Genomic DNA, 72089 nt, shown 5'->3' on the forward strand with positions numbered 1-72089 from the left:
AGTCCTATATAATATAATATACGGTATCCCATAGTGCACTAGGATGTAGCCCTACATAATATAATATACGGTATCCCATAGTGCACTAGGATGTAGCCCTACATAATATACGGTATCCCATAGTGCACTAGGATGTAGCCCTACATAATATAACATACGGTATCCCATAGTGCACTAGGATGTAGCCCTACATAATATAATATACGGTATCCCATAGTGCACTAGGATGTAGTCCTATATAATATAACATACGGTATCCCATAGTGCACTAGGATGTAGCCCTACATAATATATGGTATCCCATAGTGCACTAGGATGTAGTCCTATATAATATAATATACGGTATCCCATAGTGCACTAGGATGTAGTCCTATATAATATAACATACGGTATCCCATAGTGCACTAGGATGTAGTCCTATATAATATAACATACGGTATCCCATAGTGCACTAGGATGTAGTCCTATATAATATAATATACGGTATCCCATAGTGCACTAGGATGTAGTCCTATATAATATAACATACGGTATCCCATAGTGCACTAGGATGTAGCCCTACATAATATATGGTATCCCATAGTGCACTAGGATGTAGCCCTACATAATATAACATACGGTATCCCATAGTGCACTAGGATGTAGTCCTATATAATAATATACGGTATCCCATAGTGCACTAGGATTTAGCCCTATATAATATAACATACGGTATCCCATAGTGCACTAGGATGTAGTCCTATATAATATAATATACGGTATCCCATAGTGCACTAGGATGTAGTCCTATATAATATAACATACGGTATCCCATAGTGCACTAGGATGTAGCCCTACATAATATACGGTATCCCATAGTGCACTAGGATGTAGTCCTATATAATATAACATACGGTATACCATAGTGCACTAGGATGTAGCCCTACATAATATACGGTATCCCATAGTGCACTAGGATGTAGCCCTACATAATATACGGTATCCCATAGTGCACTAGGATGTAGTCCTATATAATATAATATACGGTATCCCATAGTGCACTAGGATGTAGTCCTATATAATATAATATACGGTATCCCATAGTGCACTAGGATGTAGTCCTATATAATATAATATACGGTATCCCATAGTGCACTAGGATGTAGCCCTACATAATATACGGTATCCCATAGTGCACTAGGATGTAGTCCTATATAATATAACATACGGTATCCCATAGTGCACTAGGATGTAGCCCTACATAATATACGGTATCCCATAGTGCACTAGGATGTAGCCCTACATAATATACGGTATCCCATAGTGCACTAGGATGTAGTCCTATATAATATAATATACGGTATCCCATAGTGCACTAGGATGTAGTCCTATATAATATAACATACGGTATCCCATAGTGCACTAGGATGTAGCCCTACATAATATACGGTATCCCATAGTGCACTAGGATGTAGTCCTATATAATATAACATACGGTATCCCATAGTGCACTAGGATGTAGCCCTACATAATATACGGTATCCCATAGTGCACTAGGATGTAGTCCTATATAATATAACATACGGTATCCCATAGTGCACTAGGATGTAGTCCTATATAATATAATATACGGTATCCCATAGTGCACTAGGATGTAGTCCTATATAACATACGGTATCCCATAGTGCACTAGGATGTAGTCCTATATAATATAACACGGTATCCCATAGTGCACTAGGATGTAGTCCTATATAATATACGGTATCCCATAGTGCACTAGGATGTAGTCCTACATAATATAATATACGGTATCCCATAGTGCACTAGGATGTAGTCCTATATAATATAATATACGGTATCCCATAGTGCACTAGGATGTAGTCCTATATAATATAACATACGGTATCCCATAGTGCACTAGGATGTAGTCCTATATAATATAACATACGGTATCCCATAGTGCACTAGGATGTAGCCCTACATAATATACGGTATCCCATAGTGCACTAGGATGTAGACCTATAGGCCCTTGTCAAGATGATGCACCATCAGGTCGTCTGGAATCCACTGGATGAAAAGCAGAGATGTAGAAACTAGATTTTATTTCTATGATTATACCCATGATTTTACCAATCAGATTGAAAGGGTTAGATTTTCTAAATCCCTTCTGTAGATCAAAATGAAAAGTTGGTCCTCCGGAGCTTCCTGTCCTCCACTGGGGACATTATCTCCTCGTCCAGTTGCTCCTTAGCTGGTCCACACAGAGGATCTCTGCGCTCACAAAGCCTCTCAGAGTAGGAGTGCTGATCTTCGATCATCATCAGTGGTGTAAAGTACTTAAGTAAAAACACTTTAAAGTTATTTGGGGTATCTGTACTCTACTATTTATACTTTACTATTTATAACTTTTACTTCACTATATTTCGAAAGAAAATAATTTACTTTACTCCATACATTTTTCCTGACTCCCAAAAGATACATTTTGAATGCTTAACAGGACAGGAAAATGGTCCAATTCACTCTTATCAAGAGAACATCCCTCGTCCTCCCTACTGCCTCTGATCTGATGGACTCACTAAACAGAGAACATCCCTGGTCCTCCCTACTGCCTCTGATCTGGAGGACTCACTAAACAGAGAACATCCCTGGTCATCCCTACTCCCTCTGATCTGGAGGACTCACTAAACAGAGAACATCCCTGGTCATCCCTACTGCCTCTGATCTGGAAGACTCACTAAACAGAGAACATCCCTGGTCATCCCTACTCCCTCTGATCTGGAGGACTCACTAAACAGAGAACATCCCTGGTCATCTACTGCCTCTGATCTGGAGGACTCACTAAACACACATGCTTCGTTTGCAAATTATGTCTGAGTGTGCCTCTGGCTTTCTATAAATTAAATAAACAATATTATGGAGTCATCTGGTTGTTTAAAATAAGCTATTTCTTATTTTACTTTTACAATTAGACTGAACATAAACGCAACATGTAAAGTTTGGTCCCATGTTTCATGAGCTGAAATAAAATATTTTAAATATTAACCCTAGATACCGTTGCCCTATAGCACACAAAAAAACCTATACATACCTCAGCCTAAAGATCAGCGCCACAGGTAACTTCCACAAAGCTGTGAGCGATCTGAGAGACAAGGCAAGAAGGTCCTTATGCCATTAAAAGGAACATAAAATTCAACCTACCAATTAGGATCTGGCTAAAAATACTTGGATCAGTTATAGAACCATTGCCCTTTATGATTGTGAGGTCTGGGGTTTGCTCACCAAACACAAATTCATAAAAAATGTAACACACCAAATAAAGTCGTTCAATTCTACAATCACCTAAAAGGAAGCGATTAAAAACCTTCCATAACAAATCCATCACCAACAGAGAGATGAACCTGGAGATGAGCCCCCTAAGCAAGCTGGTCCTCTGTTCACAAACACAAACAGACCCCACAGGGCCCCAGGACAGCAGCACAATTAGACCCAACCAAATCATGAGAAAACAAAAATATAATTACTTGACACATTGGAAAAAATCAACAAAAAAACAGAGCGAATTAGAAGGTGATATTTGCCTCTATAGAACAGAATAGGGGACTGAGTCACTGGCTTACTGGTGCTCTTCCATGCCATCCATAGGAGGGGTGAGTCACTTGAGTGGGTTGAGTCACTGATGTGATCTTCCTGTCTGGGTTGGCGCCCCACCTTGGGTTGTGCCGTGGCGGAGATCGTTGTGGGCTATACTCGGCCTCGTCTCAGGATGGTAAGTTGGTGGTTGAAGATATCCCTCTAGTGGTGTGGGGGCTGTGCTTTGGTAAAGTGGGTGGGGTTATATCCTGCCTGTTTGGCCCTGTCCGTGTATCGTCGGACGGAGCCACAGTGTCTCCTGACCCCTCCTGTCTCAGCCTCCAGTATTTATGCTGCAGTAGTTTATGTGTCGGGGGGGCTAGGGTCAGTTTGTTATATCTGGAGTATTTATCCTGTCTTATCCGGTGTCCTGTGTGAATTTAAGTATGCTCCCTCTAACTCTCTCTCTTTTCACCCTTTCCTCAGAGGACCTAAGCCCCGGACCATGCCGCAGGACTACCTGGCCTGATGATTCCTTGCTGTCCCCAGTCCACCTGGCCCTAGGACCATGCCTCAGGTGCCTTAACCATTGGTCCATTGAGCCAGTGAGCCACTTAGTTAAAATTTCAAAGAAACACCTGCAAGAAACAAACAAACACTGAATAAAATAAATGCCTCCTATTATCAAGGATAAATTGCTTGCATGGCAAAGGAGAGCCACAAGATCAGAGGCTACTGACTTAAAACAAGTCTGGAGAAAAATGTAACAATGAACACATGATTTCATGAACACAGCCGTGGTGAAACAGAGGTTATTGGTTTGAATAGGCCTAATCTTCACGTACTGTATAACAATATAACCTCAAATATTTGAGTGACGATAGAGTGAGTGTCATTGATGTGTATAATCCTGTGTCTACTGGTCTGTCACCAACTCAACCCATAACGCACATTAGGGCAGTACCACTATAATCCACTAGGTGTCTCGCTTCTCCACACTCGACCATGCTGTGCAGTACCACTATAATCCACTAGGTGTCTTGCTTCTCCACACTCGACCATGCTCTGCAGTACCACTATAATCCACCAGGTGTCAGGCTTCTCCACAATCAACCATGCTGTCCGGTGTAAATAACAGAAGACACTCATCTAGTCTGCAGTGTTCTTATATCTGATTATCTTACACAAAGTCAGAGCAAATGATTCAGTGTTAATGATTTAGTTAATCAAAAGGAGCTGGATTGAATTGTTCATGACAGACAGCGTTAGGAAACACTGGATAATTAATTTAACCAGGCAAGTCAGTTAAAAGAACAATTTATTATTTACACTGATGGCCTACCGGGGAACAGTGGGATAACTGCATTGTTCAGGGGCAGAACGAGAGATTTTTACCTTGCCAGCTCGGGGATTCGATCTAACAGCCTTTTGGTTACTGGCCCAATACTACCTGCCGCCCCAGGTAGCCTAGTGGATTGATTAAACAAGTGGAAGACTGACCGACAGGACGCAGAACAGAAGGAAGCCCAAATGAATTAAACTCAACCCGGTCCCCGCTGGGAACAGTCAACAGAACCTTTGCTACAGAGTGAGTATCTAGAAACTTACCAAGCAGAATCATGGTTACATTGACAACATGGAGATATTGGTCAGAAAATATATCTCAATGCAGGGATGGGGTTTGCTACTGTACTCTACATTTTTGCAGTATTTCAATCTTCTTGATATATCATTGTGGATAAAGGTCAATAGTACAGTTGCATATCACATCCCTGCATCGAAGTACGTTTTCCAAACAATTTGTTGGGCAAGTAACCGAAGAATCTGTCATTCTGCCCGTGCAAGGCAGTTAACCCATTGTTCCCCGGGCATAGAAGACGTGGGTGTCATTAAGGCAACCCTCCACTCCTCTCCGATTCAGAGAGGTTGGGTTAAATGCAGAAGACACATTTCAGTAATCTGCATTCAGTTGTACAACGGACTTGCTATCCCCCTTTCCCAATATCTTGCTCTGGCTCCATGGTGTCTTAATGAAACGATGATTGTGTTCAGACTCCAGTACAGCTCAGTGTAAAGAAGCGTAATGGTAGGGTTGGAATCTGCTGGCTACTACAAACTAAATCTACAGATTTATATGGATGTGGGAAATGTATATAATGAACAATAAAACACATGTAAAGTTCATGAGCTGAAATAAAAGATTCCAGACATGTTCCTTAAGTACAAAAAGCTTATTTCTAAAAATGTTGAGCACAAATTTGTTTACATTGCTGTTAGTGAGCATTTCTCCTTTGCCAAAATAATCCACCTAGATTAGGGCCCAATGGAATTATTTAGGTCCTTAAATTAATTGTAACTTGGTAGAAGTTTAGAAATGGTTTATTTTTGTCTGTGTATAATATATACTTAATTGTTGTTTTACTCTATAGATAACATGTACAAGTCAATCCAAGAACAGCAAAGGACCTTGTGAAGATGCTGGAGGAAACTGGTATAAGTATCTATATCCACAGTAAAACGAGTCCTATATCAACATGACCTGAAAGGCCGCTCAGCAAGGAAGAAGCCACTGCTCCAAAACCACCATAAAAAAGCCAGAGGTTTGCAACTGCACATGGGGACAAAGATCGTACTTTTTGGTCTGATGAAAAAAAAATAGAACTGTTTGGCCATGACTATCGTTATGTTTGGAGGAGAAAGGGGGAGGATTGCAAGCCGAAAAACACCATCCCAACCGTGAAGCACGGGGGTGGCAGCATCATGTTGCGGGGGTGCTTTGCTGCAGGAGGGACTGGTGCACTTCAAAATAGATGGCATCACAGCAGTCAGAAACTAATGTGTATTGAAGCAACATCTCAAGACATCAGTCAAGAAGTCAAAACATGGTCGCAAATCGGGCTTTCAAATGGACAATGACCTCAAGCATACTGCGAAAGCTGTGGCAAAATGGCTTAAGGGCCACAAAGTCAAGGTAGTTGAGTGGCCATCATAAAGCCCTGACCTCAATCCTATAGAATACGTGTGGGCAGAACTGAAAAAGCGTGTGCGAGCAAGGAGGCCTACAAACCTGACTCAGTTACACCAGCTCTGTCAGGAGGAATGAGCCAAAATTCACCCAACTTATTGTGGGAAGCTTGTGGAAGGCGCACCAAAACGTTTGACCCAAGTTAAACAATTTAAAGGCAATGCTACCAATTACTAATTGAGTGTATGTAAACTTCTGACCCACTGGGAACGTGATGAAAGAAATTGAAGCTGAAATAATTCTCTACTATTATTCTGACATTTCACATTCTTAAAACAAACTGGTGATCCTAACTGACCTAAATCAGGGAATCTTTACTAGGATTAAATGTCAGGAATTGTGAAACAGAGTTGAAATGTATTGGGCTAAGGTGTATGCAAACTTCCTACTTAAACTGTAGCTAGGGGTACAGGTGCTTTAATAAGCGCATGTAAAATAATGTTAATAAATGAGGCATTTTAACTGAAAGCATTGCATGGTTGCTTTCAATTAACAGAAGGTAGCACTCGTTCATTTTAAGGGTCCCTGACGGGCCAAATCCAGGAGTTATCAAGACTGCAGAAATAAATGGTTTTTCTACATATTTTATTTGAAACCATCTCCGAACCCCAAAGTCTGTTAGAAGAGACGAGCTGCTCTATGCCTTGGCCGGGGCCGCCTTGGCCGCCTTGGACGGGGCCGCCTTGGCCGGGGCCGCCTTGGCCAGCTTCTTCTTAGGCTTCAGCATCTTGGCCTTGATCTGGGAAGAAAGAGCAGGAAGGTAATGTTTAGTGTTAAACTGTTTATCATCTACTTCACTTGCTTTGGCAATTTTTAAACATGTTTCCTATGCCAATAAAGCTCTTAAATTGAATTGAGAGCGCAGGGGCCGCGGGAGAGAGACTTGTCATTAGGACAATATAGGATATTGATGAAGGGGTGGGTCAATTTAAATGTATGAATGGAGGTGATTGTATTTATTTAACTAGGCAAACCAGAAGCAGAGATTTGCTGATCCGGAAGGTTGTTCTACTAGTACTCCTATGTCACATCGTTTAGGTGCAATGGGGAGTATTTCACAGGCTGCAGTTCAGAACTTCAGCTAGATATCACGATTCAGAAACAGGCAAAAGTGGAAGCTCCGTGTAGAATTAAATAGCTCATTCTGTTACTCACCACTCCCACACTACAAACATTGATAATTTGGAGTGGTTTCACCACAGATTAAGCCTAGACTAAGACTCCAGGAGTATGCCCAATGGTTAACCAGTTTTCCCTATTATACAGGCCTTCAAATGCAACTGAGAGCCCTAGTCGGCCATTTTGGTGTTCTACTCACAGCCGGGTCATGCAGCAGGATGGCTTGACGTCTGGCCGTCTTGGCGTAGGGGTTCAGCTTCATCATTATTCTCAGGTTCTTCAGGGGGTTCTTCTTCAGGACTCTGCGCCTGATCTTCTTGCTGTGAGGAGGCCAGACAGGTTCAGGAGGGGATCAAATCTAGCAGCATTGAGTGAACCTTCATGTTGTTAATGGTAACATTACCAAATGGAACACTTTGTTACACAGTGCACTACTTTAGACCTGAGCCCAATTGGCCCCGATCAACAGTAGTGCATTATGGGGAACGGGTCATTCGGGAATAGCTCAGGACTTCCATTCAAATCAGGATTCAGAAACACGGACCTGAAGTGGTGGTCCTGTAGCTCAGTTGGTAGAGCATGGCGCTTGTAACGCCAGGGAAGTGGGTTCAATCCCCGGGACCACCCATACGTAGAATGTATGCACACATGACTGTAAGTCGCTTTGGATAAAAGCGTCTGCTAAATGGCATATATTATTATTTATTATTATTATATTAAGTGGAACCTCATCAAGGCTTCATGTCACAATGGAGGATAATGCAACAACATACTAGAGTACCCATAATGCTCTGCACAATAGAAAGTGAGCAGGGCTTACTTTGGTGCACGAAGTGCTTTCTGGATCTCCTCACTCTTCAGAATCCTGCTCAGATCTGTGTTGGTCATCTTGTGCATGGGCAGACTGGAGGTGGGACAGACAGAGACATGACAGACGTCAGAATACAACTGGCAGTACCTTTAAGGTTGGGGGGGGGGGGGGGGTTTAGCAACAGACCATTAGAGCATTTCATTAAAACTCAGAACTTCTGGTAGATATCAGGATTCAGAAACACGGACCGAAGTGGAAGCTCATCACTGTAGAAATTAAATAGCTCTCAAATCTGTTACTAACCAACACACTAAAGGCCAACACATCGCTGTTGACCCGGACAAGCACACCTGATTCAGCTAAAGTAACCAAGCCCGCAGAGTTGAATCAGGCACGTTTGTTCAGTGCTACACGCTAAAAAAAGTGCTTTGTTGGGGGGTTCTGGAGGACTGAGCTGGGGTAACACTACAACATGATGCCCAACTGCTTAACATCACTAACTAGTTGAAACGACAAACTTCAATTTTCAACAAACTGGTAAGTTAAGGCCCAATAGTAAGTACACCCCATACACCAGGAGATCTTAGGACATTACCAAGTCAGAACTGCCGATAGCCCACACCGCTCGGAAGCTACCGAACCCCACTGAGGAAAGGGGATGTTCTACGAACCACACGAGACTCGTCTGACGGAACCAGTGACAGATTATTTATAACTATGAAGGCAATTTACCCCAAAAAGGATTTGCGTTAAAAATATAACAGTCATTCCACTATCCCAACAAACAATATTCTATTACTTGGGAGAGTATTCTTTAGAGACAAAGTATTTTAACAAAGACAACTACATTCAACAGTTTTAATGAGTGAATCTCATTAAAGACAACCATAGCCTACACACATTTACAGTAGCTGGTTGTTATTGTACGTCAAAGCTACGTTACAGTCAGAGGCTCCTCCATGTGTAACAAGTGAAGTGGGAGATGTCTAATCAATACAACAAAATGACTGAATTGGGTTGGCTCAATGAGGAGTCGGCTACAATGATCCAACCAACAGGTCAGCCGTTTCATACTTAGTGGTTATAGACAAAGACTGAGAGCGCAGTAAAATAGCTTCAATTAGCCGTGATACTGTAGCTAGCTTTAGAACGACTTGATTCAGTCAAGACAGGCAGGACCACATGGTACGGTAGACAAACTGACGTTACAAGCTGCGGCAGCAACTAGTGCTACTTCCCCTGTCCCGGGCCCCTGCTCCGCCCCTCTCCTGAGGGCAGGACGCCACACAGCCCGCTCCACCCCACCCACCTAGCCTGACCAACACGGTTCACAGCCACATTCATGTTATCTAATTATTTATTTTGATGATTATATTGACATTTAGTAAAACATTTCTTTAGTGTGTTCCTGTAAAATTCAGTCCCAGTGGACATTGTCGCGTCACCTAACGCTAGTAGTAGCTCAACCTTGATAGGCTAGACTGGTTTAAGTAACCTGGTCAAATTTCTATCAAATCAACAGAACTCCACAAGAGCAGAGTCCAATTAGGATTAGGCCCACGTAACCCTCGTTTTACTGACTTGTAGTCCACCTTGAGAGAGGCAGATTTGCGCCAGGTCCCGTAGAGCTGGTCCAGCTTACGGAAGGCGGATTCGGTCCAGATACAGAAGCGCCCGACATGACCACCAGGGGCGAGCCTCAGCAGGTTCAGCTTGTTCACATTCTGTAGGGTGATGCCTGGTAGAGGGATGGGATGACAGTTGCATTTTAGTATTGAGAAGAGGCACTTAAGAGACATTAAAAAAAAAAAAAATTTAAACACTCGGAACTCCATTTTCTACACAGTGGCATCTACAGGGAGACAGTTTCCTTTGAAAAGAAGAGGGTCGACATTGGTCATTTCGAGTGGCTCTTTAGTACAGAAGAACATTCGCCATTATCCTTTTACAGAAAACCCCTATCCATTATTCATGTTTTGTTGTAATGAAAAATGTTTTTTCAAATCATGGCAAAAAAAAGGACAACTGATAATGAAGTTTCAGAACACTGAAATCATTGTGTTCAGAAACACGGACCAGAGCCCCCCCCCCCCCCCCCCAGGGTCCCCTCCTTGCCCCCTCCCCAGGGTCCCCTCTAGCCAGTACATACCAGGGATGTTTCTGAAGGCCTTGGTAACACCTTGGTCCTGGTTGTAGATGATGCACGGTCCTTTGCGCTGGATACGCCTGCGATTCCTCATCTTACCTTTGCCAGCTCGCATGCGTTGTGATGCGTACACCTGCACACACACACCCAGGGGACACATTAATCTCATCCAAGGACACTCAATTCCACGATCACACCACGGCTCAGGACTTCCATTCAAATCAGGATTCAGAAACACGGACCTGAAGTGGAACCTCATCATTGCCTCATGGTCACTCAGAAGAGGAAGAAGGAACACTGACCAGTGAGACAGTATTAACTAGCTATATGGACCTTTTTGATGTCGTTCCAGGCTTTGAGTTTCTTCAGCAGCAGCACGGCCTCTTTAGTCTTCTTGTAACCCTCCACTTTATCATCAACTACCAGGGGAACCTCTGGGATCTCCTCAATGCGGTGTCCTGGAGGAGGGGAGGCCCTGTAGTTAGAGACTTACAGCCACCTAGCTCCACAAGTAGCATCTTGTGAAGGGAGCGAGACACTGAAGTTGGGGGATCAAAAGTGGCAGCATCGTCACCCTACACCTCCAGTGCCATTGAAAATAAGAAATTGTTCTTAACTGACTTGCCTAGTTAAATTAAAAGGTAAAAATATATCATCTCTGAGGAAGCGGAAAGGGGGCCCCTTGCCAAAATCCTGAACTCTTTAAGAGCCTGTGATTTCTTAAATACACAACAGGCATCTAGCAACAAGAGTCTTACCTAAAAAATGAGACCTTGTATAAAGGTTAAATAGATATTTACACTGGTAAGAAGACTAAGCTATGCAGTGAGTACAACAGAGCACGGTTGGCGGCATACCTTTGGACATGACAAGTGCGGGCAGGGCGGAGGCGGCCAGGGCAGAGCATATGGCGTAACGCTTCTGGGTAGTGTTGATCCTGCGATGCCAGCGGCGCCACGTCTTGGTGGGTGCAAACATGCGACCTCCACGACACATCTACAGTCAGAGGGGTCAAGGAACGTCTAAACAAAGCATTAAGATAGCTACATTAAGTCGCGGGTTTATCAACACTAAGTGGTCTTTAGTCTAGGACTAGTCTGTGTCTCAGATACCGGCCCTAAATGAATTTAGGTGCGTTGCTCAGACTCTATGTTCGTCAGCCACTTGTGCCAGCATACGACATCAGGCATAATGTCACTGTTCAGAGTGTAGGACGCAAATTACACCATCACTGCAAGGCGCTTGAATGTCTAGCATTACCACCAGGGCTTTGTTCATTAGGCAACAAACAGATGAACACTAAAACAGAGGTGCCACCTGTACTTGTACAATCAGAAACTGATTAACTCAAATTAACAGAAACAAAGTCACAATGAGCCATAATGAACAGAACCCCAGTAGCACATTTGTACCCGATGGACGTGGCAAGATTAATAGGAAATGTTTAATTTAGTCTGTCAGAGAAGGATACATTTCCGAAGGCTCCCTGGCCGGAGCGGTGGGTACCACCTCCCCTCACACGAGGAATACGAGCCACGGCTCGGCCTGTACCCCAGGACTCCGCACTTGTCTGATGACCTGGAACCCAGAGTGCATTAGAACCTGTCCTCTATACACACCAAAATAGGCTGCTATTGGTTTTATGGTACAGACAAAGCCCTTCAGTACTTCTAGTATAATCACTGTTTTCAGAAACACGGACCGAAGTGGAAACTAATCATTAAAGCTTGCAACCTGTCTCCAAAAAGCCATGTTTATTTGATTGAATACATGCTTAAATAGTCACTCACCGGCCAGTTTGCTGACAGCATAGGGCTGACGGTTGTTCTTGCGCATGTTGGTGTGTACAAAGTTGACAATGTCCGGGCGGATGGGAGCCTTGAACACGGCAGGCATAACGACATTTTTGCCTGAACTCTCTCCTTTCTCGGAGTAGATAGAGATTAACGGCCGGGCACAAGCCTGAGGAAGACAAAGGGCAGGGAAATCTGATAAATCTTGCAGGTTACAATGTACCCAATCGCATGTTGATAGTTAAACATTTCAGATGGGACTGTTGGTTAACTTTGGCTAATATAGCTAGTTTGCAATCTTGCTCAGATTCAGCTGTCGTCATTCACTTGCGCCAGCATTTGACAGTAGGCATCTGTCGACTGATCGCAAAGTAGGACGCAAATTACACCATCATAGCAAGTAAATGTAGTTAAGTACTGCAATATATTAAAAGTAAAATAACGACAATGGCATGTTTGTAGGTAGCACACCTGGCAAAGGTCTAACTGAGGTTTACTAAGTACATATTCAGAACAGTTTAATGAAGAAAGGTATACTGGTATACGAATCTCACCTATAATTGAGCAAACCCGGCCTGTGGTTGCAAGGAAAGTACCTGTGACTTGGCTAGAACCGTGCCCATCCAAAATGTCGCCTCGTGTCAGCTTCGACATGGAATGAGTTAAATGGCATTTCCTTGTAAAGATTGTAGCGAGACAAGTGTTCGGTTTGCGACTATACCCTGCTCACTAACGCTGACGCCAAATGGTATATACAATTGAAACAGATTAGCTGGGATTCTCACCATTTTTATATTTATGTTTCGGCTCCCCGAGAACCACGCTCCTCACTCAATGGAAGATACAGTAGAAAAGGAAGTTGGCAATGCAACTCACGCGATATATGCTTCCGACGTCGTCACACTTCCGGCAACTTAAACGTTAAATAAATGCAATACTATAGAGGCAAATGTTTCTATTCTAAGTCAATATAGATTTCTCCAGTTAAATACTGATATTGAAATACTATACAACGGCGAAAACAACTTATAAATGGGACAATCTAGGTCTCTACTGTGCAATACGGCGGAGAAAACAAGGGTGGTGACCGGAATACTTTCACGATAATTATTTATTTTTCATAATTAAATGTAGTTACCACATGTTCCAAAATACTTATTTTGTCTTAAGAGGAAAATAGTTATTGATACAAATAAAAAATAAATTGTGTTCGTTGTGCTGACTGATATCATGACGTTAAATAGTCACTGGCTGTTTTCGCGCCAACATCAACTGAAATCGTCAACTGCCATCACCGTTTTCCAACTTTTATTTAGGATTTTCAGACTTAAAAACATATTTTTATGTATTTAACTATGCTAACTATCTACCTAATGAAATGTGCTAGAGGATAATCAACAATGCTTTACAGTTAAAAAAAAAAGAGTATTCTTCGGTGAGGTAATGTCTTCAAATGTTTGTCTAGTAATCCATCTGTCTCTTCAATCTTTGCCTGTTATTGTTTTGTAACTAACACGCTTAGTTAGTTAACGTTTACTAACGACAGACATATGTATCTAGTTAGCAAGCTAACCAAATAAGCAATGTTTTAATGCGTTTGAATTCAGAAATCTTCAAGATGAATGCATATAATCCAGTATTTATGAGGAAGATATCCAGACACTGAGAGGGAATCCATCAACGTTACCTGACATCTACAGTGGCAACAGACCAGTCTTCATCTGTGAGAAAACTACCTGTTTTTGCTTGCTTTACTGAAGAGTTGCAATCAATCAATCCACCCTATTTATACAGATATTTCCATAATTAGTTTACATGTATATATCCAGCCAAGCATCACCATGTCCTGAGACGTCTTAGTGTCCAGTTCAAGACAACTGGCAACTCAGAAATCTCCAACTTCAGTGCGTTCAAGACAACTGGCAACTCAAAACAAACGAGCTCCATTTGGGAAAAATCGTTTTGAATGGTCATGCAACTCGGAATTCCAAGTCAGGAACTCGGCCTCTTTCTAGAGCTATGAAACCCCATTTTCCAACCCAGGTTGGGCTGGCCTTGGTGGGCTGCAGATTATGCGTGTTGAAGCTATGTGGTCTGCAAATCTCATGGTATGTCCGCGTTACCTGTAGATGTTTGTTGGTCTCATGTATTGAGTGAGTCAGTAGCTCTGGTCCATGGCGTCAGTATGCTATGCACATACACGTTGGCACACTATCTCTGGTCCAATGCGTTATGTTAACCACTGTTGCTTGTGCAGCTAGCTAGTCATCGTTCCACATCCTGTCTGATCTCATATGTCTTGCAGCATCTGTGGCTTGAGAAGGTATCTGCTAGAGCTAGAGCCTATTGCCCCTGTCTTCTCTCCAGCCCCCCTCCATGTAGGCTGTGTTATTATGTCTCTAGGAGAGGACAGTAGTTATGTTAGTAGGCTGTGTTATTATGTCTCTAGGAGAGGACAGTAGTTATGTTAGTAGGCTGTGTTATTATGTCTCTAGGAGAGGACAGTAGATAGTTATGTTAGTAGGCTGTGTTATTATGTCTCTAGGACAGTAGTTATGTTAGTAGGCTGTGTTATTATGTCTCTAGGAGAGGACAGTAGATATGTTAGTAGGCTGTGTTATTATGTCTCTAGGAGAGGACAGTAGTTATGTTAGTAACATTTAACATTTAAGTCATTTAGCAGACGCTCTTATCCAGAGCGACTTACAAATTGGTGCATTCACCTTATGACATCCAGTGGAACAGTCACTTTACATAGGCTGTGTTATTATGTCTCTAGGAGAGGACAGTAGATATGTTAGTAGGCTGTGTTATTATGTCTCTAGGAGAGGACAGTAGATATGTTAGTAGGCTGTGTTATTGTGTCTCTAGGAGAGGACAGTAGATATGTTAGTAGGCTGTGTTATTATGTCTCTAGGAGAGGACAGTAGATATGTTAGTAGGCTGTGTTATTATGTCTCTAGGAGAGGACAGTAGATAGTTATGTTAGTAGGCTGTGGTATTATGTCTCTAGGAGAGGACAGTAGATAGTTATGTTAGTAGGCTGTGTTATTATGTCTCTAGGAGAGGACAGTAGATATGTAGTAGGCCCTTCGGTCCTTCTGTAGCTCAGTTGGTAGAGCATGGCGCTTGTAACGCCAGGGTAGTGGGTTCGATCCCCGGGACCACCCATACGTAGAATGTATGCACACATGACTGTAAGTCGCTTTGGATAAAAGCGTCTGCTAAATGGCATATATTATTATATATATATTATTATTATTAAGTCGCTTTGGATAAAAGCGTCTGCTAAATGGCATATATATACATATATATAGTAGGCTGTGGTATTATGTCTCTAGGAGAGGACAGTAGATATGGTAGTAGGCTGTGTTATTATGTCTCTAGGAGAGGACAGTAGTTATGTTAGTAGGCTGTGTTATCATGTCTCTAGGAGAGGACAGTAGATATGTTAGTAGGCTGTGTTTTATGTCTCTAGGAGAGGACAGTAGATATGTTAGTAGGCTGTGTTATTATGTCTCTAGGAGAGGACAGTAGATAGTTATGTTAGTAGGCTGTGGTATTATGTCTCTAGGAGAGGACAGTAGATATGTTAGTAGGCTGTGGTATTATGTCTCTAGGAGAGGACAGTAGTTATTTTAGTAGGCTGTGGTATTATGTCTCTAGGAGAGGACAGTAGATAGTTATGTTAGTAGGCTGTGCTATTATGTCTCTAGGAGAGGACAGTAGATATGTTAGTAGGCTGTGTTATTATGTCTCTAGGAGAGGACAGTAGATATGTTAGTAGGCTGTGGTATTATGTCTCTAGGAGAGGACAGTAGTTATTTTAGTAGGCTGTGGTATTATGTCTCTAGGAGAGGACAGTAGATAGTTATGTTAGTAGGCTGTGCTATTATGTCTCTAGGAGAGGACAGTAGATATGTTAGTAGGCTGTGTTATTATGTCTCTAGGAGAGGACAGTAGATATGTTAGTAGGCTGTGTTATTATGTCTCTAGGAGAGGACAGTAGATATGTTAGTAGGCTGTGGTATTATGTCTCTAGGAGAGGACAGTAGATAGTTATGTTAGTAGGCTGTGGTATTATGTCTCTAGGAGAGGACAGTAGATAGTTATGTTAGTAGGCTGTGTTATCATGTCTCTAGGAGAGGACAGTAGATAGATATGTTAGTAGGCTGTGTTATTATGTCTCTAGGAGAGGACAGTAGTTATGTTAGTAGGCAGTGGTATTATGTCTCTAGGAGAGGACAGTAGTTATGTTAGTAGGCTGTGTTATTATGTCTCTAGGAGAGGACAGTAGATATGTTAGTAGGCTGTGTTATTATGTCTCTAGGAGAGGACAGTAGATATGTTAGTAGGCTGTGTTATTATGTCTCTAGGAGAGGACAGTAGATATGTTAGTAGGCTGTGTTATGTCTCTAGGAGAGGACAGTAGATAGTTATGTTAGTAGGCTGTGGTATTATGTCTCTAGGAGAGGACAGTAGATATGGTAGTAGGCTGTGGTATGTCTCTAGGAGAGGACAGTAGTTATGTTAGTAGGCTGTGTTATTATGTCTCTAGGAGAGGACAGTAGTTATGTTAGTAGGCTGTGTTATTATGTCTCTAGGAGAGGACAGTAGATAGTTATGTTAGTAGGCTGTGTTATTATGTCTCTAGGAGAGGACAGTAGATAGTTATGTTAGTAGGCTGTGTTATCATGAATTTAAAAAGAGGAAAAGTTCAAACACAGATAACCAGATAGACTGGAGTAGACATTTAGTTTAGATAGACTGGAGTAGACATTTAGTTTTGTGGGAGAAAAGTAAAATGAGAAGGATCATCTACCATCTTGGCATTAAGTTCTTTATTTAGAGAATCCTCATTATGTGTAGTGCTGCAGCCTCCCCTCACTGTCGTTATCACGGTCACATTACAGAGTCCTGCAGCCTCCCCTCACTGTCGTTATCACGGTCACATTACAGAGTCCTGCAGCCTCCCCTCACTGTCGTTATCACGGTCACATTACAGACTCCTGCAGCCTCCCCTCACTGTCGTTATCACGGTCACATTACAGAGTCCTGCAGCCTCCCCTCACTGTCGTTATCACGGTCACATTACAGAGTCCTGCAGCCTCCCCTCACTGTCGTTATCACGGTCACATTACAGACTCCTGCAGCCTCCCCTCACTGTCGTTATCACGGTCACATTAGACTCCTGCAGCCTCCCCTCACTGTCCTGAATGGAACCCTATTCCCTATATAGTGCACTACTTTAGACCAGAGCCCTATTGCACACTATTCCCTATATAGTGCACTACTTTAGACCAGAGCCCTATTGCACCCTGTTCCCTATATTGTGCACTACTTTAGACCAGAGCCCTATTGCACCCTGTTCCCTATATTGTGCACTACTTTAGACCAGAGCCCTATTGCACACTATTCCCTATATAGTGCACTACTTTTGACCAGAGCACTATGTGCCCTCGCTGGCCATTTGGGATGCTCTGTTAAATAGACATATGCAGGTCCTTTGGCCCTCTGGCTCCCACGGTTAGGGCCATTTCAATTCAGGAAGTAAAGTCATGCCTTTCTAATAAAGACCATTTGGAATTGAAATCTCAGTTCACTTTCTGAATTGAAGTGGGATTTCCCCCCACACCTGCGGTTTCCACAGCCACATATTCCTGTATAATACAATGTCACGATAACCCTAATTATCATGACTCTAATTTAAGGTTGGGTTTCAAATCACATTTTAAGTAGAGGAATAGTAGAACTAGGCAGGGTTTATGACTATCCAACTAACTGTAGAACAGTAAGCTACAAAGGGGTTACTGTGGCTACAACGGGGTTACTGTGGCTACAACGGGGTTACTGTGGCTACAACGGGGGTACTGTGGCTACAACTGGGTTACTGTGGCTACAACTGGGTTACTGTGGCTACAACGGGGTTACTGTGGCTACAACTGGGTTACTGGGGCAACAACTGGGTTACTGAGGCTACAACGGGGTTACTGTGGCTACAACTGGGTTACTGTGGCTACAACGGGGTTACTGTGGCTACAACAGGGTTACTGTGGCTACAACGGGGTTACTGTGGCTACAACTGGGTTACTGGGGCAACAACTGGGTTACTGGGGCAACAACTGGGTTACTGGGGCAACAACTGGGTTACTGCGGCAACAACTGGGTTACTGGGGCAACAACTGGGTTACTGGTGCTACAACTGGGTTACTGGGGTTACAACTGGGTTACTGGGGCTACAACTGGGTTACTGCGGCTACAACTGGGTTACTGGGGCAACAACTGGGTTACTGGGGCAACAACTGGGTTACTAGGGCAACACCTGGGTTACTGGTGCTACAACTGGGTTACTGGTGCTACAACTGGGTTACTGGGGCTACAACTGGGTTACTGGGGCTACAACTGGGTTACTGGGGCAACAGCTGGGCTACTGGGGCAACAACTGGGTTACTGGGGCAACACCTGGGTTACTGGTGCTACAACTGGGTTACTGGGGCAACAACTGGATTACTGGGGCAACAACTGGGTTACTGGGGCAACAACTGGGTTACTGGGGCTAGAACTGGGTTACTGCGGCAACAACTGGGTTACTGGGGCTAGAACTGGGTTACTGGGGCAACAACTGGGTTACTGGTGCTACAACTGGGTTACAACTGGGTTACTGCGGCAACAACTGGGTTACTGTGGCTACAACTGGGTTACTGTGGCTACAACTGGGTTACTGTGGCTACAACTGGGTTACTGTGGCTACAACTGGGTTACTGAGGCTACAACTGGGTTACTGAGGCTACAACTGGGTTACTGAGGCAACAACTGGGTTACTGGGGCAACAACTGAGTTACTGCTGCTAATGTTACGCACAAATATCATACTCTCAAGACTCTCATAACATCTCACAATTACAATAACGGGAGGTTAGCATATTTGTTGGGGGGATATTTGTGCGTCTAACTTTCTCACTCATCATTATTCACGATTCATTCAGGATTATCCTGAACCATGGTAACATCCACATTGATCTAGAAGTGTTTAGAAACATAGTGTTCTTATTGATGTTCAAAGTGACTCCAAAATGGCACAATACATTGTTCATCAGTCATTTCTATTTGGCACAACGATCTGAAACACAACCAAAACAAACAGCAAATGCATCCAACAACTTTGTAGAGTCACAAGCTTGATGTAGTCATTGTGTGCTATGAATATGGGACCAAGTACTAAACTTTTGACTATTTTAATACAGAAGTGAATTTGTCCCAATACTTTTGGGCCCCTAAAATGGGGGGACTATGTCCAAAAAGTACTGTAACTTCTAAACGGTTCACCTGAAATTAAAGCTGACAGTCTCTACTTTAACCCCATTGTATCATTTCAAATCCAAAGTGCCGGAGTACAGAGTCAAAGCAACAACAAAAATGTCACTGTCCCAATATTTTTTGAAGCTCACTGTATATACAATGCATTCCGAAGGTATTCAGACCCCTTTCATTTCCCCAAATTTCATTACGTTACAGCCTTATTCTAAAATGTATTAAATCGTTTTCCCCCCCTCAATCTACACACAATAGCCCATGATGACACAGCAAACACAGGCCTTTAGATTTATTAATTTAAAAATAAAAACGAAATATCACATTTTACGTAAGTATTCAGACCCTTTACTCAGTACTTTGTTGAAGCACCTTTGGCAGCGACTACAGCCTTAAGTCTTGGATATGACGCTACAAGCTTGGCTCACCTGTATTTGGGGAGTTCCTCCCATTCCTCTCTGCAGATCCTCTCAAGCTCTGTCAGGTTGAATGGGGAGTGTTGCTGCACAGCCTTTTTCAGGTCACTCCAGAGATGTTCGATCAGGCTGGGCCACGCTAGGACATTCAGAACCTTGGCCCCAGTCTGAGGTCCTGAGCACTCTGGAGCAGGTTTTCATCAAGGATCTCTCTGTACTTTGCTCCGTCCATCTTTCCCTCGATCCTGACTTCCAGTTCCTGCCACTGAAAAACATCCGCACAGCATGATGCTGCCACCACCATGCTTCACCGTAGGGATGGTGGCAGGTTTCCTCCAGACGTGACACTTGGCATTCAGGCCAAATAGTTCAACCTTGGTTTCACCAGATCAGAGAATCTTATTTCTCATGGTCTGAGTCCTTTAGGTGTTTTTTTTGGCAAACTCCAAACAGGTTCTCATGTGCCTTTTCCTGAGGAGTGGCTAACGTCTGACCACTAACATAAAGGCCTGATTGGTGGAGTGCTGCAGAGATGGTTGTGCTTCTGGAAGGTTCTCTAGGAAGAGTCTGGTGGTTCCAAACTTCTTCCATTTAAGAATGATGGAGGCCACTGTGTTCTTGGGGACCTTCAATACTGCAGACATTTGTTGGTACCCTTCCCCCAATCCTGTCTCAGAGATCTTCGGGCAATTCTTTGTCAACTTTGGGACCGTTAATATAATCCAAATCATGTCCAATCAATTTAATTTACCACAGGTGGACTCCAATCAGGTTGTAGAAACATCTCAAGAATGATCAATGGAAACAGGATGCACCTGAGCTCAATTTCGAGTTTCATAACAAAGGGTCTGAATACTTGTGTAAATAAGGTATTTCTGTTATTTTGAATACATTTGGAAACATTTAGAAAAATCTGTTTTCGCTTTGTAGAATAAATAAATAAATATTTTTTAGAATAAGGTTGTAACGTAAAAATAAATGTGGAAAAGGAGAAGGGGTCTGAATACTTTCCGAATGCACTGTATACACAGTGAACAAAACATTAGGAACACCTTCCTAATATTGAGGTGCGACCCCTTTTGCTCTCAGAACAGCCTCAATTCGTCGGGGCCCTGGACTCTACAAGGTGTGGAAAGCATTTCACATGGATGCTGGCCCATGTTGACTCCAATGCTTCCCACAGTTGTGTCAAGATGGCTGGAGGTCCTTTGTGTGGTGGACCATTCTTGATCCACACAGGAAACTGTTGAGTGTGAAAAACCCAGCAGCGCTGCAGTCCTTGACACAAACCGGTGCACCTGGCACCTACTACCATACCATACCCCGTTCAAAGGCACCTACTACCATTCCCCGTTCAAAGGCACTGAAATGTCTTGTCTTGCCCATTCACACTCTGAATGGCACAAATACACAATCCATGTCTCAATTACCTCAAGGCTGAAGAATCCTTCTTTAACCCGTCTCCTCCCCTTCATCTACACTGAATGAAGTGGATTTAACAGGTGACATCAATAATGTCATGGAAAGAGCAGGTGTTCCTCATGTTTTGTTCACTCAGTGTATGGATAACATCTAGTCAAATTAAATGATCCTTGGCCTGCTGGCCATCCAGTCCGTGGTCCTCTCCTCCCCTTCATCTACACGTCTCCTCCCCTTCATCTACACGTCGCCTCCCCCTCATCTACACTGAATGAAGTGGATTTAACAGGTGACATCAATAAAGGATCATAGCTTTCACCTGGTCAGTCTGTCATGGAAAGAGCAGGTGTTCCTGATGTTTTGTACATTCAGTGTGTATGTCTAGAGGCCTATGGGTTCCTTATTCCCTATATAGTGACCAGGGCCCATAGTGCTCTATATAGGGTTCCATTTGACCAGGGCCCATAGTGCTCTATATAGGGAATAGGGTCCCATTTGGGACAGGCCCACTCAGTACTAATATAAACTCAATAATAATCCTCCTCTTCCTCAATGTGGTAGTCTTCAGGACCACTCAGCAGTAGCCTGGTCTGGTTGATCACTACTTTATTATCCAGGTTTAGAACCTGCAGGGAACACAGTCAGGTTATTAGATGAAGGGGGTTGAGACGTGTGTGTGTGTGTGTGTGTGTGTGTGTGTGTGTGTGTGTGTGTGTGTGTGTGTGTGTGTGTGTGTGTGTGTGTGTGTGTGTGTGTGTGTGTGTGTGTGTGTGTGTGTGTGTGTGTGTGTGTGTGTGTGTGTGTGTGTGTGTGTGTGTGTGTGTGTGTGTGTGTGTGTGTGTGTGTGTGTGTGCAGTACCTCAGGAGGACTGGCAGGTTGTGAAGGACCCTCCTCTGTCTGAGCGTTGATGATACACTTCAGGGCTCCTTCTTCAAACTAAGACAACATTAATACACTGTTCAGACCACATGAATTCACTGAACACTATATACTAACCCTAATACACTGAACACTATATACTAACCTAATACACTGAACACTATATACTAACCCTAATACACTGAACACTATATACTAACCCTAATACACTGAACACTATATACTAACCCACTAATACACTGAACACTATATACTAACCCTAATACACTGAACACTATATACTAACCCTAATACACTGAACACTATATACTAACCCTAATACACTGAACACTATATACTAACCCTAATACACTGAACACTATATACTAACCCTAATACACTGAACACTATATACTAACCCTAATACACTGAACACTATATACTAACCCTAATACACTGAACACTATATACTAACCCTAATACACTGAACACTATATACTAACCCTAATACACTGAACACTATATACTAACCCTAATACACTGAACACTATATACTAACCCTAATACACTGAACACTATATACTAACCCTAATACACTGAACACTATATACTAACCCTAATACACTGAACACTATATACTAACCCTAATACACTGAACACTATATACTAACCCTAATACACTGAACACTATATACTAACCCTAATACACTGAACACTATATACTAACCCTAATACACTGAACACTATATACTAACCCTAATACACTGAACACTACAACCCTGAACACTATATACTAACCCTAATACACTGAACACTATATACTAACCCTAATACACTGAACACTATATACTAACCCTAATACACTGACACACTATACTAACCCTAATACACTGAACACTATATACTAACCCTAATACACTGAACACTATATACTAACCCTAATACACTGAACACTATATACTAACCCTAATACACTGAACACTATATACTAACCCTAATACACTGAACACTACAGTTGAAGTTGGAAGTTTACATACACCTTAACCAATTTTTTTCCACAATTCCTGACATTTAATCCTAGTAAAAATGCCCTGTCTTTGGTCAGTTAAGATCACCACTTTATTATAATAATGTGAAATGTCAGAATAATAGCAGAGAGAATGATTTATTTCAGCTTTAATTTCTTTCATCATATTCCCAGTGGGTCAGAAGTTTACATACACTCAATTAGTATTTGGTAGCATTGCCTTTAAATTGTTTAACTTGGGTCAAACGTTTCGGTGCGCCTTCCACAAGCTTCCCACAATAAGTTGGGTGAATTTTGGCCCATTCCTCCTGACAGCTGGTGTAACTCAGTCAGGTTTGTAGGCCTCCTTGCTCGCACATGCTTTTTCAGTTTTGCCCACACATTTTCTATATGATCGACGTCAGGGCTTTGTGATGGCCACTCCAATACCTTGACTTTGTGGCTCTTAAGCCATTTTGCCACAATTTTGGAAGTATGCTTGGGGTCATTGTCCATTTGGAAGACCCATTTTAACTTCCTGACTGATGTCTTGAGATGTTGCTTCAATATATCCACATAATTTTCCGTCCTCATGATGCCATCTATTTTGTGAAGTGCACCAGCCCCTCCTGCAGCAATGCACCCCCACAACATGATGCTGCCACCCCCATGCTTCATGGTTGGGATGGTGTTCTTTGGCTTGCAAGACCCCCCTTTTCCTCCAAACATAATGATGGCCATTATGGCCAAACAGTTCTATTTTTGTTTCATCAGACCAAAAAGTACGATCTTTGTCCCCATGTGCAGTTGCAAACCGTAGTCTGGATTTTTATGGTAGTTTTGGAGCAGTGGCTTTTTCCTTGCTGAGCGGCCTTTCGGGTCATGTCGATATAGAACTCGTTTTACTGTGGATATCGATACTTTTGTACCGGTTTCCTCCAGCATCTTCACAAGGTCCTTTGCTGTTGTTCTGGAATTGATTTGCACTTTTCGCACCAAAGTACGTTAATCTCTAGGAGACAGAACGCGTCTCCTTCCTGAGCGGGATGACGGCTGCATGGTCCCATGGTGTTTATACTTGCGTACTATTGTTTGTACAGATGAACGTGGTACCTTCATGCATTTCGAAATTGCTCCCAAGGATGAATCAGACTTGTAGAGGTCTAGAATTTATTTTCTGAGGTCTTGGCTGATTTCTTTTGATTTTCCCATGATGTCAAGCAAAGAGGCACTGAGTTTGAAGGTAGTCCTTGAAATACAGTGGCCCTGCGTTGGACCAGACAGTGGCCCTACGCTGGACCAGACAGTGGCCCTGCGTTGGACCAGACAGTGGCCCTACGCTGGACCAGACAGTGGCCCTGCGTTGGACCAGACAGTGGCCCTGCGATGGACCAGACAGTGGCCCTGCGATGGACCAGACAGTGGCCCTGCGTTGGACCAGACAGTGGCCCTGCGATGGACCAGACAGTGGCCCTGCGTTGGACCAGACAGTGGCCCTGCGATGGACCAGACTGTGGCCCTGCGTTGGACCAGACTGTGGCCCTGCGTTGGACCAGACAGTGGCCCTGCGTTGGACCAGACAGTGGCCCTGCGTTGGACCAGACAGTGGCCCTGCGTTAGACCAGACAGTGGCCCTGCGTTGGACCAGACAGTGGCCTTCCCTCCCCTCCTCGGAGTAATTGCTGATCTAACTTGATTGATTGGATGTATAAAAGCTTCCACTGCAGAGGCTAATCTATTCAGGAGTGTAGACTGTAGACGTACCTTGAGTCTGTTGAGTTGGTCCTGCAACATAACTTTAATCTTCAGAGATGCTCCTCCTCCTTCTTCAGCTCCTGTAGACGACTCAACATGGTGCCTGGTGGAGTTAAACCATTATTATAAACTGGGTGGTTCCAGCCCTTATTGCTGATTGGCTGACAGCCGTGGTATACCGTATACCACAGGTATGACAAAACATATTTTTACTGCTCTAATTAAGTTGGTAACCAGCAATAAGGCACCTCCGGGGTTTGTGGTATATGGCCAATATACCACAGCTAAGGGCTGTATCCAGGGACTCCGCACTGTGTCGTGCATAAAAAAGTCCTTGATATATTAGCCATATACCACTCCCCCTTGGGCCTTATTGTTTATCTATATACTGAGAGGGAGAGACTTTCATATCACATCAAAATCATTTCAGAAATGCTAAATACACCGGTTGAATATTTAATTTTATATATATGAGAGAGAGATTTTTTTTAACCTTTATTTAAACTAGGCAAGTCAGTTAAGGCCTACCAAAAGGCCTCCTGCGGGGACGGGCGCTGGGATTAAAAATATAGGACAAAAACACACATGACAAGAGACACACCACAACACTACATAAAGAGAGACCTAAAACAACAGCACAACATGGAAGCAGCACAAAATGGTACAAACATTGGGCACAGACAAAAGCACAAAGGGCAAGAAGGTAAAGACAACAATACATCATGTGAAGCAGCCACAACTGTTAGTAAGTGTCCATGATTGAGTATTTGAATGAAGAGATGGAGATAAATTGCAGCCGACCGTATTTTTCAGTGACTACAGGTTTGGTGTCTTCCGTTTCCACACAGGTGTTGAGAGAAGCAGATAACTCATTAGAGCATGAAGACAGTCAGTCCTCTGGTGTCTGTTTTCCGTAAACAAGCGTTGTAACATGGAGATATGACCGTGTGGGAAACCTAAACCTATGAAAAAAAGCGTGAATCAATTTGACCTTTTATTTTTAGAAAATTATTTCTTGCCGATATGAAAAATAAAGTCCTTATGCTTCCAAAGCCGAATATATTGATAAAAGTCACCTTTTAATTTATTTAACCAGGTAGGCCAGTTGAGAACACCTTAATTTAACCAGGTAGGCCAGTTGAGAACACCTTTATTTAACCAGGTAGGCCAGTTGAGAACAAGTTCTCATTTACAACTGCAACCTGGCCAAGATAAAGCAAAGCAGTGTGACACAAACAACAAAACAGAGTTACACATGGAATAATCAGACGTACAATCAATAACACAAAATAAAAATCTATGTACATTGTGTGCAAATGTAGAAGAGTAGGGAGGTAAGGCAATAAATAGGCCATAGAGGCAAAAAATAATTACAATTTAGCATTAACACTGGAGTGATAGATGAGCAGATGATGATGTGCAGGTAGAGATACTGTGGTGCAGTACTGTCTTTTATTGATGGCGGTTATGATATTGTTTAGAACCTTGAGCATGGCTGAGGTGCACCCATGATCAGCTCTGAAACCAGATTGTATAGTGGAGAAGGTACGGTGGGATTCAAAATGGTCGGTGATCTGTTTGTTAACTTGGCTTTCGAATATTTTAGAAAGGCAAGGCAGGATGGATACAGGTCTTTAACAGTTTGGGTCTAGCAGGTCACTCCCTTTGAAGAGGGGATGACCGCGGCAGTCTTCCAATCTTTGGGGATCTCAGACGATACGAAAGAGAGGTTGAATAGGCTAGTAGTAGGGGTCGCAGCAATTTCAGCAGATAATTATAGAAAGTGAGGGTCCAGATTGTCTCGTCCTGTTGATTTGTAGGATCCAGATTTTGCAGAGGAGAAGCGGGGCAAGTTGTTGCAGGGTGTGCTGAGATGTTGATAGGGGTAGCCAGGTGGAAAGCATGGCCAGCTGTGGAAAATAAGCATTTGAAATGATCGATTATCGTAGATTTATCAGTGGTGACAGTGTTTCCTATCCTCAGTGCAGTGGGCAGCTGGGAGGAGGTGTTATTATTCTCCATGGACTATACAGTGTCCCAGAACTTTTTGGAATTAGTGCTACAGGATGAAAATATCTGTTTGAAAAAGCTACCCTTAGCTTTCCTAACTGACTGAGTATATTGGTTCCTTACTGTGTCTGAGAGAGATAAAGTTAAGCCTACAGGAAACACAGCCCTTATTTGAAGTGTCTCTAAAATCCCCTATGGGAAAATGAATGGTGGAAAAACGATTGGAACCATTTCCCTATTTGACCACTAGGTTTTATGGGACGCCTCCACTTTGGGGCTCTAATGTAATGGAACAGAGACTTATGATCAAGGGACTAGTTGAGTACAGTTTAAAAAAAATAAACAGTAGATAACATATGTTGTTAGGATGTATTGATGAGGGATGTGCTGAATGAGTCTAATTAAGATAACATTCCCGCCAAAACATAATTCAAAATCCCTCTGTAGAGAGGGAGGGTGGTAGCTAGTTCATGTTCTCATGCAACTTTGTTTCCATTTTTCAACATTTTGGAACATCAATCAGGAAAACTAACCTCATCTGAAGCTAGCTAATATGCTACCAACAACAATATCGGGTTTGTAAAATCATGCACAATGGTATTGTAAATAGTTCACAACAAGTGCTTTACCGTTACAAAAACGCCCGTTTGTGTATCTCCTATTTGTAGCAGAAACAAATCCAAGGCTACGTGCACATTCCAAATTGGTGCAGGCTTTGGTTGCATGGTGATGGCTAGCCAGCCAGCTAACATAAGCAAGCTACCTCATGGTACGTTATAACGTTGTACTGTACCATAGTGTTGGTTTTAAACTGCTACTCGTAATGTTCGGGAAGAAACTAGGCTTTGTGCATTAAGCTGGTTAGCAATATTATCTAATGTTGTTGTAGCCTCCGTCATTCATTCACGTGGGTTGCTTCCAGACATTTCCGGTTCTAGTTGCCGTCCACAACAGCTTGACGTGATCCTTTGGTGACACCTTGTGGTCTCCGACTTCATTACATTCAGACCCTTCTTGTGATTGAAAATACAGTGCCAGTCAAAGGTTTGCACACACATACTCATTCCAGCCTTTTCCTTTCCTTTTACCCAGTGAAGACAACACAACTATGACATAACACATATGGAATCATGTAGTAACCAAAAAAAGTGTTAAACATATCAACGTTTATTTTATTTTTTAGACTCTTCAAAGTGGCCACCGTTTGCCTTGATGACAGATTTGCACACTTGGCATTCTCTCAACCAGCTTCACCTGTCACCTGGAATGCTTTTCCAGCAGTCTTGAAGGAGTTGCCATATATGTTGAGCTGCTTTTCCTTCCACTCTTCGGCCAAACCATCTCAATTGGGTTGAGGTCAGGTGATTGTGGATCCTTATTGGTCAAATAGCCCTTACACAGCCTGGAGGTGTGTTGGGTCATTGTCTTGTTGAAAAACACATGATAGTCCCACTAAGCACAAACCAGATGGGATGGCGTATTGCTGCAGAATCCTGTGGTAACCATGCTGGTTAAGTTTGCCTTAAATTCAAAATAAATCACTGACAGTGTCAACAGCAAAGCACCCCCACACCATCACACCTCCTCCTCCATGCTTCACGGTGGGAACCACACATGCAGAGATCATACATTCAACTGCTCTGCATCTCACAAAAACACGGCGGTTGGGACCAAAAATCTCAAGTTTGGACTCATCAGACCAAAGGACAGATTCCCACCTGTCTAATGTATATTGCTCGTGTTTCTTGGCACAAGCAAGTCTCTTCTTATTGGTGTCGTTTAGTAGTGGTTTCTTTGCAGCAATTTGACCATGAAGGCCTGATTCACTCAGTCTCCTCTGAACAGTTGATGTTGATATGTGTCTGTTACCTGAACTCTGTGAAGCATTTATTTGGGCTGCAATTTCTGAGGCTGGTAACTAATGAACTTATCTGCAACAAAGGTGACTCTGTGTCTTCCTTTCTTGTGGCGGTCCTTATGAGAGACAGTTTCATCGTAGCTCTTTATGGTCTTTCTGACTGCACTGAAGAAACTTTCAATGTTCTTGAAATGTTCTGAATTGCAAGATCGAGCTGACAAGGTAAAAATCTGTCGTTCTGCCCCTGAACAGGCAGTTAACCCACTGTTCCTAGGCCGTCATTGAAAATAAGAATTTGTTCTTAACTGACTTGTCTAGTTAAATAAAGGTGTATATATATATATATTTATATACATAATAAGCAAAGATTAAAAAATATATATATATATTTTTTTTTAAATCTTTGCTTATTTGAGCTGTTCTTGCCATAATATGGACTTGGGCTTTTACAAATAAGGCTATCTTCTGTATACCACCACTACCTTGTCACTACACAACTGATTGGCTCAAACGCATTAAGAAGGAAAGAAATTCCCCAAATTAACTTTTAAAAAGGCATACCTATTTATTTAAATGAATTCCAGGTGACTACCGCATGAAGCTAGTTGAGAGAATGCCAAGAGTGTGCAAAGCTGTCATCAAGGCAAAGGGTGGCTACTTTGAAGAATCTCAAATCTAAAATATATTTTGATTTGTTTCACAATATTTTGGTTACTACATGATTCTATATGTGTTATTTCATAGTTTTGATGTCTTCAATATTGTTCTACGATGTGGAAAATAGCAAAAATAAAGAAAAACCCTTGAATGAGTAGCTGTGTCCAAACCTTTGACTGGTACTGTATATAATATTGTCATGTTTTGTCATATATTGTCTTGTCCTTGTGCTTTCCCTTCTGTTCGTTTCCCCCTGCTGGTCTTATTAGGTTCTTTCCCTCTTTCTATCCCTCTCTCTCCCCCTCCCTCTCTCTCTCTCTCTCTCTCTCTCTATCGTTCCGTTCCTGCTCCCAGCTGTTCCTCATTCTCCTAACTACCTCATTTACTCTTTCACACCTGTCCCCTATTTTGCCCTCTGATTAGAGTCCCTATTTCTCCCTCTGTTTTCCGCTTCTGTCCTTGTCGGATCATTGTTTGATGTGTGCTGTGCTGTGTTCTTGTTCCGTCGTGTTTTTGCCTTCTTCAGATGCTGCGTGTGAGCAGGTGTCTATGTCAGCTACGGCCTGTGCCTTCCCGAAGCGACCTGCAGTCTGTGGTCGCGTCTCCAGTCGTTCCTCTCTACTGACGAGAGGATTTCAGTTTTCCTGTTTGTATTTTCCTGAGATAATTTCCAGGATTATCGTTTTTGTTAAAGACTGGAATAAAGACTCTGTTTCTGTTAAGTCGCTTTTGGGTCCTCATTCACCAGCATAACAGAATGATCCGACCTGGAATGGACCCAGCGACTACGGATTCTCTCTACTCTACTGTCGAGTTCCAGGGAGCGATGCTCGGCAGACACGAGCAGGAATTGTCTGCTGCTCGTCATGCCGTTGAGACCCTGGCCGCTCAGGTCTCCGACCTCTCAGGACAGTTTCAGAGTCTTCGTCTCGTGCCACCAGCTACTTCCTGGTCTTCCGAGTCTCCGGAACCTAGGGTTAATAACCCACCATGTTACTCTGGGCAGCCCACTGAGTGCCGCTCCTTTCTCACCCAGTGTGATATTGTGTTCTCTCTCCAGCCCAACACATACTCAAGAGAGAGAGCTCGGATCGCCTACGTCATATCACTCTTTACTGGTCGGGCTCGGGAGTGGGGCACAGCTATCTGGGAGGCAAGGGCTGAGTGTACTAACGATTATCTGAACTTTAAAGAGGAGATGATACGGGTTTTTGATCGTTCTGTTTTTGGGAAAGAAGCTTCCTGGTCCCTGTCTTCCCTATGTCAAGGTAATCGATCCATAACGGATTACTCTATAGAGTTTCGCACTCTTGCTGCCTCCAGTAACTGGAACGAGCAGGCGTGGCTCGCTCGTTTTCTGGAGGGACTCCACGCTAAGGTTAAGGATGAGATTCTCTCCCGGGAGGTTCCATCCAGCGTGGATTCTTTGATTGAACTCGCTATTCGCATTGAACGACGGGTAGATCTTCGTCACCGAGCTCATAGAAGAGAGCTCGCGTTAACTGTGTCCCCCTCTCCCCGACACTACCATCTTTCCCCACTGACTCAGGTGTTGAGCCCATGCAGCTGGGGGTATTCGCATCTCGACTAAGGAGAGGGAACGGAGAATCACCAACCGCCTCTGTCTCTATTGCGGTTCCGCTGGTCATTTTGTCATTTCATGTCCAGTTAAAGGCCAGAGCTCATCAGTAAGCGGAGGGCGACTGATAAGCGCTACTACACTGTCCTCTCCGTCAAGTACCTGTACTACCTTGCCGGTCCATCTACGCTGGACCGGATCGGCAGCTTCCTGCAGTGCATTAATAGACTCTGGGGCGGAGGGCTGTTTTATGGACGAAGCCTGGGCTCGGGAACATGACATTCCTCTCAGACAGTTAGGGAGCCCACGGTCATGTTCGCCTTGGATGGTAGTCCTCTCCCCAGTATATTATGTGAAACACTACCTTTAACCCTCACAGTATCTGGTAACCATAGTGAGACCATTTCTTTTTTGATTTTTTGTTCACCTTTTACACCTGTTGTTTTGGGTCATCCCTGGCTAGTGTGTCATAATCCTTCTTTTGATTGGTCTAGTAATTCTATCCTTTCCTGGAACGTTTCTTGTCATGTGAAATGTTTAATGTCTGCTATTCCTCCTGTTTCTTCTGCTCCCTCTTCACAGGAGGAACCTGGTGATTTGACAGGAGGGCCGGAGGAATATCATGATCTGCGCACGGTCTTCAGTCGGTCTAGAGCCACCTCCCTCCCTCCTCACCGGTCGTATGATTGTTGTACTGATCTCCTCAAGAAGCGTTTTGCATCCGCTCCTATCCTTGTTGCACCTGACATCACTAAACAGTTCATTGTCGAGGTAGACGCGTCGGGGGTGGGCGTGGGAGCCATTCTGTCCCAGCGCTCCCATACTGACGATGGGGTCCACCCTTGCGCGTATTTTTCTCATCGCCTGTCGCCGTCGGAACGTAACTATGATGTGGCTAACCGCGAACTGCTCGCCATCCGTTTAGCCTTAGGCGAATGGCGACAGTGGTTGGAGGGGGCGACCGTTCCTTTTGTCGTTTGGACTGACCAAAAGAACCTTGAGTACATCCGTTCTGCCAAACGACTCAATGCGCGTCAAGCTCGTTGGGCGTTGTTTTTCGCTCGTTTCGAGTTCGTGATTTCTTATCGCCCGGGTACTAAGAACACCAAGCCTCATGCTTTATCCCGTCTCTTCAGTTCTTCTGTAGCGTCTACCGATCCCGAGGGGATTCTCCCTGAGGGGCGTGTTGTCGGGTTGAATGTCTGGGGAATTGAGAGACAGGTCAAGCAAGCACTCACTCACACTCCATCGCCGCGCGCTTGTCCTAGTAACCTTCTTTTCGTTCCTGTCTCTACTCGTCTGGCTGTTCTTCAGTGGGCTCACTCTGCCAAGTTAGCTGGCCACCCCGGCGTTCGGGGTACGCTTGCTTCTATTCGCCAGCGGTTTTGGTGACCTACTCAGGAGCGTGACACGCGCCGTTTCGTGGCTGCTTGTTCGGACTGCGCGCAGAATAAGTCCGGTAATTTTTTTTCTGCTTCTGCTCCTGGTCTTGCTGGGTCTCAGTCTGTCCCCAGCCACCGCATCTCTCCTGCCCTTGCTGTGTCTCAGTCTGTCCCCTGCCACCGCATCTCTCCTGGTTCTGCTCCTGCACTTGCTGTGTCTCAGTCTGTCCCCAGCCACCGCCTCTCTCCTGTTCCTGGTCTTAGCCTTGCTGTGTCTCAGTCTGTCCCTAGTTGTTACTCTCCTGGCCTGTTTGGTCCTGATTGCTCACACGCTTACAGTTCTCTACCCGTGTCTCATTTTTACAAGAGTAATAGCCCTAGATTCCCTCTTCATCGTCTCCCGTTACGGTCCTGAGGAGAGGAGTTGGGTTCTTTCTCGGGACGTGCTGGACCGTTTGTTGATCTATGATTTCCTCCGTTGCCGCCAGGGTTCCTCCTCGGTGAGTGGGGGGGGTACTGTCATGTTTTGTCATATATTGTCTTGTCCTTGTGCTTTCCCTTCTGTTCGTTTCCCCCTGCTGGTCTTATTAGGTTCTTTCCCTCTTTCTATCCCTCTCTCTCCCCCTCCCTCTCTCTCTCTCTCTATCATTCCGTTCCTGCTCCCAGCTGTTCCTCATTCTCCTAACTACCTCATTTACTCTTTCACACCTGTCCCCTATTTTGCCCTCTGATTAGAGTCCCTATTTCTCCCTCTGTTTTCCGCTTCTGTCCTTGTCGGATCATTGTTTGATGTGTGCTGTGCTGTGTTCTTGTTCCGTCGTGTTTTTGCCTTCTTCAGATGCTGCGTGTGAGCAGGTGTCTATGTCAGCTACGGCCTGTGCCTTCCCGAAGCGACCTGCAGTCTGTGGTCGCATCTCCAGTCGTTCCTCTCTACTGACGAGAGGATTTCAGTTTTCCTGTTTGTATTTTCCTGAGATAATTTCCAGGATTATCGTTTTTGTTAAAGACTGGAATAAAGACTCTGTTTCTGTTAAGTCGCTTTTGGGTCCTCATTCACCAGCATAACAAATATATAATATGGTACTGGTACGGTATATAATATGTACATGTTTTCAGACCCCTTGACCTTTTCCACATTTTGTTACGTTACTGACTTATTCTAAAAATGGATTAAGTAAATTCCTCAGCAATCTACACACAATAGCCCATAATGACAAAGCGAAAAGAGCTTTGTAGAAATTTTAGTCAATTTATAAAAAATAAAAAACAGAAATACCTTATTTACATATGTATTCAGACCCTTTTCTATGAGACATGAAATTGAGCGCAGGTGCATCCTGTTTCCATTGATCATCCTTGATGTTTCTACAACTTGATTGGAGTCCACCTGTAGTAAATTAAATTGATTGGACATGATTTGGAAAGGTTCACATCTGTCTATATAATGTCCAACAGCAGACAGTGCATGTCAGAGCAAAAATCAAGCCATGAGGTCGATAGAATTGTCCGTAGAGTTCAGAGACAGGATTGTGTCAATGCACTGATCTGGGGAAGGGTACCAAAACATTTCTGCAGCATTGAAGGTCCCCAAGAACACAGAGGCCTCCCTCTATCTTAAATGGAAGAAGTTTGGAACCACCAAGACTTTTCCTAGAGCTGGCCGCCCGGCCAAACTGAGCAATCGGGGGGGAAGGGCCTTGGTCAGGGAGGTGACCAAGAACCCGACGGTCACTCTGACAGAGCTCCAGAGTTCCTCTGTGGAGATGGGAGAACATTCCAGATGGACAACTATCTCTGCAGCACTCCACCAATCAGGCCTTTATGGTAGAGTGGCCAAACCGAAGCTTCTCAGGAAAAGGCACATGACAGCCAAAAGATGGTTTAAAACAGACGGGGACAGTCATGATGTTAGGTAAAAGACTGTTTAAAACAGACGGGGACTGTCATGGTGTAAGGTAACAGACGGGGACTGTCATGGTGTAAGGTAACAGACCGGGACTGTCATGGTGTATGGTAACAGACGGGGACTGTCATGATGTAAGGTAACAGACGGGGACTGTCATGGTGTAAGGTAACAGACTGTCATGATGTAAGGTAACAGACGGGGACTGTCATGGTGTAAGGTAACAGACTGTCATGATGTAAGGTAACAGCCGGGGACTGTCATGATGTAAGGTAACAGACGGGACTGTCATGATGTAAGGTAACAGACGGGGACTGTCATGATGTAAGGTAACAGACGGCGACTGTCATGGTGTAAGGTAACAGACGGGGACTGTCATGATGTAAGGTAACAGACTGGGACTGTCATGATGTAAGGTAACAGACGGGGACTGTCATGGTGTAAGGTAACAGACGGGGACTGTCATGATGTATGGTAACAGACTGGGACTGTCATGATGTAAGGTAACAGACGGGGACTGTCATGGTGTAAGGTAACAGACTGTTTAAAACAGACGGGGACTGTCATGATGTAAGGTAACAGACGGGGACTGTCATGATGTAAGGTAACAGACTGGGACTGTCATGATGTAAGGTAACAGACGGGGACTGTCATGGTGTAAGGTAACAGACTGTTTAAAACAGACAGGGACTGTCATGATGTAAGGTAACAGACTGGGACTGTCATGGTGTAAGGTAACAGACTGGGACTGTCATGATGTATGGTAACAGACTGTCATGGTGTAAGGTAACAGACTGGGACTGTCATGATGTAAGGTAACAGACTGGGACTGTCATGGTGTAAGGTAACAGACGGGGACTGTCATGATGTATGGTAACAGACTGGGACTGTCATGATGTAAGGTAACAGACGGGGACTGTCATGGTGTAAGGTAACAGACTGTTTAAAACAGACGGGGACTGTCATGATGTAAGGTAACAGACGGGGACTGTCATGATGTAAGGTAACAGACTGGGACTGTCATGATGTAAGGTAACAGACTGTCATGGTGTAAGGTAACAGACTGGGACTGTCATGGTGTAAGGTAACAGACGGGGACTGTCATGGTGTAAGGTTAACAGACGGGGTCTGTCATGGTGTAAGGTAACAGACTGTTTAAAACAGACGGGGACTGTCATGATGTAAGGTAACAGACGGGGACTGTCATGGTGTAAGGTAACAGACTGTTTAAAACAGACTGGGACTGTCATGGTGTAAGGTAACAGACGGGGACTGTCATGGCGTAAGGTAACAGACTGTTTAAAACAGACTGGGACTGTCATGGTGTAAGGTAACAGACTGGGACTGTCATGGTGTAAGGTAACAGACTGTTTAAAACAGACGGGGACTGTCATGATGTAAGGTAACAGACGGGGACTGTCATGATGTAAGGTAACAGACGGGGACTGTCATGATGTAAGGTAACAGACGGGGACTGTCATGGTGTAAGGTAACAGACGGGGACTGTCATGATGTAAGGCAACAGACGGGGACTGTCATGATGTAAGGTAACAGACGGGGACTGTCATGATGTAAGGTAACAGACGGGGACTGTCATGGTGCAAGGTAACAGACGGGGACTGTCATGATGTAAGGTAACAGACTGGGACTGTCATGATGTAAGGTAACAGACTGTCATGGTGTAAGGTAACAGACTGGGACTGTCATGGTGTAAGGTAACAGACGGGGACTGTCATGGTGTAAGGTAACAGACTGTTTAAAACAGACGGGGACTGTCATGATGTAAGGTAACAGACGGGGACTGTCATGGTGTAAGGTAACAGACTGTTTAAAACAGACTGGGACTGTCATGGTGTAAGGTAACAGACGGGGACTGTCATGGCGTAAGGTAACAGACTGTTTAAAACAGACTGGGACTGTCATGGTGTAAGGTAACAGACTGGGACTGTCATGGTGTAAGGTAACAGACTGTTTAAAACAGACTGGGACTGTCATGGTGTAAGGTAACAGACTGGGACTGTCATGGTGTAAGGTAACAGACTGTTTAAAACAGACGGGGACTGTCATGATGTAAGGTAACAGACGGGGACTGTCATGATGTAAGGTAACAGACGGGGACTGTCATGATGTAAGGTAACAGATGGGGACTGTCATGGTGTAAGGTAACAGACGGGGACTGTCATGATGTAAGGCTACAGACGGGGACTGTCATGATGTAAGGTAACAGACGGGGACTGTCATGATGTAAGGTAACAGACGGGGACTGTCATGGTGTAAGGTAACAGACGGGGACTGTCATGGTGTAAGGTAACAGACTGTTTAAAACAGACTGGGACTGTCATGATGTAAGGTAACAGACGGGGACTGTCATGATGTAAGGTAACATACGGGGACTGTCATGATGTAAGGTAACAGACGGGGACTGTCATGGTGTAAGGTAACAGACTGTTTAAAACAGACTGGGACTGTCATGGTGTAAGGTAACAGACTGGGACTGTCATGGTGTAAGGTAACAGACTGGGACTGTCATGGTGTAAGGTAACAGACTGGGACTGTCATGGTGTAAGGTAACAGACTGGGACTGTCATGATGTAAGGTAACAGACTGTCATGGTGTAAGGTAACAGACGGGGACTGTCATGGTGTAAGGTAACAGACACTGTCATGGTGTAAGGTAACAGACGGGGACTGTCATGGTGTAAGGTAACAGACTGGGACTGTCATGATGTATGGTAACAGACTGTTTAAAACAGACGGGGACTGTCATGGTGTAAGGTAACAGACTGTTTAAAACAGACGGGGACTGTCATGATGTAAGGTAACAGACGGGGACTGTCATGATGTAAGGTAACATACACTGTCATGGTGTAAGGTAACAGACGGGGACTGTCATGGTGTAAGGTAACAGACTGTTTAAAACAGACTGGGACTGTCATGGTTCCATAGCTGCAGGCAGAACAGTTGAAACTGGAGTAGCAGGACAACCAGGTGGAATGTGGACAGCCAGGAGTCATCAGGCCAGGTAGCCAGCCCTAGGGGCATGGTCCTAGGGCTCATGTCCTCCGGGAGGGGAGAGAGAGATCGGAGAAATTGTAAGTTAGTGGTCTGTTGATATCCTTCTAGTGGTGTGGGGGCTGTGCTTTGGCAAAGTGAGTGGGTTGTCCCTGTCCGGGGGTGTCGTTATACGGGGCCACAGCAGGTGGCTGGTTACTGGATCGAATCCCCGAGCTGAGAAGGTACAAATCTGTTGTTCTGCCCCTGAGCAAAACTGCACAGCCCCCACACCACTAGAGGGATATCAACAGACCACCAATTTACTACCGTGAGACAGGGCTGAGTATACCATTAAGCCTCGTCCTGGAGTTTCCATTGAGCATGCTTTATCGTCGTCCAGGAGTAGGCTTAATCCGGTTCCTGGAAACTGGCCCGTTTCAAAAGGAGAAGCCAAAGCGGTTCTACTTTAAACACTTCATAAGAGTGGTTGGTTGGTTCTCTCTCCAGTAGATTATGTCGACAGTAGATTAAATGACTGAGGTAATATGAGTTGTTTTAAGTGTCAGTACATATTTTCCCTTTCTACTCTTAAACTGATGTGATTTGTATCCCTTTTTCTCTCATATAAATGTGTTTTTTTTTAAATGTGTTACTGTTTTGTGTGATTGTGGAAGCAGAGTTATTATTGTAATGATCTCTGTTTTGTCATCAACTAATAAAATGTAATTCAATCAGATAAGTTGAAATCAGAGAAGTTGAAAACAATCAGAGAAGTTGAAAAGATGGAATGTAATTGTAATGTTTTACAAATTATTTGAAGTTTAAAGGCACTTCCCAGCTAACAATAAACATTCTCACAACTTTAGAGAATGTTCCCTTAAGAGTCTCATTAGGTCGGTGATAGGAATGTTCCCGTGATGTGCAAGGAATGCTTCAAGAGACTATTCACTTAATGTCAAATATAACTTACCCAGAAAGTGGTTACCATCAGAACCTGTTAATGTTCTAGTATGGTGACTCATATTCCGAAATGGAATTTCAGCCTAAAATACATTTCTATAGTTTTTCCCTATTTTTACACTTTTCTTGACAAACATATACAATGTTGCTGAAGTTATCTAGCCAACAACCACAGATGTGGAGAGGGAGAGAGAAAGAGAATATGAACATAACAGAACCCAGCTAACAACAAACCTTCCCACAATGTGAGAAAGTTCCCTTAAGAGTTTAGTTCATTAACTAACGTTTTCATAGGAATGTTCCCGTGATGTGCAAGGAATGTTTCCAAGAGACCATTCACTTAATGTCACATAGAACTTATTCAGAACATGGTTACAATGTTCTCAGAACTTAATATAATAATGTTCTAGACACACTTCATGGGAACATTGCAAAGAAATGAATGTGTCCAGTTTCTGTGAGTTAGGAGAATATTCCATCAACATTCACCAAACATTCTGGTGGGTTCGAGACCCTACTCTCACATTCACCAAACATTCTGGTGGGTTCGAGACCCTACTCTCACATTCACCAAACATTCTGGTGGGTTCGAGACTATCACATTCACCAAACATTCTGGTGGGTTCGACATTCACCAAACATTCTGGTGGGTTCGAGACCCTACTCTCACATTCACCAAACATTCTGGTGGGTTCGAGACCCTATACATTCACCAAACATTCACATTCACATTCAAACATTCTGGTGGGTTCGAGACCCTACTCTCACATTCACCAAACATTCTGGTGGGTTCGAGACCCTACTCTCACATTCACCAAACATTCTGGTGGGTTCGAGACCCTACCTTCACCAAACATTCTGGTGGGTTCACATTCACCAAACATTCTGGTGGGTTCGAGACCCTACTCTCACATTCACCAAACATTCTGGTGGGTTCGAGACCCTACTCTCACATTCACCAAACATTCTGGTGGGTTCGAGACCCTACTCTCACATTCACCAAACATTCTGGTGGGTTCGAGACCCTACTCTCACATTCACCAAACATTCTGGTGGGTTCGAGACCCTACTCTCACATTCACCAAACATTCTGGTGGGTTCGAGACCCTACTCTCACATTCACCAAACATTCTGGTGGGTTCGAGACCCTACTCTCACATTCACCAAACATTCTGGTGGGTTCGAGACCCTACTCTCACATTCACCAAACATTCTGGTGGGTTCGAGACAATACTCTCACATTCTTAGCATGTTAATGTCGTTATTTCTGTTTTGAACTGCATTTCAGACATTTCAATTGTTAACTTGGACATTTTGTTAGACGTAATATGTATGAATCTTTGTTTATTATATCGTGTTTAGATTCTCTTGGACATTTTGTTAGACGTAATATGTATGAATCTTTGTTTATTATATCGTGTTTAGATTCTCCTCTTTCACGCTTTGTGCAGAAACTCCAGATGCTTCTTCAGGCTTGATGTGGTTTCTGGACCAAGAGATCAATGCTGCCTTTGCGTAGTTTGGATTTGACTGAAATGTTGTTCTCTTTCTCCTCGAATAACTAAAAAATAATGGGAGCATTTCTCTGAGAAAAATATTATAAGCGTGGTAAAAACCCAGCTGCCATCTTTCTCAGCTTTACGATAGCCTGCAGCATAAATCCCATTAGCACGTGAGACAAGGCTTTAAAAAAATACACAAGAAATATGCTTCTGAAAGTAATATACAGGCTATCAAAAAGAAAAGAACACCAAGGTACTCGCCCTGCTCATGTTCAATGGTGGTGGATAGAACCTCCACATCCATGGAGACTAATAATGAACATGTAGCTATACAGGCTACATATATTACAACACTGGTCCCAAGATATTCTGTTCATTATTATTATTATTATTATTCTGTTGCCATTTGTCCGTTGGTTCAACATTACAACTTGGAGATCTCTGTGTTGTCTGCTGTTTTGGTATAACTGGCATCATCATTGGTTAAATGACAAATGTAAGAAAGTACAGACATGCTACTGAAAATATACACCTTTCTGATATTCTGAGACTGTGTCTCTATAAGCAGCAACCCTGACATGTTTGTTTTAAATGGTATACTGTATGTGGTGTGGATTTCAAAACCACGGTAGAGTTCTCCTTCAGATGCTCAGCTAGCATTCTACCAATTCCCATCTTTCAATGAGAAACTCATTTGAATTATATCAGATAAGTGTAACTGTTGCCTGAAATAATTACATTAATAGATATGGCTTAGAATGTGAGGGTGTCTTTCCTACCGGGTCTCAAACCCAGATATGATATGGCTTAGAATGTGAGGGTGTCTTTCCTACCGGGTCTCAAACCCAGATATGATATGGCTTAGAATGTGAGGGTGTCTTTCCTACCGGGTCTCAAACCCAGATATGATATGGCTTAGAATGTGAGGGTGTCTTTCCTACCGGGTCTCAAACCCAGATATGATATGGCTTAGAATGTGAGGGTGTCTTTCCTACCGGGTCTCAAACCCAGATATGATATGGCTTAGAATGTGAGGGTGTCTTTCCTACCGGGTCTCAAACCCAGATATGATATGGCTTAGAATGTGAGGGTGTCTTTCCTACCGGGTCTCAAACCCAGATATGATATGGCTTAGAATGTGAGGGTGTCTTTCCTACCGGGTCTCAAACCCAGATATGATATGGCTTAGAATGTGAGGGTGTCTTTCCTACCGGGTCTCAAACCCAGGCCACGAGCACCAATGACAAATGCCCTGCACACTGTCCCAATAAGGGATATCTCTATGACATGTGCTTATTGGGCCAGTATAGTTAGGCCCTGTCCTGAATAACCCCTAACCCCTCCTCCCCAGTATAGTTAGGGCCTGTCCTGAATAACCCCTAACCCTTCCTTCCCAGTATAGTTAGGCCCTGAATAACCCCTAACCCCTACTCCACAGCATAGTTAGGCCCTGAATAACCCCTAACCCTCCTCCCCAGTATAGTTAGGCCCCTGTCCCGAATAACCCCTAACCCCTCCTCCACAGTATAGTTAGGCCCTGTCCTGAATAACCCCTAACCCCTAACCCCTCCTCCCCAGTATAGTTAGGTCCTGTCCTGAATAACCCCTAACCCCTCCTGATCAGTATAGTTAGGCCCTGTCCTGAATAACCCCTAACCCCTCCTCCCCAGTATAGTTAGGCCCTGTCCTGAATAACCCCTAACCCCTCCTCCCCAGTATAGTTGTCCTGAATAACCCCTAACCCCTCCTCCCCAGTATAGTTGTCCTGAATAACCCCTAACCCCTCCTTCCCAGTATAGTTAGGCCCTGTCCTGAATAACCCCTAACCCCTAACCCCTCCTGATCAGTATAGTTAGGTCCTGTCCTGAATAACCCCTAACCCCTCCTCCCCAGTATAGTTAGGCCCTGTCCTGAATAACCCCTAACCCCTCCTCCCCAGTATAGTTGTCCTGAATAACCCCTAACCCCTCCTCCACAGTATAGTTAGGCCCTGTCCTGAATAACCCCTAACCCCTCCTCCCCAGTATAGGTAAGCCCTGAATAACCCCTAACCCCTCCTCCCCAGTATAGTTAGGCCCTGTCCTGAATAACCCCTAACCCCTAAACTCTCCTGATCAGTATAGTTAGGTCCTGTCCTGAATAACCCCTAACCCCTCCTCCACAGTATAGTTAGGCCCTGAATAACCCCTAAACCCTCCGCCCCAGTATAGTTGTCCTGAATAACCCCTAACCCCTCCTCCACAGTATAGTTAGGCCCTGAATAACCCCTAACCCCTCCTGATCAGTATAGTTAGGTCCTGTCCTGAATAACCCCTAACCCCTCCTCCACAGTATAGTTAGGCCCTGTCCTGAATAACCCCTAACCCCTCCTCCACAGTATAGTTAGGCCCTGAATAACCCCTAACCCCTCCTGATCAGTATAGTTAGGTCCTGTCCTGAATAACCCCTAACCCCTCCTCCACAGTATAGTTAGGCCCTGAATAACCCCTAAACCCTCCGCCCCAGTATAGTTAGGCCCTGAATAACCCCTAACCCCTCCTCCCCAGTATAGTTAGGCCCTGTCCTGAATAACCCCTAACCCCTCCTCCACAGTATAGTTAGGCCCTGAATAACCCCTAAACCCTCCTCCCCAGTATAGTTAGGCCCTGAATAACCCCTAACCCCTCCTCCCCAGTATAGTTAGGCCCTGAATAACCCCTAACCCCTCCTCCCCAGTATAGTTAGGCCCTGTCCTGAATAACCCCTAACCCCTCCTCCCCAGTATAGTTAGGCCCTGAATAAACCCTAACCCCTCCTCCCCAGTATAGTTGTCCTGAATAACCCCTAACCCCTCCTCCCCAGTATAGTTAGGCCCTGTCCTGAATAACCCCTAACCCCTCCTCCACAGTATAGTTAGGTCCTGAATAACCCCTAACCCCTCCTTCACAGTATAGTTAGGCCCTGTCCTGAATAACCCCTAACCCCTCCTCCCCAGTATAGTTAGGTCCTGAATAACCCCTAACCCCTCCTCCCCAGTATAGTTGTCCTGAATAACCCCTAACCCCTCCTCCACAGTATATTTAGGCCCTGTCCTGAATAACCCCTAACCCCTCCTCCACAGTATAGTTAGGGCCTGTCCTGAATAACCCCTAACCCTTCCTCCCCAGTATAGTTAGGCCCTGAATAACCCCTAACCCCTACTCCACAGCATAGTTAGGCCCTGAATAACCCCTAACCCTCCTCCCCAGTATAGTTAGGCCCCTGTCCCGAATAACCCCTAACCCCTCCTCCACAGTATAGTTAGGCCCTGTCCTGAATAACCCCTAACCCCTCCTCCCCAGTATAGTTAGGTCCTGTCCTGAATAACCCCTAACCCCTCCTGATCAGTATAGTTAGGCCCTGTCCTGAATAACCCCTAACCCCTCCTCCCCAGTATAGTTAGGCCCTGTCCTGAATAACCCCTAACCCCTCCTCCCCAGTATAGTTGTCCTGAATAACCCCTAACCCCTCCTTCCCAGTATAGTTAGGCCCTGTCCTGAATAACCCCTAACCCCTAACCCCTCCTGATCAGTATAGTTAGGTCCTGTCCTGAATAACCCCTAACCCCTCCTCCCCAGTATAGTTAGGCCCTGTCCTGAATAACCCCTAACCCCTCCTCCCCAATATAGTTAGGCCCTGAATAACCCCTAACCCCTAACCCCTCCTCCCCAGTATAGTTAGGCCCTGAATAACCCCTAACCCCTCCTCCCCAGTATAGTTAGGCCCTGAATAACCCCTAACCCCTCCTCCACAGTATAGTTAGGCCCTGTCCTGAATAACCCCTAACCCCTCCTCCCCAGTATAGTTAGGTCCTGAATAACCCCTAACCCCTCCTCCCCAGTATAGTTGTCCTGAATAACCCCTAACCCCTCCACAGTATAGTTAGGTCCTGTCCTGAACAACCCCTAACCCCTCCTCCCCAGTATAGTTGCCCTGACTAACCCCTAACCCCTCCTCCCCAGTATAGTTAGGTCCTGTCCTGAACAACCCCTAACCCCTCCTCCCCAGTATAGTTAGGTCCTGTCCTGAACAACCCCTAACCCCTCCTCCCCAGTATAGTTGCCCTGAATAACTCCTACCCCTCCTCCCCAGTATAGTTGTCCTGAATAACCCCTAACCCCTCCACAGTATAGTTAGGCCCTGTCCTGAATGACCCCTAATCCCTCCTCCCCAGTATAGTTAGGCCCTGTCCTGAATAACCCCTAACCCCTCCTCCCCAGTATAGTTGTACTGAATAACTCCTAACCCCTCCTCCCCAGTATAGTTAGGCCCTGTCCTGAATAACCCCTAACCCCTCCTCCCCAGTATAGTTAGGCCCTGAATAACCCCTAACCCCTCCTCCCCAGTATAGTTAGGCCCTGAATAACCCCTAACTCCTCCTCCACAGTATAGTTAGGCCCTGTCCTGAATAACCCCTAACCCCTCCTCCCCAGTATAGTTGTCCTGAATAACCCCTAACCCCTCCTCCACAGCATAGTTAGGCCCTGAATAACCCCTAACCCCTCATCCACAGCATAGTTAGGCCCTGAATAACCCCTAACCCCTCCTCCACAGTATAGTTAGGCCCTGAATAACCCCTAACCCCTCCTCCACAGCATAGTTAGGCCCTGAATAACCCCTAACCCCTCCTCCCCAGTATAGTTAGGCCCTGAATAACCCCTAACCCCTCCTCCCCAGTATAGTTAGGCCCTGTCCTGAAAAACCCCTAACCCCTCCTCCCTAGTATAGTTAGGCCCTGAATAACCCCTAACCCCTCCTCCCCAGTATAGTTAGGCCCTGAATAACCCCTAACCCCTCCTCCCCAGTATAGTTAGGCCCTGAATAACCCCTAACCCCTCCTCCCCAGTATAGTTAGGCCCTGAATAACCCCTAACCCCTCCTCCCCAGTATAGTTAGGTCCTGAATAACCTCTAACCCCTCCTCCCCAGTATAGTTAGGCCCTGTCCTGAATAACCCCTAACCCCCAACCCCTCCTGATCAGTATAGTTAGGCCCTGTCCTGACTAACCCCTAACCCCTCCACAGTATAGTTAGGGCCTGCCCTGAATAACCCCTAACCCCTAACCCCTCCTCCACAGTATAGTTAGGTCCTGTCCTGAATAACCCCTAACCCCTAACCCCTCCTCCACATTATAGTTAGGTCCTGTCCTGAATAACCCCTAACCCCTCCTCCCCAGTATAGTTAGGGCCTGCCCTGAATAACCCCTAACCCCTCCTCCCCAGTACAGTTAGGGCCTGAATAACCCCTAACCCCTCCTCCCTAGTCAGTTGTATAGATCTGAAACAACTTGGTCTAATCAATAGGGGGAATGCACTTTGAAGTGAATCTCATCTCGTTAATAGTACACAAGAACAACACGTTTTGATAGTAGTTATTCAGGAGTATCTTTCATTGGTGACAGATTTACATATGAATATTCTAAAATCTGCATTAAAAACAATATGCCTACTTTCCATCAGAGATGTGTTTCCATCTAACTGACTTGTTGCAGATAAAAAGCTGTGCTTGATCTTTGATTTATCATAGTGATTCAGGACTATCATTAAAACAGTTTAATATGCCCCTCCAACATTAGACAACTATACAGAAAACCCTTAAATTGTTGAAATAAGCCAATCAAATCAATGACGAGTGAATAGTCAAATTAAGCGATTGACACAGACATGCTGGCGTAGCAGGAAGATCTGAATGCTGTGAACCAAGAGGTTGTGAGTTCAAATCCCAGGTGTTGAATTATAATAATAATAATAAAAATGTAATCTTGTCAAAATGTGTTAAATATGTAATTTGAAAGCATTGTGTGTATATTCCTAACCTTGTCAACAAACAGAACATTGAATGGATCAGTGGTTCACCAATCAGGGCCTTGATGGACTTGGCAACAGTAATGATGACAAATGTTCTTATCAACATTCCCATGAAATGTGTCTAGAACATTAATCTTACAGTGTAAGCAGAACTTAACATTGAGAGAATATTTCAACTTTATCACCAAAAGATGCTAAATAAGTTCTTGCTAATATATACTCAACAAAAACATAAAGTGTTGTTCCCATGTGAGCTGAAATAAAATATCCCAGAAATGTTCCATACACACAAAAAGCTTATTTCTCTTAAATGTTGTGCACAAAAATAGTTGACATCCCTGTTAGTGAGCATTTCTCCTTTGCCAAGAGAATCAATCTACCTGACAGTTGTGGCATATCAAGAAGCTGATTAAACAGCATGATCATTACACCGGTGCTCATTGTGCTGAGGAAATTAAAAAGCCACTCTAAAAATGTTCAGTTTTGTCACACAACGCCACAGATGTTTCAAGTTGAGGGAGCTGTTGCCAGAGAGTTTCATTTTAATTTCTCTACCCGCCTCCAACGTTGTTTTAGAGAATTTCCAACAGGCCTCACAACCACAGACCACGTGTAACAACGCCAGCCCAGCACCTCCACATCAGGCTTCTACACCTGCAGGATCTTCTGATACCAGCCACCAGGGTCTTGACTTGACTGCAGTACAGTGTCGTAACTGACTTCAGTAGGTAAATGTTGATCTTCGTTGGCCACTGGCCTCGCTGGAGAAGTGAGCTCTTCACGGATGAATCCCGGTTTCAACTGTACCGGGCAGATGGCAGACGTCGTGTATGGCGTCGTGTCAACGTTGCGAACAGGTGGTGTTATCCGCTGTACGTCTCCCACCACAATGTTGTAGAGAAGTTGGTGTTGTCTGCCCCCTGTATGTCTCCCAACACAATGTTGTAGAGAGGTTGGTGTTGTCTGCCCCCCTGTTGTAGAGAGGTTGGTGTTGTCTGTCCCCTGTATGTCTACCAACACAATGTATGTCTCCCAACACAATGTTGTAGAGAGGTTGGTGTTGTCTGTCCCTACCAACACAATGTATGTCTACCAACACAATGTTGTAGAGAGGTTGGTGTTGTCTGTCCCCTGTATGTCTACCAACACAATGTTATAGAGAGGTTGGTGTTGTCTGTCCCCTGTATGTCTACCAACACAATGTTGTAGAGAGGTTGGTGTTGTCTGTCCCCTGTATGTCTACCAACACATTGTTGTAGAGAGGTTGGTGTTGTCTGTCCCCTGTATGTCTACCAACACAATGTTGTAGAGAGGTTGGTGTTGTCTGTCCCCTGTATGTCTCCCAACACAATGTTATAGAGAGGTTGGTGTTGTCTGTCCCCTGTATGTCTACCAACACAATGTTGTAGAGAGGTTGGTGTTGTCTGTCCCCTGTATGTCTACCACCACAATGTTGTAGAGAGGTTGGTGTTGTCTGTCCCCTGTATGTCTACCAACACAATGTTGTAGAGAGGTTGGTGTTGTCTGTCCCCTGTATGTCTCCCAACACAATGTTGTTGAGAGGTTGGTGTTGTCTGTCCCCTGTATGTCTACCAACACAATGTTATAGAGAGGTTGGTGTTGTCTGTCCCCTGTATGCCTCCCAACACCACCACAATGTTGTAGAGAGGTTGGTGTTGTCTGTCCCCTGTATGTCTACCAACACAATGTTGTAGAGAGGTTGGTGTTGTCTGTCCCCTGTATGTCTCCCAACACAATGTTATAGAGAGGTTGGTGTTGTCTGTCCCCTGTATGTCTACCAACACAATGTTGTAGAGAGGTTGGTGTTGTCTGTCCCCTGTATATCTACCAACACAATGTTGTAGAGAGGTTGGTGTTGTCTGTCCCCTGTATGTCTCCCAACACAATGTTGTAGAGAGGTTGGTGCTGTCTCCTGAATGTCTATTTAGGCGGAAATCTAAATTTTGCCATTACATTTAAGAGGTTAAGATGTTAATTTCGACGGTCTGTTACATGATTTTTTGGTATTTGGTTAAAAAGCTCCATGGTTAATGGTATGGTCCATAGGGAGGGGCCATAGGTATACAGGTACCTGTTTCACCTGTAGGGAGGGGCCATAGGTATACAGGTACCTGTTTCACCTGTAGGGAGGGGCCATAGGTACACAGGTACCTGTTTCACCTGTAGGGAGGGGCCATAGGTATACAGGTACCTGTTTCACCTGTAGGGAGGGGCCATAGGTATACAGGTACCTGTTTCACCTGTAGGGAGGGGCCATAGGTATACAGGTACCTGTTTCACCTGTAGGGAGGGGCCATAGGTACACAGGTACCTGTTTCACCTGTAGGGAGGGGCCATAGGTATACAGGTACCTGTTCCACCTGTAGGGAGGGGCCATAGGTATACAGGTACCTGTTTCACCTGTAGGGAGGGGCCATAGGTATACAGGTACCTGTTCCACCTGTAGGGAGGGGCCATAGGTATACAGGTACCTGTTCCACCTGTAGGGAGGGGCCATAGGTATACAGGTACCTGTTTCACCTGTAGGGAGGGGCCATAGGTACACAGGTACCTGTTTCACCTGTAGGGAGGGGCCATAGGTATACAGGTACCTGTTCCACCTGTAGGGAGGGGCCATAGGTATACAGGTACCTGTTTCACCTGTAGGGAGGGGCCATAGGTATACAGGTACCTGTTTCACCTGTAGGGAGGGGCCATAGGTATACAGGTACCTGTTTCACCTGTAGGGAGGGGCCATAGGTACACAGGTACCTGTTTCACCTGTAGGGAGGGGCCATAGGTATACAGGTACCTGTTCCACCTGTAGGGAGGGGCCATAGGTATACAGGTACCTGTTTCACCTGTAGGGAGGGGCCATAGGTATACAGGTACCTGTTTCACCTGTAGGGAGGGGCCATAGGTATACAGGTACCTGTTTCACCTGTAGGGAGGGGCCATAGGTACACAGGTACCTGTTTCACCTGTAGGGAGGGGCCATAGGTACACAGGTACCTGTTCCACCTGTAGGGAGGGGCCATAGGTATACAGGTACCTGTTTCACCTGTAGGGAGGGGACATAGGTATACAGGTACCTGTTTCACCTGTAGGGAGGGGCCATAGGTATACAGGTACCTGTTTCACCTGTAGGGAGGGGCCATAGGTATACAGGTACCTGTTCCACCTGTAGGGAGGGGCCATAGGTATACAGGTACCTGTTCCACCTGTAGGGAGGGGCCATAGGTATACAGGTACCTGTTCCACCTGTAGGGAGGGGCCATAGGTATACAGGTACCTGTTCCACCTGTAGGGAGGGGCCATAGGTATACAGGTACCTGTTTCACCTGTAGGGAGGGGCCATAGGTATACAGGTACCTGTTTCACCTGTAGGGAGGGGCCATAGGTATACAGGTACCTGTTTCACCTGTAGGGAGGGGCCATAGGTATACAGGTACCTGTTTCACCTGTAGGGAGGGGCCATAGGTATACAGGTACCTGTTTCACCTGTAGGGAGGGGCCATACATTTACATTTACATTTACATTTAAGTCATTTAGCAGACGCTCTTATCCAGAGCGACTTACAAATTGGTGCATTCACCTTATGACATCCAGTGGGACAGTCACTTAACAATAGTGCATCTAAAACTTAGGGGGGGTGGGGTGAGAGGGATTACTTAACCTATCCTAGGTATTCCTTAAAGAGGTGGGGTTTCAGGTGTCTCCGGAAGGTGGTGATTGACTCCGCTGTCCTGGCGTCGTGAGGGAGTTTGTTCCACCATTGGGGGCCAGGGCAGCGAACAGTTTTGACTGGGCTGAGCGGGAGCTGTACTTCCTCAGTGGTAGGGAGGCGAGCAGGCCAGAGGTGGATGAACGCAGTGCCCTTGTTTGGGTGTAGGGCCTGATCAGAGCCTGGAGGTACTGAGGTGCCGTTCCCCTCACAGCTCCGTAGGCAAGCACCATGGTCTTGTAGCGGATGCGAGCTTCAACTGGAAGCCAGTGGAGAGAACGGAGGAGCGGGGTGACGTGAGAGAACTTGGGAAGGTTGAACACCAGACGGGCTGCGGCGTTCTGGATGAGTTGAAGGGGTTTAATGGCACAGGCAGGGAGCCCAGCCAACAGCGAGTTGCAGTAATCCAGACGGGAGATGACAAGTGCCTGGATTAGGACCTGCGCCGCTTCCTGTGTGAGGCAGGGTCGTACTCTGCGGATGTTGTAGAGCATGAACCTACAGGAACGGGCCACCGCCTTGATGTTAGTTGAGAACGACAGGGTGTTGTCCAGGATCACGCCAAGGTTCTTGGCGCTCTGGGAGGAGGACACAATGGAGTTGTCAACCGTGATGGCGAGATCATGGAACGGGCAGTCCTTCCCCGGGAGGAAGAGCAGCTCCGTCTTGCCGAGGTTCAGCTTGAGGTGGTGATCCGTCATCCACACTGATATGTCTGCCAGACATGCAGAGATGCGATTCGCCACCTGGTCATCAGAAGGGGGAAAGGAGAAGATTAATTGTGTGTCGTCTGCATAGCAATGATAAGAGAGACCATGTGAGGTTATGACAGAGCCAAGTGACTTGGTGTATAGCGAGAATAGGAGAGGGCCAAGAACAGAGCCCTGGGGGACACCAGTGGTGAGAGCGCGTGGTGAGGAGACAGATTCTCGCCACGCCACCTGGTAGGAGCGACCTGTCAGGTAGGACGCAATCCAAGCGTGGGCCGCGCCGGAGATGCCCAACTCGGAGAGGGTGGAGAGGAGGATCTGATGGTTCACAGTATCGAAGGCAGCCGATAGATCTAGAAGGATGAGAGCAGAGGAGAGAGAGTTAGCTTTAGCAGTGCGGAGCGCCTCCGTGATACAGAGGAGAGCAGTCTCAGTTGAATGACTAGTCTTGAAACCTGACTGATTTGGATCAAGAAGGTCATTCAGAGAGAGATAGCGGGAGAGCTGGCCAAGGACGGCACGTTCAAGAGTTTTGGAGAGAAAAGAAAGAAGGGATACTGGTCTGTAATTGTTGACATCGGAGGGATCGAGTGTAGGTTTTTTCAGAAGGGGTGCAACTCTCGCTCTCTTGAAGACGGAAGGGACGTAGCCAACGGTCAGGGATGAGTTGATGAGCGAGGTGAGGTAAGGGAGAAGGTCTCCGGAAATGGTCTGGAGAAGAGAGGAGGGGATAGGGTCAAGCGGGCAGGTTGTTGGGCGGCCGGCCGTCACAAGACGCGAGATTTCATCTGGAGAGAGAGGGGAGAAAGAGGTCAGAGCACAGGGTAGGGCAGTGTGAGCAGAACCAGCGGTGTCGTTTGACTTAGCAAACGAGGATCGGATGTCGTCGACCTTCTTTTCAAAATGGTTGACGAAGTCATCTGCAGAGAGGGAGGAGGGGGGAGGGGGCGGAGGATTCAGGAGGGAGGAGAAGGTGGCAAAGAGCTTCCTAGGGTTAGAGGCAGAAGCTTGGAATTTAGAGTGGTAGAAAGTGGCTTTAGCAGCAGAGACAGAGGAGGAAAATGTAGAGAGGAGGGAGTGAAAGGATGCCAGGTCCGCAGGGAGGCGAGTTTTCCTCCATTTCCGCTCGGCTGCCCGGAGCCCTGTTCTGTGAGCTCGCAATGAGTCATCGAGCCACGGAGCGGGAGGGGAGGACCGAGCCGGCCTGGAGGATAGGGGACATAGAGAGTCAAGGGATGCAGAGAGGGAGGAGAGGAGGGTTGAGGAGGCAGAATCAGGAGATAGGTGGGAGAAGGTTTGAGCGGAGGGAAGAGATGATAGGATGGAAGAGGAGAGAGTAGCGGGGGAGAGAGAGCGAAGGTTGGGACGGCGCGATACCATCCGAGTAGGGGCAGTGTGGGAGGTGTTGGATGAGAGCGAGAGGGAAAAGGATACAAGGCAGTGGTCGGAGACTTGGAGGGGAGTTGCAATGAGGTTAGTGGAAGAACAGCATCTAGTAAAGATGAGGTCGAGCGTATTGCCTGCCTTGTGAGTAGGGGGGAAGGTGAGAGGGTGAGGTCAAAAGAGGAGAGGAGTGGAAAGAAGGAGGCAGAGAGGAAAGAGTCAAAGGTAGACGTGGGGAGGTTAAAGTCGCCCAGAACTGTGAGAGGTGAGCCGTCCTCAGGAAAGGAGCTTATCAAGGCATCAAGCTCATTGATGAACTCTCCGAGGGAACCTGGAGGGCGATAAATGATAAGGATGTTAAGCTTGAAAGGGCTAGTAACTGTGACAGCATGGAATTCAAAGGAGGCGATAGACAGATGGGTAAGGGGAGAAAGAGAGAATGACCACTTGGGAGAGATGAGGATCCCGGTGCCACCACCCCGCTGACCAGACGCTCTCGGGGTGTGCGAGAACACGTGGGCGGACGAAGAGAGAGCAGTAGGAGTAGCAGTGTTGTCTGTGGTGATCCATGTTTCCGTCAGGGCCAAGAAGTCGAGGGACTGGAGGGAGGCATGGGCTGAGATGAACTCTGCCTTGTTGACCGCAGATTGGCAGTTCCAGAGGCTACCGGAGACCTGGAACTCCACGTGGGTCGTGCGCGCTGGGACCACCAGAGTAGGGTGGCCGCGGCCACGCGGTGAGGAGCGTTTGTATGGTCTGTGCAGAGAGGAGAGAACAGGGATAAACCGACACATAGTTGACAGGCTACAGAAGAGGCTACGCTAATGCAAAGGAGATTGGAATGACAAGTGGACTACACGTCTCGAATGTTCAGAAAGTTAAGCTACGTAGCAAGAATCTTATTGACTAAAATGATTAAAATGATACAGTACTGCTGAAGTAGGCCAGCTGGCAGTGGGTGCGTTGTTGACACTACACTAATCAAGTCGTTCCATTGAGTGTAATAGTTTCTGCAGTGTTGCTATTCGGGGGCTAGCAGGCTAGCTAGCAGTGTTGTTTACGTTACGTTGCGTTAAAAGAACGACAATAGATGGCTAGCGAACCTGGAAAATCGCTCTAGACTACACAATTATCTTTGATACAAAGACGGCTATGTAGCTAGCTAAGTAGCTAGCTACGATCAAACAAATCAAACCGTTGTACTGTAATGAAAATGAAGTGAAAATGTGATACAACCTGTGAATGCGACCGGGTAGTTGAGTTCTATACAGAAGACGTTGGCTAGCGTTGGCTAGCTGTTGGCTAGCTAGCAGAGTCACCTACGTTAAGGACGACAAATAGCTGGCTAGCTAACCTCGGTAAATTAAGATAATCACTCTAAGACTACACACTCTAAACCTAAACAACACAATTATCTTGGATACGATGATACGATGATACGAAGACAGCAAAGACAGCTATGTAGCTAGCTAACACTAAACTAATCAAGTCGTTCAGTTGAGTGTAACAGTTTCTCCAGTGCAGCTAATCAGTGGACGTTAGCTAGCTGGCTAGTGAAGACTACGTTAGGACGGCGAAATACGATAATTACGCAATTATCTTTGATACAAAGACGGCTATGTAGCTAGCTGAGAAGAAATTGCTAAGATAAGACAAATCAAACCGTTGTGATATAATGAAATATAATGAAAAAGTTATACTACCCGTTGGAGCGACGTGCAGATGCGACCACTCGCTCCAACCGGAACCGGAAGGTATACAGGTACCTGTTCCACCTGTAGGGAGGGGCCATAGGTATACAGGTACCTGTTTCACCTGTAGGGAGGGGCCATAGGGAGGGGCCATAGGTATACAGGTACCTGTTTCACCTGTAGGGAGGGGCCATAGGTATACAGGTACCTGTTTCACCTGTAGGGAGGGGCCATAGGTATACAGGTACCTGTTTCACCTGTAGGGAGGGGCCATAGGTATACAGGTACCTGTTTCACCTGTAGGGAGGGGCCATAGGTATACAGGTACCTGTTTCACCTGTAGGGAGGGGCCATAGGTATACAGGTACCTGTTTCACCTGTAGGGAGGGGCCATAGGTATACAGGTACCTGTTTCACCTGTAGGGAGGGGCCATAGGTATACAGGTACCTGTTCCACCTGTAGGGAGGGGCCATAGGTATACAGGTACCTGTTCCACCTGTAGGGAGGGGCCATAGGTATACAGGTACCTGTTTCACCTGTAGGGAGGGGCCATAGGTATACAGGTACCTTTTTCACCTGTAGGGAGGGGCCATAGGTATACAGGTACCTGCTCCACCTGTAGGGAGGGGCCATAGGTATACAGGTACCTGTTTCACCTGTAGGGAGGGGCCATAGGTATACAGGTACCTGTTTCACCTGTAGGGAGGGGCCATAGGTATACAGGTACCTGTTTCACCTGTAGGGAGGGGCCATAGGTATACAGGTACCTGTTTCACCTGTAGGGAGGGGCCATAGGTATACAGGTACCTGTTCCACCTGTAGGGAGGGGCCATAGGTATACAGGTACCTGTTTCACCTGTAGGGAGGGGCCATAGGTATACAGGTACCTGTTTCACCTGTAGGGAGGGGCCATAGGTATACAGGTACCTGTTCCACCTGTAGGGAGGGGCCATAGGTATACAGGTACCTGTTCCACCTGTAGGGAGGGGCCATAGGTATACAGGTACCTGTTTCACCTGTAGGGAGGGGCCATAGGTATACAGGTACCTGTTTCACCTGTAGGGAGGGGCCATAGGTATACAGGTACCTGTTTCACCTGTAGGGAGGGGCCATAGGTACACAGGTACCTGTTTCACCTGTGAGCTGGAGGGATGTTCTAGCTCTGGTAGGTGAGCTGTGTGGGGAGGTCCATAGCCTGATATACCCCAACCTGCTATTGTTGGTCTGGTAGGTGAGCTGTGTGGGGAGGTCCATAGCCTGATATACCCCAACCTGCTATTGTTGATCTGGTAGGTGAGCTGTGTGGGGAGGTCCATAGCCTGATATACCCCAACCTGCTATTGTTGGTCTGGTAGGTGAGCTGTGTGGGGAGGTCCATATCCTGATATACCCCAACCTGCTATTGTTGGTCTGGTAGGTGAGCTGTGTGGGGAGGTCCATAGCCTCTGCTGTTTCCTGAAGTCCACAATCATCTCCTTAGTTTTGTTGACATTGAGTGTGAGGTTATTTTCCTGACACCACAACTCCGAGTGCCCTCACCTCCTCCCTGTAGGCCGTCTCGTCATTGTTGGTCATCAAGCCTACAACTGTAGTGTCGTCCGCAAACTTGATGATGGAGTTGGAGGTGTGCATGGCGACGCAGTTGTGGGTGCACAGGGAGTACAGGAGAGGGCTCAGAACGCACCCTTGTGGTGCCCCAGTGTTGACGATCAGCGGGGTGGAGATGTTACCTACCCTCACCACCTGGGGGCGGCCCGTCAGGAGGTCCAGTACCCAGTTGCACAGGGCGGGTTCGAGACCCAGGGTCTCGAGCTTGAGGACGAGTTTGGAGGGTACTATGGTGTTGAATGCCGAGCTGTAGTCGATGAACAGCATTCTCACCTAGGTATTCCTCTTGTCCAGATAGGTTAGGGCAGTGTGCAGTGTGGTTGCGATTGCATCATCTGTGGACCTATTGGGGCGGTAAGCAAATTGGAGTGGGTCTAGGGTGTTAGTTAGGGTGGAGGTGATATGGTCCTTGACTAGTCGGTGGCTGAAGATATCCCTCTAGTGGTGTGGGGGCTGTGCTTTGGCAAAGTGGGTGGGGTTATATCCTTCCTGTTTGGCCCTGTCCGGGGGTGTCCTCGGATGGGGCCACAGTGTCTCCTGTTCCCTCCTGTCTCAGCCTCCAGTATTTATGCTGCAGTAGTTTGTGTCGGGGGGCTAGGGTCAGTTTGTTATATCTGGAGTAATAATAATAATAATAATAATATATGTCATTTAGCAGACGCTTTTATCCAAAGCGACTTACAGTCATGTGTGCATACATCCTATTCGGTGTCCTGTGTGAATCTAAGTGTGCGTTGTCTAATTCTCTCCTTCTTTCTTTCCCTCTCTCGGAGGACCTGAGCTCTAGAACCATGCCCCAGGACTACCTGATGTGATGACTCCTTGCTGTCCCCAGTCCACCTGGCCATGCTGCTGCTCCAGTTTCAACTGTTCTGCCTTACTATTATTCGACCATGCTGGTCATTTATGAACATTTGAACATCTTGGCCATGTTCTGTTATAATCTCCACCCGGCACAGCCAGAAGAGGACGGGTCACCCCACATATGCTCTCTCTAATTCTCTCTTTCTTTCTCTCTCTCGGAGGACCTGAGCCCTAGGACCGTGCCCCAGGACTACCTGACATGATGACTCCTTGCTGTCCCCGGTCCACCTGACTGTGCTGCTGCTCCAGTTTCAACTGTTCTGCCTTGTTATTATTCGACCATGCTGGTCATTTATGAACATTTGAACATCTTGGCCATGTTCTGTTATAATCTCCACCCGGCACAGCCAGAAGAGGACTGGCCACCCCACATAGCCTGGTTCCTCTCTAGGTTTCTTCCTAGGTTTTGGCCTTTCTAGGGAGTTTTTCCTAGCCACCGTGCTTCTACACCTGCATTGCTTGCTGTTTGGGGTTTTAGGCTGGGTTTCTGTACAACACTTTGAGATATCAGCTGATGTACGAAGGGCTATATAAATAAATTTGATTTGATTAGTCTCTCAAAGCACTTCATGATGACGGAATTGAGTGCTACGGGGCGGTAGTCGTTTAGCTCAGTTACCTTATCTTTCTTGGGAACAGGAACAATGGTGGCCCTCTTGAAGCATATGGGGACAGCAGAGTGGGATAAGGATTGATTGAATGTTTTAATCATTGCTGTGGGTAAAACGTCGCCGATGCACGTTCTAATGAACTCGCTCACCGACTCAGCGTATTCGTCAATGTTGTTGTTGGACACAATGCGGAACAAATCCCAATCCACGTGATGGAAGCAGTCTTGAAGCGTGGAATCAGATTGGTCAGACCAGCATTGAACAGATCTGAGCGCGGGAGCTTCTTGTTTTTAGTTTCTGTCTGTAGGCTGGAAGCAACAAAATGGAGTCGTGGTCAGCTTTTCCGAAAGGAGGGCGGGGGAGGGCCTTATATGCGTCGCGGAAGTTAGAATAACAATGATCCAGGGTTTTACCAGCCCTGGTAGCACAATCGATATGCTGATAGAATTTAGGGAGTCTTGATTAGCCTTGTTACAATGAATGCAGCCTCAGGATATGTGGTTTCCAGTTTACATAGTCAAATAAAGTTCATTCAGGGCCATCGATGTGTCTGCTTGGGGGGGAATATATATACGGCTGTGATTATAATCGAAGAGAATTCCCTTGGTAGATAATGCGGTCGACATTTGATTGTGAGGAAGTCAGGTGAACAGAAGGACTTGAGTTCCTGTATGTTATGATCACACCACGTCTCGTTAACCATGAAGCATACGCCCCCGCCCCTCTTCTTACCAGAAAGATGTTTGTTTCTGTCGGCGCGATGCGTGAAGAAACCAGCTGGCTGCACCGACTCCGTTAGCGTCTCTCGGGTGAGCCATGTTTCCATGAAGCAAAGAACGTTAGTCTCTGATGTCTCTGGAATGCTACCCTTGCTCGGATTTCATCAACCTTGTTGTCAAGAGACATTGGCAAGTAGTATGCTAGGGAGTGGTGCGCGATGTGCCCGTCTCCGGAGTCTGACCAGAAGACCGCTTCTTTGCCCCTTTTACGGCATCGTTGTTTTGGGTCGTAGGCTGGGATCCGATCCATTGTCCTGGGTGGAAGGCAAAACACAGGATCCGCTTCGGGAGAGTCATATTCATGGTCGTAATGATGGTGAGTTGACGTTGCTCTTATATTCAGTAGTTCCTCCCGACTGTATGTAATAAAACCTAAGATTACCTGGGGTACCAATGTAAGAAATAACACGTAAAAAACAAACAAAATACTACATAGTTTCCTAGGAACGCGAAGCGGGGCGGCCATCTATGTCGGCGCCGGAAGTATAGATTACATTGTTATGTATATCATTCACTTTTTATGGCTGCAGGGGCAGTATTGAGTAGCTTGGATGAAAGGTTCCCATATCAAACGGCCTGCTCCTCAGTCCTAGTTGCTAATATTTGCATATTATTATTAGTATTGGATAGAAAACACTCTGAAGTTTCTAAAACTGTTTGAATGATGTCTGTGAGTAAAAAGAACTCATATTGGCAGGCAAAATCCTGAGTTGAAATCAAAACAGGAAGTCAGAAATCTGAGCTTGTTTATATTCACCAGAGTCACCAATGAAATCCCTTTGAGATATGAATGATGCTGCACTGCCTAGGGGTTACACTAGATGTCAACCATCAATAGAAATTATAATGAGGCTTCTATGTTGTGGGAGTGAATGAGAGCAGAATATATCAGATGTCCATCAAGCAGCAATTTTGTGATAGCACTTTGTCCTCATGGTAGTTACTTGCGTTCCATTGCTCACGAAGACAAGAAGGAATACTCTGGTTGGAACTTTATTGAAGCTATATGTTAACATCCTAATTATTGATTATGTACTTAGTTTGAACTGTTTCTTCCACCGGTAATATCACTTCTTGAGGTTTTTGTCCGATGTAACGCTGACCAGAATTAGCGTTTGGATATGTATACCAAACGCGCTAACAAAAGAAGGCATAACGGACATTTTCGAAACAAAACAACAAATCCCATTGTGGACCTGGGATTCCTGGAGTGCATTCTGATGTAGATCATCAAAGGGAATATTTATCATGTCATTTCTTGTTTATGTTGACGCCACCTTTGCGGCTGTGGTGTTTTTACTTTTGAGCGCCGTCTCAGATTATTGCCTGCGTTTCTTTTTCCGTAAAGTTTTTTAAAAATCTGACACAGCGGTTGCATTAATGTGGGCAAGACCTAAATACGTGTTGTTCTCTAGTTCTAGCAAGAATGTTTCAGATGAACTACATATTTATACTCCCATTGATCAGGTTCCCGCCTATAAATGTCTCGGCATTTGGATTGACAAAGAGTTATTGTTTAAAAAACGTACAGTATGTACTAGCTAGTTAAAAAGCAAAGACTTTTCGATCATATGTATAGTACCAGTCAAATGTTTAGACACACGTACTCATTCAAGGTGTTTTCTTTATTTAAAATAATGTCTACATTGTAGACTAATAGTGAAGACATTAAAACTATGAAATAAAACATATGGAATCCTGTAGTAACCAAAAAAGTGTAACAAATTAAAATATATTTTAGATTCTTAAAAGTAGCCACCCTTTTCCTTGATGACAGCTTTGCACACTCTCAACCAGATTCACCTGGATTGTTTTTCCAACAGTCTTGAAGGAGTTCCCACATATGCTGAGCACTTGTTGGCTGTGTTTCCGTCACTCTGCGGTCCAACTCATCCCAAACCATCTTAATTGGGTGGAGGCCAGGTCATCTGATGCAGCACTCCATCACTCTCCTTCTTGATTGTGTCTTGAATTCTAAATAAATCAGTGTCGCAAGCAAAGAACCCCGACACCATCACACCTTCTCCTCCGTGCTTCACGGTTGGAACCACACATGCAGAGATCATCCGTTCACCTACACTGCATCTCACAAAGACAAGGCGGTTGTAACCAAAAATCTAATCAGACCAAAGGACAGATTTCCAGCAGTCTAATGTCCGTTGCTTGTGTTTCTTGTCCCAAGCAAGTCTCTTCTTATTATTGGTGTCCTTTAGTAGTGGTTCCTTTGCAGCAATTTAACCATGAAGGCCTGATTCATGCAGTTTCCTCTGAACAGTTGATGTTGAGATTTGTCTGTTACTTGAACTCTGTGAAGGATTTATTTGGGCTGTAATCTCAAGCTGGAAACTCCAATGAACTTATTCTCAGCAGCAGAGGTACATTTGGGTCTTCCTTTCCTGTAGCGATCCTCATGAGAGCTAGTTTCATCACAGTGTTTGATGGTTTTTGTGACTGAAGAAACTTTCAAAGTTGTTGATAAAGATTCATGTTAATAAAGATTCACCTAGGAACCAAGATGTGACAGAAGAGAGCACATAAAGTAATGTATTGGCCCAGAATTAACCAAGATGTGACAGAAGAGAGCACGTAAAGTAATGTATTGGCCCAGAATGAACCAAGATGTGACAGAAGAGAGCACGTAAAGTAATGTATTGGCCCAGAATGAACCAAGATGTGACAGAAGAGAGCACGTAAAGTAATGTATTGGCCCAGAATTAACCAAGATGTGACAAAGTATCAAACTGTAGTACATGTCTGAAATACCAAGCAAGCAATCCTGCAGAGCCATTAATAAAACCCCACCCTGCACCCGAGAGACCAGACCAAAAGCTAGGAGCTGACCTTTTCACATGTAATGTCACAGGCTCCTACTCCCTGTAGGCTGAGCATCACCACCTCAGACGCTGTGATAACCTGTATGAAATCCATGTGAGGGACAAGAAACCTACCTGAACTCCAACCTGGGGACAACGTGAGGAACAAGAAACCTACCTGAACTCCAACCTGGGGACAACGTGAGGAACAAGAAACCTACCTGAACTCCAACCTGGGGACAACGTGAGGAACAAGAAACCTACCTGAACTCCAACCTGGGGACAACGTGAGGAACAAGAAACCTACCTGAACTCCAACCTGGGGACAACGTGAGGAACAAGAAACCTACCTGAACTCCAACCTGGGGACAACGTGAGGAACAAGAAACCTACCTGAACTCCAACCTGGGCACAACGTGAGGAACAAGAAACCTACCTGAACTCCAACCTGGGGACAACGTGAGGAACAAGAAACCTACCTGAACTCCAACCTGGGGACAACGTGAGGAACAAGAAACCTACCTGAACTCCAACCTGGGGACAACGTGAGGAACAAGAAACCTACCTGAACTCCAACCTGGGGACAACGTGAGGAACAAGAAACCTACCTGAACTCCAACCTGGGGACAACGTGAGGAACAAGAAACCTACCTGAACTCCAACCTGGGGACAACGTGAGGAACAAGAAACCTACCTGAACTCCAACCTGGGGACAACGTGAGGAACAAGAAACCTACCTGAACTCCAACCTGGGGACAACGTGAGGAACAAGAAACCTACCTGAACTCCAACCTGGGGACAACGTGAGGGACAAAGACAAACATGAGACATATGGGAATATGGGAAATTGTTGTCTATTTTGTGATGTCATTAAAAGTTGCATGAAGATGTTATAACAAAAACATTGTAATTTGAAGAGTTTTCATACGGTGTATATCATGTTAACCTCACTAAGGGGTGTGGTTAACGTCCCACCTGGCCAACATCCAGTGAAATTGCAGAGCGTCAAAATAGAAATACTCATTATACAAAATCATGAAACATTCAAGTGTTATACATGGGTTTGAAAATTAACTTCTTGATGATCCAACCAAGGTGTCAGATTTCAAAAAGGCTTTACGGCGAAAGCATACCATGCGATTATCTGAGAAAAGCGCCCAGCAGACAAATCATTACAAACAGTAACAAGCCAAGTGGAGGAGTTACACAAGTCTGAAATAGTGATAAAAGTAATCACTTACCTTTGATGATCTTCATATGTTTGCACTCACAAGACTCCCATTTACTCAATAAATGTTAATTTTGTTCGATTTTAACTGCACATGGGGACAAAGATCATACTTTTTGGAGAAATGTCCTCTGGTCTGATGAAACAAAAACAGAACTGTTTGGCCATAATGACCATCGTTATATTTGAAGGAAAAAGGGAGAGGCTTGCAAGCCGAAGAACACCATCCCAACCGTGAAGCATGGGGGTGGCAGCACATGTTGTGGAGGTGCTTTGCTGCAGGAGGGACTGGTGCACTTCCCAAAACAGATGGCATCATGAGGACGGAAAATTATGTGGATATATTGAAGCAACATTTCAAGACACCAGTCATCAGGAAGTTAAAGCTTGGTCACAAATGGGTCTTCCAACTGGACAATGACCCCAAGCATACTTCCAAATTTGTGGCAAAATGGCTTATGGACAACAAAGTCAAGGTATTTGAGTGGCCATCACAAAGCCCTGACCTCAATCCTACAGAAAATGTGTGGGCAGAAATGAAAAAGCTTGTGCGAGCAAGGAGGCCTACAAACCTGACTCAGTTACACCAGCTCTGTCAGGAGGAATGGGCCAGAATTCACCCAACTTATTGTGGGAAGCTTGTGGAATGTTACCTGAAACGTTTGACCCAAGTTAAACAATTTAAAAGGCAATTCTACCAAATACTAATTGAGTGTATGTAAACTTCTGACCCACTGGGAATGTGATGAAAGAAATTAAAGCTGAAATAAATAATTCTCTCTACTATTATTCTGACATTTCACATTCTTGAAATATCACATTAATGATAGTCATGTCACGACATAGTGCATGACCCAGAAGACCCTGTTCAAAAGACATGCACTCGGGTTCCATTTGAGACGTAACCTGAGACTCCTCAATGTCTAGTGTCAGACTGGGACATAACCTGAGGCTGGGACATGAGGCGTCCCTCAGCTGTTTTAGTGCCTAATGGTCCGATCAAACATCAATCAAACAGCTGAAGCACAGCCATACACAGATTTACATTCATGTCTCTGAGCTGAAGTAGTTGCGATCTGTTTTATTTTTGGCCAGATATCCCCTCTTTATGTGGACACACAACCAAACAAAGGCCCTCACAGAGTGTTGCTCGCAGCTCCCTGCCCCCTGTCCCTTTGTGAAGTGCATCTATAGTCAAAGTCGGAGGAAGAGGTCGCTCTTCCGTTGAGAACTAACGACAAGCTTCCCTTCCTTACATATTTTTGCAGCACCATTGTGTGCTTTATGGTGTGTGGTTGGGCGGAATCACCATGGCAGCCTGTTGTTGACCCTTGGATCTTAGTGTACACACACACACACGCACACACACGCGCACACACAGTTCTGGAATATGATGATGATGACTGGTGCATGATAGAAATATCAACATCAGAACTGTGTTGAAATACTATTCTAAATCATTTAAGGACAGGCTGGAGCAAACTAACGAGCAGGTCTGATATCCTAGTCTCTCTGCTCCTGTCTGATGTCTCATGTCCACTCACAGTGGAACAGCGCTGGCACTGGTCTCCCCTGGCTTCCCCCGGCTGGCCCTGGCCTCCCCTGGTCTCCCCTGGCTGGCCCTGGTCTCCCCTGGCTGGCCCTTGTCTCCCCTGGTCTCCCCTGGCTGGCCCTGGCTGGCCCTGGTCTCCCCTGGCTTCCCCTGGCTGGCCTTGGTCTCCGCTGGCTCCCCCTGGTTGGCCCTGGTCTCCCCTGGCTCCCCCTGGTCTCCCCTGGTCTCCCCTGGCTGGCCCTGGTCTCCTCTGGTCTCCCCTGGCTGGCCCCGGTCTCCCCTGGCTGGCCCTGGTCTCCCGTGGTTGGCCCTGGCTTCCCCCGGCTGGCCCTGGTCTCCCCTGGTCTCCCCTGGCTGGCCCTGGCTTCCCCTGGCTGGCCCTGGTCTCCCCTGGCTTCCCCTGGCTGGCCTTGGTCTCCGCTGGCTCCCCCTGATCTCCCCTGGCTCCCCCTGGTTGGCCCTGGTCTCCCCTGGCTCCCCCTGGTCTCCCCTGGCTGGCCCTGGTCTCCCCTGGTCTCCCCTGGCTGGCCCTGGTCTCCCCTGGCTGGCCCTGGTCTCCCCTGGCTGGCCCTGGTCTCCCCTGGCTGGCCCTTGTCTCCCCTGGTCTCCCCTGGCTGGCCCTGGTCTTCCCTGGCTGGCCCTGGTCTCCCGTGGTTGGCCCTGGCTTCCCCCGGCTGGCCCTGGCTCCCCCTGGTCTCCCCTGGCTGGCCCTGGTCTCCCCTGGCTGACTCTGGTCTCCCCTGGCTTCCCCTGGCTGGCCCTGGCTTCCCCTGGCTGGCCCTGGTCTCCCCTGGCTTTCCCTGGCTGGCCTTGGTCTCCCCTGGCTTCCCCTGGCTTGCCCTGGTCTCCCCTGGCTGGCCCTGATCTCCCCTGGCTGACCCTGGTCTCCCCTGGCTGGCCCAGGTCTCCCCTGGCTGGCCCTGGTCTCCCCTGGCTGGCCCTTGTCTCTCCTGGCTGGCCCTGGTCTCTCCTGGCTGGCCCTGGTCTCTCCTGTCGGGCCCTGGTCTCCCCTGTCTGGCCCTGGTCTCCCTTGGTCTCCCCTGGCTTCCCCTGGTCTCCCCTGGCTGGCCCTGGTCTCCCTTGGTCTCCCCTGGCTGGCCCTGGTCTCCCCTGGCTGGCCCTCGTCTCCCCTGGCTGGCCCTGTTCTCTCCTGTCTGGCCCTGGTCTCCCTTGGTCTCCCCTGTCTGGCCCTGGTCTCCCTTGGTCTCCCCTGTCTGGCCCTGGTCTCCCTTGGTCTCCCCTGACTTCCCCTGGTCTCCCCTGGCTGGCCCTAGTCTCCCCTGACTGGCCCTGGTCTCCCCTGGTTGGCCCTGGCTTCCCCTGGTCTCCCCTGGCTGGCCCTGGTCTCCCCTGGCTGGCCCTGTTCTCCCCTGGCTTGCCCTGGTTTCCCCTGGCTGGCCCTGGTCCTCCCTGGCTGGCCCTGGTCTCCCCTGGCTGGCCCTGGTCTCCCCTGGCTTGCCCTGGTTTCCCCTGGCTGGCCCTGGTCCTCCCTGTCTGGCCCTGGTCTCCCTTGGTCTCCCCTGACTTCCCCTGGTCTCCCCTGGCTGGCCCTAGTCTCCCCTGACTGGCCCTGGTCTCCCCTGGTTGGCCCTGGCTTCCCCTGGTCCTCCCTGGCTGGCCCTGGTCTCCCCTGGCTGGCCCTGGTCTCCCCTGGCTTGCCCTGGTTTCCCCTGGCTGGCCCTGGTCCTCCCTGGCTGGCCCTGGTCTCCCCTGGCTGGCCCTGGCTGTTTTGGTTGGAGTTAATAAAATAACCCTTTGATAATTGTACAAGCATAGAAAACAAAACACTTGTATTCTAGCCATAATGTTCTCCCATTAACTATAAACATTTTTATAGTGCACTTTTAATGTTTATTATAAATATGTGTATTGTACTGGGAGACTATACAATTAAAAAACAATGAAGCTCTTTCTCATTCAAATACGTTTTATAATCCTGTTTACATGAGCATGAAATATACCTATAAACATTTTTATTTTCTTGTGACCATGTCAATTAAATTGCATATCAACGTGAAGGTATAGGCAGTTATGTAGCAGTTAAGCATTTAAGCAGTTATTATTGCAGCTGTTAATAACTACATTAGCACGGTGGGCAGGTGGGACAATCAGAATACAATCATTTGCTAAACTGTTTTAAGGGGATACATTCACTGAAAGTGAAACGTGGCAATTACCATTATAATGAAGTCACAGGAGGTTGGGGAGGACAGGCTCGTGGTAATGGCTGGAGTGGAATTATGGAATGGGATTCCATTTGCTCGGTTTCAGCCATTATAATGAAGTCACAGGAGGTTGGGGAGGACAGGCTCGTGGTAATGGCTGGAGTGGAATTATGGAATGGGATTCCATTTGCTCGGTTTCAGCCATTATAATGAAGTCACAGGAGGTTGGGGAGGACAGGCTCGTGGTAATGGCTGGAGTGGAATTATGGAATGGGATTCCATTTGCTCGGTTTCAGCCATTATAATGAAGTCACAGGAGGTTGGGGAGGACAGGCTCGTGGTAATGGCTGGAGTGGAATTATGGAATGGGATTCCATTTGCTCGGTTTCAGCCATTATAATGAAGTCACAGGAGGTTGGGGAGGACAGGCTCATGGTAATGGCTGGAGTGGAATTATGGAATGGAATTACATTTGCTCGGTTCCAGCCATTATTATGAGCCCTCCTCCCCTCAGCAGCCTCCTGTGAATGAAGTGTCAGAGTCATCATGATGGCTTCTCCTAGTTACAGAAACTAGCCTGATTGATCTCCTGATATAAACTACAGGAGGTATTGATAAGAAACAGCCTGATTGATCCCCTCATATAAACTACAGGAGGTATTGATTAGAAACAGCCTGATTGATCCCCTCATATAAACTACAGGAGGTATTGATTAGAAACAGCCTGATTGATCCCCTCATATAAACTACAGGAGGTATTGATTAGAAACAGCCTGATTGATCCCCTCATATAAACTACAGGAGGTATTGATTAGAAACAGCCTGATTGATCCCCTCATATAAACTACAGGAGGTATTGATTAGAAACAGCCTGATTGATCCCCTCATATAAACTACAGGAGGTATTGATTAGAAACAGCCTGATTGATCCCCTCATATAAACTACAGGAGGTATTGATTAGATACAGCCTGATTGATCTCCTGATATAAACTACAGGAGGTATTGATTAGAAACAGCCTGATAGATGGTGGAGGGCTGGCCAACGGACACAGAGACTCACAGGAAGGTTGTTATTGAGGGAAGGTGCTGTCCTGGTGATTAAGAATTAAAACCATTAGACTGGCCTGTCAGGCCCTCTGATCATAAACTGCCACTCACATAGAAAGCCCATTTAAATGTGGTGGACACAGGGAATGTCAAAGTAAGAGAATGTGAAAACATTACAAAACGGTGGATCTAATCCAATTGTAATCTATACGAGTTATAGAAATGGAAGATAATGTGTACTTCTGTTTCAGACAGATTACTGATACAGTAACCTCTCTTAGCTTTCTGTTTCAGACAGATTACTGATACAGTAACCTCTCTTAGCCTTCTGTTTCAGACAGATTACTGATACAGTAACCTCTCTTAGCCTTCTGTTTCAGACAGATTACTGATACAGTAACCTCTCTTAGCCTTCTGTTGCAGACAGATTACTGATACAGTAACCTCTCTTAGCCTTCTGTTTCAGACAGATTACTGATAAAGTAACCTCTCTTAGCCTTCTGTTTCAGACAGATTACTGATACAGTAACCTCTCTTAGCCTTCTGTTTCAGACAGATTACTGATACAGTAACCTCTCTTAGCCTTCTGTTTCAGACAGATTACTGATACAGTAACCTCTCTTAGCCTTCTGTTTCAGACAGATTACTGATACAGTAACCTCTCTTAGCCTTCTGTTTCAGACAGATTACTGATACAGTAACCTCTCTTAGCCTTCTGTTTCAGACAGATTACTGATACAGTAACCTCTCTTAGCCTTCTGTTTCAGACAGCTTACTGATACAGTAACCTCTCTTAGCCTTCTGTTTCAGACAGATTACTGATACAGTAACCTCTCTTAGCCTTCTGTTTCAGACAGATTACTGATGCAGTAACCTCTCTTAGCTTTCGATTTCACAGACATACAAATGAAAGACCATGGATATATCTTATCTAATTAAGACAAACTGTATAGTAGTTGTAGAAGACAGCCTCTCCCTCCCTCCCTCCCTCAGTCTCCTCCTCCGAAAGATAGTAAACAGTAGCAGAAGTGTATGTGATGAGACAAAGTTAGCTGCATCGACCCCTTTTTGCACTAACTATTTAGAAAGATTGGCTGGAGTATTTGACCTAACTATTTAGCATCTTCAGGAATTGGGTAGAAGCATTTTTAGGGCCTCCCTCTGACACCGCCTGGTATAGAGGTCCTGGATGGCAGGGAGCTCGGCCCAGGTGATGTACTGGGCCGTACTCACCACCCTCTGTAATCACCTTGCTTTTGGTTGCCTTTTTATTTTTTGAAATACCCTCTTCATGGCTGTGTTGGTGTGTGTGGACCATGATAGATCCTTAGTGATGTGGACACCAAGGAACTTGAAACTCTCGTCCCACTCGACTACAGCCCCGTTGTTGTGAATGGGGGCATACTCGGCCCTCCGTTTCTTGTAGTCCACGATCAGCTCCTTTGTCTTGCTGACGCTGAGAGGGAGGTTGTTGTCCTGGCACAACACTGCTGCCTCATCGTTGTCAGTGATCAGTCCTATCACCGTTGTATCATCAGCAGACTTAATGGTGTTTGAGTCGTGGCCACACAGTGGAGAACAGGGAGGACCCCCCCCCCATGTTGATGGTCAGCATGGTGGATGTGTTGTTGCCTACCCTCACTGCCTGGGGGCGGTCTGTCAGGAAGTCCAGGATCCAGTTGCAGAGGGAGGTGTTCAGTCCTAGGGTCCTAAACTTGGTGATGAGCTTGGAGGGGACTATGGTGTTGAATGCTGAGCTGTAGTCATTCTTACATGGGTGTTCCTTCTGTCCAGGTTGGTGAGGGCATTGTGGTGTGCAATAGAGAGAGCGTTATCCGTGGATCTGTTGGGGCGTTACTGTATGTGAATTTGAGTGTGTCTGGGATGATGGTGAGCATTTTATGACTATAGATGTGAGTGCTACACGGCAATAGTCATTTAGGCAGGTTTCCTTGGTGTTCTTGAGCACAGGGACTGTGGTGGTCTGCTTGAAACATGTCGGTATTACCCCACTTGGATGTTTTATCCCTGATGATTATGTGTTTGAGCGTTTCTGCACAACCGATCATTCATCTGAACAATCTTCTCAGCCCTCATATCGTTCATATGACACATCGTGGACATGCTCTCATTTACCATTTCTGATTGACCCATCACCTCCCCAGTGTCAAATAAAGACAATATGCTACCATTACTGATTGACCCATCACCTCCCCAGTGTCAAATAAAGACAATATGCTACCATTACTGATTGACCCATCACCTCCCCAGTGGCAAATAAAGACAATATGCTACCATCATTACTGATTGACCCATCACCTCCCCAGTGTCAAATAAAGACAATATGCTACCATCATTACTGATTGACCCATCACCTCCCCAGTGGCAAATAAAGACAATATGCTACCATTACTGATTGACCCATCACCTCCCCAGTGGCAAATAAAGACAATATGCTACCATCATTACTGATTGACCCATCACCTCCCCAGTGTCAAATAAAGACAATATGCTACCATCATTACTGATTGACCCATCACCTCCCCAGTGTCAAATAAAGACAATATGCTACCATCATTACTGATTGACCCATCACCTCCCCAGTGTCAAATAAAGACAATATGCTACCATTACTGATTGACCCATCACCTCCCCAGTGTCAAATAAAGACAATATGCTACCATCATTACTGATTGACCCATCACCTCCCCAGTGTCAAATAAAGACAATATGCTACCATTACTGATTGACCCATCACCTCCCCAGTGTCAAATAAAGACAATATTCTACCATCATTACTGATTGACCCATCACCTCCCCAGTGTCAAATAAAGACAATATGCTACCATCATTACTGATTGACCCATCACCTCCCCAGTGGCAAAATAAAGACAATATGCTACCACACTTCCTGGTTGATGTCTGTTCCCTGTCATGGATGACCCATCACCTCCCCTGGTTCTGAGTGGCAAATAAAGACAATATGCTACCATCATTACTGATTGACCCATCACCTCCCCAGTGTCAAATAAAGACAATGATGTCTACCATCATTACTGATTGACCCATCACCTCCCTGTCCTGTGATCAAATGGAAAGACAATATGTCTACCATCATTACTGATTGACCCATCACCTGGTTCCCTGTCCTGGTTGAGTGTCAAATAAAGACAATATGCTACCATTACTGATTGACTGTTCCCTGTCATCACCTCCCCAGTGTCAAATAAAGACAATATGCTACCATCATTACTGATTGACCCATCACCTCCCCAGTGTCAAATAAAGACAATATGCTACCATTACTGATTGACCCATCACCTCCCCAGTGTCAAATAAAGACAATATGCTACCATCATTACTGATTGACCCATCACCTCCCTGTCAGTGTCAAATAAAGACAATATTGTTCACTGTCCTACCTGGTTCTGACACCATGTCTGTTCCCTGGGATGGATGTCTCCTGGTTCTGGCACCAGGTTCCCAGCATGAATGTCTACCTGGTTCTGACACCTGCCACCATCATGTACCTGGTTCACCTGCCTTTCCCCTGAGGATGGATGTCTACACATCAGCAATTATTGGTTCTGACTCACCTGGTTGATGTCTGTTCTCAATCACCTCTGTCATTATGAATGTCTACCTGGTTCTCCCTGTCCTGGTTGATGTCTGTTCCCTGTCAGGATCTCTACTGACACTGTCCCTGTTCCCTGTCTCTGGTTCCCACTGTCTGGTTGATGTCTGTTCCCTGTCAGGATGGATGTCTAGGATGAATGTCTACCCGGTTCTGACACTGTCCTGGTTGATGTCTGTTCCCTGTCAGGATGGATGTCTACCTGGTTCTGTTCCCTGTCAGGATGAATGTCTACCTGGTTCTGACACTGTCCTGGTTGATGTCTGTTCCCTGTCAGGATGGATGTCTACCTGGTTCTGACACTGTCCTGGTTGATGTCTGTTCCCTGTCAGGATGGATGTCTACCTGGTTCTGACACTGTCCTGGTTGATGTCTGTTCCCTGTCAGGATGAATGTCTACCTGGTTCTGACACTGTCCTGGTTGATGTCTGTTCCCTGTCAGGATGAATGTCTACCTGGTTCTGACACTGTCCTGGTTGATGTCTGTTCCCTGTCAGGATGAATGTCTACCTGGTTCTGACACTGTCCTGGTTGATGTCTGTTCCCTGTCAGGATGAATGTCTACCTGGTTCTGACACTGTCCTGGTTGATGTCTGTTCCCTGTCAGGATGAATGTCTACCTGGTTCTGACACTGTCCTGGTTGATGTCTGTTCCCTGTCAGGATGAATGTCTACCTGGTTCTGACACTGTCCTGGTTGATGTCTGTTCCCTGTCAGGATGAATGTCTACCTGGTTCTGACACTGTCCTGGTTGATGTCTGTTCCCTGTCAGGATGAATGTCTACCTGGTTCTGACACTGTCCTGGTTGATGTCTGTTCCCTGTCAGGATGAATGTCTACCTGGTTCTGACACTGTCCTGGTTGATGTCTGTTCCCTGTCAGGATGAATGTCTACCTGGTTCTGACACTGTCCTGGTTGATGTCTGTTCCCTGTCAGGATGAATGTCTACCTGGTTCTGACACTGTCCTGGTTGATGTCTGTTCCCTGTCAGGATGAATGTCTACCTGGTTCTGACACTGTCCTGGTTGATGTCTGTCCCCTGTCAGGATGAATGTCTACCTGGTTCTGACACTGTCCTGGTTGATGTCTGTTCCCTGTCAGGATGAATGTCTACCTGGTTCTGACACTGTCCTGGTTGATGTCTGTTCCCTGTCAGGATGAATGTCTACCTGGTTCTGACACTGTCCTGGTTGATGTCTGTTCCCTGTCAGGATGAATGTCTACCCGGTTCTGACACTGTCCTGGTTGATGTCTGTTCCTGATTACATGTTCTACTCCCCGTACCTGCTGCTCTTCAGCATCGTGTGGAGTTAGAAATATGAATGAATGTGTATGTAGAATATGAGTATATATTTATGAAATATGAATGTGTATGTAGAATATGAGTATATATTTATGAAAAAATCAATCTAGTAGCAGCAGCAAATGAACGTGAGCTGGCGTGGCAGAGAATTGCTGACCGAGACAATGAGTGAGTTAATAGTTTTATCTCGATTGTTCAACTTATTCAACATTTGTGTGTGTGTGTGTGTGTTATATTTATGCAGGTGCAATCCAGCAGGCACAAAACATTCTTGGCAGCAACTGAAGATGAAATATAAAAATATACTTCAAAACATGTTGTTTAGCTTACCCTACCTACTTAAACAACATTCAGTGGCTACATTCAACAAGTGATATATTTAAGTAGTTTGTGAAATTTGAGGCAAAAAAGAAAAGTACATTTTTCAGCCATCCCAACACTGGCATTATATAATATTGTTTATTTGAAAGTAACACCTAAATGCCTTTTATACAGAAGTATTTTTCCTATTTTGTTGCCTTACAACCTGGAATTAAAATAGATTTTTCATTGTGTGTGTGTGTGTGTGTGTGTGTGTGTGTGTGTGTGTGTGTGTGTGTGTGTGTGTGTGTGTGTGTGTGTGTGTGTGTGTGTGTGTGTGTGTGTGTGTGTGTGTGTGTGTGTGTGTGTGTGTGTGTGTGTGTGTGTGTGTGTGTGTGTGTGTGTGTGTGTATATCATTTGATTTACACAATATGTCTACCACTTTGAAGATGCAAAATATGTTTTATTGTGAAACAAACAATAATATATATAATAATATATGCAAAATTCTACGTATGTTTTGGCGTTACAAGCGCCATGCTCTACCAACTGAGCTACAGAAGGACCACACAGCTACAGAACCCCCCCAAGAAATAAGACAAAAACAACTTGAGAGAGAATTATCCACCTCCCCCAAAGTCAATACTCTGTAGAGCCGCCTTCTGCAACAATTACAGCTGCAAGTCTCTTGGGGTATGTCTCTATAAGCTTGGCACATCTAGCCACTGTGATCTTTTCCCATTCATCAAGGCAAAACTTCTCCAGTTACTTCAAGTTGGATGGGTTCCTCTGGTG

At 45.6% G+C, this 72089-nt stretch overlaps 1 protein-coding gene, 1 long non-coding RNA gene and 5 other non-coding genes across 8 annotated transcripts; all 7 read right to left on the bottom strand.

Annotated features, from left to right (window-relative positions):
- Positions 1-7142: 7142 nt before the first annotated feature.
- On the bottom strand, positions 7143-13376 carry LOC124031505 (60S ribosomal protein L4-B). 2 transcript variants are annotated; one of them, XM_046342812.1, is made up of 10 exons: positions 13229-13376; positions 12441-12612; positions 12122-12228; positions 11508-11646; positions 10984-11108; positions 10654-10783; positions 10086-10242; positions 8514-8597; positions 7893-8013; positions 7143-7313 (listed from the first exon to the last, which is right to left on the bottom strand). In XM_046342812.1, the coding sequence occupies exons 1-10, from the start codon at positions 13229-13231 to the stop codon at positions 7212-7214; spliced, it is 1140 nt and encodes a 379-aa protein (XP_046198768.1). In that variant the 5' UTR covers positions 13232-13376; the 3' UTR covers positions 7143-7211. The 2 variants fall into 2 exon arrangements, with proteins under 2 accessions (XP_046198768.1, XP_046198777.1); XM_046342821.1 differs by lacking the exon at positions 13229-13376 and adding an exon at positions 12998-13222.
- LOC124048772 lies at positions 8709-8776 on the bottom strand. Its single transcript, XR_006841299.1, has one exon. It is a non-coding gene; the product is annotated as a small nucleolar RNA SNORD18 (small nucleolar RNA).
- On the bottom strand, positions 10850-10917 carry LOC124048763. The gene has a single exon (XR_006841295.1). It is a non-coding gene; the product is annotated as a small nucleolar RNA SNORD18 (small nucleolar RNA).
- LOC124048780 lies at positions 11788-11886 on the bottom strand. Its single transcript, XR_006841302.1, has one exon. It is a non-coding gene; the product is annotated as a small nucleolar RNA SNORD16 (small nucleolar RNA).
- On the bottom strand, positions 12308-12376 carry LOC124048768. The gene has a single exon (XR_006841297.1). It is a non-coding gene; the product is annotated as a small nucleolar RNA SNORD18 (small nucleolar RNA).
- On the bottom strand, positions 12744-12842 carry LOC124048776. The gene has a single exon (XR_006841300.1). It is a non-coding gene; the product is annotated as a small nucleolar RNA SNORD16 (small nucleolar RNA).
- Positions 13377-21840: 8464 nt separating the features above from the next.
- LOC123994122 lies at positions 21841-26333 on the bottom strand. Its single transcript, XR_006831590.1, has 4 exons — positions 25702-26333; positions 25218-25311; positions 22448-22525; positions 21841-22214 (listed from the first exon to the last, which is right to left on the bottom strand). It is a non-coding gene; the product is annotated as an uncharacterized LOC123994122 (long non-coding RNA).
- Between the last annotated feature and the right edge of the window lie 45756 nt (positions 26334-72089).

This window comes from Oncorhynchus gorbuscha, linkage group LG01, assembly GCF_021184085.1.
Source record: "Oncorhynchus gorbuscha isolate QuinsamMale2020 ecotype Even-year linkage group LG01, OgorEven_v1.0, whole genome shotgun sequence".
Taxonomy (NCBI): Eukaryota; Metazoa; Chordata; class Actinopteri; order Salmoniformes; family Salmonidae; genus Oncorhynchus; species Oncorhynchus gorbuscha.

Coding starts and splice junctions, on each gene's coding strand:
- LOC124031505 (XM_046342812.1), bottom strand. Junction 12,229..12,440: donor TGCTGTCAGCAAACTGGCCG/GTGAGTGACTAT, acceptor TCTGGGTTCCAG/GTCATCAGACAAGTGCGGAG. Junction 7,314..7,892: donor TCCTGCTGCATGACCCGGCT/GTGAGTAGAACA, acceptor CTTTCTTCCCAG/ATCAAGGCCAAGATGCTGAA.